The 72,089-nt window shown below is 43.0% G+C and overlaps 1 protein-coding gene across 1 annotated transcript; it reads left to right on the forward strand.

Annotated features, from left to right (window-relative positions):
* The first annotated feature begins 29,431 nt into the window (after positions 1–29,431).
* Positions 29,432–59,665, forward strand: LOC138795063 (opsin-5-like). The gene is made up of 4 exons (XM_069974016.1): positions 29,432–29,591; positions 44,758–45,051; positions 46,072–46,403; positions 58,971–59,665. Exons 1-4 carry the CDS (start codon positions 29,519–29,521, stop codon positions 59,328–59,330), a joined length of 1,059 nt encoding a protein of 352 aa, XP_069830117.1. The 5' UTR covers positions 29,432–29,518; the 3' UTR covers positions 59,331–59,665.
* The last annotated feature ends 12,424 nt before the right edge of the window (positions 59,666–72,089 follow it).

Here is a 72,089-nt window from a genome sequence, read left to right on the forward strand (position 1 = left end):
AAAAGAAAGAAAAATTAAGATTTTTGGTCAAAGCTAAAAAAAAACCCCAGAACAAACCTTATAAAAAATACAATCTGTATGTGTTACTGATAAATACTACAGATCATGGCACAAAAAAAACATAGTAAACAAAAAAATATTTTGTGTGCGTGTATAGGAGAAAAATAGCTGTTTGTGAAAAGCTATTCTATGTGAGTGGGATGTAGTACCACACACAACCTGGGGACAGGGGTGGAGCTGTTTTTGCAAGAAAGTAGCTGTGCTTTTTTCCAATCCTGCATAACTCATTAAAGGGAACAGTAGTCTAAATTACACAGAATAGAAGAGGGGTCCTGGTTTAGCATTGGAGCCAAAGATTCTTACGTTATGTCTCTGGCCCTGCAATGTCCTCCAAGCCACTTTCTCTGCACTAGGACTGGGAAATTCTGAAGTCAACAGCTTCAAGAATAACAATCCCAGTTGACATTGACATCAAAAAGGAGTCCTAAATAGCTACATGAGCAGCATAAATCTTATTGGCAGGGATTTGATTCCATAGTCTGCCATCTAGACAAATGGCTCCCCAGAGAAGACAGTTATAGAGAAGAATAGACTAGACACCGGGCTACATTAGATGAATGATAAGGGGAACTTGATTAAGAAAAACACATAGCAGGGAACATATTTTTCTTGAATATTAAACCAGGACGTAAAGGCCCTATTACACAAAACGATTATCGTCCGTATTTGGCCGATTATCGGCCATTATGGCTTTGTGTAGTAAAAGGCAACGATCAGCCGACATGCAAGATGTTGAAAGAGAAATGACTATATAGCAACCATCTGCTGAAATCGCTGCACATAATTGCAGTGGCTGCAGCAGGCCGCCACTACCCCGTGCCGGGGTGACAGGCTCCCAATCCCCCGTTAGAGCGCCCTATACTTACCTAATCGCGTCGGGTCCCGCTTCCTGATGCGGTCCGGTCACGGAGATATCAGCTCCCGAAGCAAGGAGCGCGCGCTCACAGGAGAGTCCGATGCCTATAGAGAATGACGGAGCATCGGACTCCCCATTCATTCTCTATGAGCGTCAGACTCTGCTGTGTGCGCGCGCGCCGGGCTTCGGGACCTGAAATCTCCGTGACCCGACCGCATCAGGAAGCGGGACCCGGCGCAATTAGGTGAGTATAGGGGGATCTAGCAGGGGGTCAGGAGCCTGTCACCACGGCATGGGGGGTGACAGGTCCTCTTTAAACTTGCAGCCCTGTGTCAAACTGGCGTTGCCTAGAGTGTCTGTGCATTAGGCTGCCACAACCTCTCTGTCCCTCCTCCCTGATCTCTTCATCATTAGGAATGCTCCAGGTAGGTATTCTCCTATTCATCACCTGTGTGAACACTGCACATGGGCTGGATCGTTAAGGCACTTGTGCAGTGTTCACTGCAGAGGAATAGGAAAAATCTTGTCAGTGGCATTCCTAATGATGAAGAGGGCGGGGAGGAGGGACGGAGGGGTGGTGCAAGGTTAGGGCACAGATACTCTAGGCCACGGCAGTTTAACACAGGGCTGCAAGTTTAAAAGTTGTTTTTTAGGACAATAACTGCATCACCTGCCGAATGGACCCCAGGACAGATCTTCTGAGAGCCCCCAGGCCTGCCATGTACATGCTTGTAAACATGTACATGCAATATATACTGCCTCAGTATAATGCAGAAATACACTATACACATGACCCAAAAATTAAACTATTTAGTCTAGGCCTATCGTCGGACCGTTTAGGCTTGTATTCATTTCTAACCCATGCTTTGATACTATAAAAAATATTTTTATATTATCTTTATTCCCACACCATGGGATTGACCTTTCCCTTCCCTGAATCTGCTGTTCAATGCCCATTGTTAGGAGAAGTCTGTCTCTAGTAACAGAGACAGCAAGACAGATCACAAAAAATGGGGGTCAGGCTTAGCGTGTGATACGTGCGGAAGAGCTGGGCGGTATAACTTTAATCTGTGAGCCTGTCTCTCTTTTCCAGAGGGTCTGTGGTGTGAATGGAAGGTAAATCAAGGCTTCCCATTCATCCTACAAAATTCTGGACAGCTTTTCCTTAAAGATTCTCTTACATTGGTGTTTATATCTGTTAACAGTGCTGCACTGTGATTTCCCCCTCCCTTTAGTTTGTCACCATCATGAGTTCCTTTACTCTCTGCTTACATAGTACATAGCAGAGCCAGCGCATCAATACCTCCCACCCCCACTCCACATGCCTTCTAAAGTAATATACTCTTAAAGGGGTTGTCCGGCGAAAAAAAATTATTCACAGAATAACACACATTACAAAGTTATACAACTTTGTAATGTATGTTATGTCTGTGAATGGCCCCCTTCCCCGTGTTTCCCCCCACCCACGCTAGACCCGGAAGTGTGGTGCATTATACTCACCGCATGTCGTGTCGTCCACGGTCTCCGATCGTCAGCAGTGACGTCTTCTTCGGGAGCTTGGCGGATCTTCCCGAGTGCCGGCCACCCTCTGCAGCGTCATCCGAAGCTCAGCCGCGATTGGCTGAGCATAACTGTGCTCAGCCAATCGCGGCTGAGCGGCTGATGACGCGGCCACGTCATCAGCTGCTCAGCCGCGATTGGCTGAGCACAGTTATGCTCAGCCAATCGCGGCTGAGCTTCGGATGACGCTGCAGAGGGCGGCCGGCACTCGGGAAGATCCGCCAAGCTCCCGAAGAAGACGTCACTGCTGACGATCGGAGACCGTGGTCGGCACGCGACAGGTAATGTATAGCGCACCACACTTCCGGGTACACGGGTGGGGGTGGTGGGACACGGGGAAGGGGGCCATTCACAGACATAACATACATTACAAAGTTGTATAACTTTGTAATGTGTGTTATTCTGTGAATAATTTTTTTTCGCCGGACAACCCCTTTAATCTCTTATGTCTGCAGGAAGATTAAGCTACAAGCAGAGTGATCTACAAGCAAGTCATACAGCAAGTCATACAGCTAACGCTCCTGCTTTCTTCCAGAAATAGTGCCACTGTTGACCTGATTGACTGTTGACCTTGCAGATTAGTTCCATTGAAGTGAATTGAGCTATTTGTAATACAACATGTCTGATGAAGAGGGATGTATCACCCTTGAAACATGTTGCATCATTAAAGTCACTCAAAATTATTCCTTGGAGCTAGGGATGGTCCGAACCTGCCAAAGTTCGGGTTCTTATGAACCCGAACGCTCGGCAGCAGATTCCCGCCGTGGAGCGGGCGGATACAGGGGGAGAAACGCCTGGAAAACTGGGATACAGCCTATGGCTATGGCTGTATCCCAGTTTTCCAGGAGGTCCTCCCGCTGGATCCGCCCTCTCCCCGGAGCGGGCAGACAGCGGGAATCATTACCGAGGGTAACTCGGTTCGGACCATCCCTACTTGGAGCCCATGTTATCTTCTTTTCCAATCAAGGGCCGTCCACTAGTTCAACACAAAGGGAACCACCTGCACCATCTGGATCCACCATTTTTTTCTACCTCCAACTTAGTTATCCTGGTACAGAGCTCCACTATGAAGCTTCAGGAGGTGAAGGGCTGCAGTCCCATTACAACCTTTGTTCACACTAGTGTCGAGTCTGTAGTATGACCACACAAGTTGAGTGTGCATTGTATCAACTAATATCTTGTATCACTCACCCGTATTAAAGGGGTACTTTGGGCCGGGGGGTATTTTTGAGAATTGCCGGGGAGGGGGTGAAAATTAAAGCCGGAGGTCACTTACCTCCCCCGTTCCAGCGCCGGTGCCAGAATCGCGCCACCTGGTACTCCCGTCCCGCGGCCGCTTCCTGGTCAGAGCTGCCTCATGAGGCATGAGGTCTCAAGGCAAGTCTGCCACTCAGCGGCTGAGGTAGGACTCCGGAGTCCCGAGGCGGGACTCCGCTACGGCCGCTGATTGGCAGAGCTGCCTTGAGATGTCACGTCTCATGTGGCAGCTCTGACCAGGAAGTGGCCGCAGGACGGGAGTACCAGGCGCCCCGATCCGGGCACCGGCACTAGGAGGTAAGTGACCTCCGGCTTCAATTTCCACCCCCTCCCTGGCGATCCTCCAAAATACCCGTCGGCCCGGAGAACCCCTTTAACCCTGCACATACAGCGCCCATTGTTCTTTTTTTCTGCATGCTTTTATGTCATCCCCATAATTACTATGCACCACAACATCAGCATCTAGGAGGTTATTCGGGCAGGATAAGAGCTGTCCTGCTGACATGAATGGGAACTATTACTGAACATACTCCGTGACTAGAGATGAGCATGACTCTAGCATGCACAACTCAGGTCCAGTCATTTGGCATTTGAATACCGGTGGCTGTAGAAGTTGGATGCAGCCATAGGGAGCCCTGCCACATAAAACAAGGCCTTAAAGGGGAATTTCGGATAAAAAAAAACTTGTTTTCTATTAAAAGTACATTAAAAGTTATATAGATGTGTCTATACAATGTATTACTGTATCTGTACGGTTCTGCCACACTGGTAGCTGATAGAAATCCAGGAAATGAAAAAAATGGCCTCTGTGCCAATTCACATTGTCTCCTGCTCCTGCTGCTATCCCCCCTTAGGAGACAAATCTTCCATGCCTCTGTCTCACATTGTGTGTGTTTGCTGATGATGCAGACAGGGGGCAGGGCGTGATGTCACAGGAGTCTTGTACTGATTGTAATGGGTGGGGACTGTGATGATCACATGAGGGAAAGCATTGCATTCCGGGAAATGCTGAACCAGGAAGAACAGAAACACAAAACAGAGCAACCCCCCCCCCCCTCAAACAAATGGATTTGTGGTAGTTTCAAAACTGGGATAGACAGGTAAGTAATGCTATATGCTTCTGCAGAAGTTTTATTTTTTTAACCTCTACCTGGAGTTCCCCTTTAAACAGCCACATCAATTTAAAAAAATTGCTCCTCATACACAGGGCGGCAAAAAAGTAAAAAAATGAGCTGTTCATTAAGGGGTTAAAAGGCGAAGTCGGGACACTAAAACCCCACCTCTGGGAACACCCCAGAAATAGTTACTTTAGGGCGGGGTTCACAAGAGCCACCCCAATATTCCAGTCTGTGTCTTCTGCTCCTATGTTTCACCATTACGGTTGGCCACCACTATGCCTATGTGGTCTACAGACATCCTCGATATTCCGCAGGTGTTTTTTCTGACACTGCAAATTCCTTTTGCTTTTGTTTTTATGACATCAATGTTACATTACATTGGAGTTATTATATTCTATTGTATTGCTCTATAGTAGCAGAAGAGGGACCATACTCACAGGGTGAACAATAAATGTTACATAAAGTAAAGCGGAACAATAAACCGAGACGGATTACATTCATAGCGGTGAACTGGCGACCATTTATCATACCGCGATCCTTGAGAAATTCTCCGCCACATCTCAGATTGTTCTTGTAGCATGTGTTCTCAGCTTGGAGCAGCTGCTAAGCTGTCGCTTCATAAACCAAGATGACAGAGGTCGGGGTGAGGAAGACTAAGTATAGCACAAATGCATTATTTTCCTTCTATAGACATACATTTAATCATTAAAGCTAATATTAACCCCAAAGATTTCATTATTTGGCTCATGTGTCCTTCTTCTTCACCTTCACAAGTTGTTGTCCTGTTTTTTTTTCTTATATATTTAAAAAAAAATTAAAAATTAAGTATTTTTTCCACCTGTTGATTTTTTTTTTTTCGCAGTGATTTTTAGTTTTTTTTTTCTTCCACATCTGCAAAGATGTCACTGTTTGGTCAGTTATTATTCCATTTTTACTCTTAGCAATTTGGTATTTTTCTTTGCACCGTTGAACTTGCAGGTTCAGAAATACTTCCGAATTTTTGTAGGTGTGCAGTTTTCATTCTCACCACTGGGGGTAAAACTAAGCCAAGATTTCCTGTTCTGTCTGTGGTGATAAGAGGCTGCTGTTAAAGGGGTTATCCAGTGCTAAAAAAGCATGGCCGCTTTCTTTCAGAGGCATCACGACTCTTGTCTCCAGTTCAGGTGCGGTTTACTATTAAGCTCCATTCACTTCAATGGAATTGAGCAGCAAAACCCCGCCCAAGCTGGAGACAAGAGTGGGGCTGTATCTGGAAGAAAGTGGCCATGGATAACCCCTTTAAGCAATCTGTACAGAATTACAGCAACCAATATGTGACAACAGTAAACAGAGGGCACAATAAGAGCTCCCTGGAGAATGACCATCTCAAAGCTCAGTAATATTTTACATTCATCTCAAGGGGACAGACTCTGTCTGTTGTTGTCTATGCCCATGAGTCTTGCTGTAAAGCATGTCACTATATGCTGTTAGGCAAGACGGTAGCCCCCATAACTATGTACAAAAAGTGGAATACAAGAAACTACAGTCAGAAAATAGAAACAGATTAGAATAAAAGAACAATTTTTAGTATATGACTGTACCCGGTAGACCAGGCACAAGGAGCTGCATCCCCTGGAGTCTAAGGATCCCCCGATTTGCACCAGATGCCGACGCAAGCCGGAATGGGCTTCGCTGCAGAAACCCCCAGGTCGCTACACTGAGAGAAGCTCCCCGGTGACAACTGACTGATTTTAGTGAAGAAGTACAGGAGCTTGGAGCTTGGTGCTCTTCTTAAGCGGTCACGCTACAAAATATGAGAAGATGCTGTTCAGACTGGAGCTGAGCTGAGAATTAGAAATGGAACAAGATCCAAATGGCTAGACGGACACTAGGAAGCGGAGAATCGGCAGATAGCCAGGGAGCACAGACGGCATTTGCTGACTGGACACCAAAACACCAACAGATGGAGGCTATATATACCCTCAGGTAAAAAAAAATGATTTCTTACAGGCAGAATTTTCTGCCACAGATCCGCTTTCCACCCAAGATCTGACATGTCAATTATTTGGCCGGATTTTGCTAGAGAAATTCCATAGAAGTCATTGGGGCTTTGAATTTCCACTCGCATTCCACTTGAATTCTGTTGGAATACCTCTTAAATTCGGCGCCTATTCCACCAGAGCTGATTTCAAGCAGAAAATTTTCCTCTTCAATTTATCACCTATTCCTCAGTGTGAACATCCCTTACACAGGCAGATTATCAAGATAATAAGCATTTGTAGAAACACTCATTCCCAATAATCAGCAGTAATCAACCTATTAAGGAGAATATGCTCATTTTCTAGCTGATTACACATTTTGTGTGGCCAATAAAATCATTGTCATCATTGGCTTTACATCGCCCTGTGTAAACAGGGCACGTGCAGGCAATATTGTTGAGTTTTAATAGCCACATTAATGATCAAGTGATTGTTCATGCAGCCTGGCCACTCTATTAATCAAGCTACCTAAAGGCTTGAAAGAGCTCTTAAATGACCGACATCAGAGAGATCTCTGATGTCAGTCATTACAGATGTTGCCATCTTCTTGTGGTGCCCACCCCCGACAGTATGGAGGTAGGACGGCCGGTCACTTGCCAGATGGTAGAGCATGACGCCACCCTGGTGGTGGATGGCTGAGATACAGCCGAGCCCAGAGATGTTATGTCGTGATGCCAGTGCCGGTTAGGCAGTCAGGTATGGTGGCACACCTGCTTTTAGTTTAAAGGCCCGGTTGTACCTTCTTCACCTGTGGTGACCTGCTGAGTTGTTGTGGGGTCCCTTGGGCTGGTGTCACGGTGGTCCGGAGTGGAATAGTTACCCACCCAGACTATTGGCACTGCCACCCACAGAAAGGGGAGATGACCCAAGGAATATAAGTGTACTGTGTAGGTGCTTAACGAGGAATCACAGAGTCTCTTTATCATAAATAAAATCTGCTTTACTTTGGAGATGCTTGTATGCAGCAGGTCATACAGCTTTGCATTGACATAGGACTTTACACTTAATATAAGACTTAATAGTTTCCAGGATCCAGATCTGTAGTGAGAATACATAAGACAGTACAGTCGTGCTGACTGGGTTGCATGCTGAGAGTAGAAGATCAGAAGAGCAGAGAGGAGGATGTTGTGAGAGTCCCAACCTACTGTAAGTAGTACTGTGCTCTGCCGGGAGGTTGGAGGTAGAAATAGAAGAATACTTAAGAGAGAGAGAAAATACTTGTGCCCATGTTTGGACTCTGTTGGTCTTCGCACCATTTATTGCCCTACCAGTGTCGGGGGACCTGTCCTAGTGGGTGACACCAGCCCCAGACCTTTTTACCTGGGATTAGCGCAATGCTAAGGGTTCCCTGTCCACACCCACGCTGCGAGATAGAGTTCATAGGCTTCTAGCAACTTTGCTCTATCCAGATCAGTTCCTTTATTTTTCTTTATGGGTACTGCCCTGCACTGTGACTCTCCTTATCCTCGGTGTGGGTTGAGTTGATCTCTGACTTGTACTCTCTAGTTAAGGGTTTAGCACTGCATAGGGTTAAGTGAAGTTACTGGAGAAGAAAAGGTAAGCTGCATGTGTCTGGGTCTGCTTCTAGACTGCACACTAACACTGGGGACCTGGCAGAGGGCCAGGGCCCAACTGGACCGCTGTAGAGAGCGTCCTGGCTTGCGTCCTTCCTCAAACAACAAAAGACTACTACACTTCCTCTACCCATGTGACTTCCTATCTACAGCCCCTGTAAGGTGTTCTGTGTATGGGTGAAGAGTGTGTATAGAAGAAGTAAGAAGAGAAATTATAGGATAGAGGGAGAAAGTATTCTCATTGGCCTACAGATCCATGTGACAGATAAATGCACAAAAACCCTTTTAATCCTACAGCTGTGCACCAACTAACTTCACATACCTACAATAGCGACATCTTGTGGCGAAACTTTAACATTACTACATCACCACTTTCATACAAAAAGTAAAGGCTTGGCCGAAGGGTGTAACTGGTAGCAACACCCGTGGTGGGAGACCACATTTTGGTAGCAGCAGCCACCCATCAGGTATGACGTGGGCCCGGCTCCTAGGTTCATGCCATACTCACTCAACCGACCCATGCCATAACTATATGTCACTGGTCAGGAAGGTGTTGAACAGGTTATCCTGGACTGTAGCATATTTCTACAAATACCTGACATGTTAATTTTAGGTGAATGGACAATGCTGCATAGACAACAATGGCACTGTTTCAGGAGGAAAAAAGTAGACCCTGTTTCTAATTTCATACATTTTTTGTCTAAATATTACAGATGATTACACCACAATACAAAGATTAAGATGAATGCAAAGACTTGACGCAAAGCCGAATCTGAGATGATGAAGAACTATAATCCTCTATTCATATGACAGGAAGGTATTCTGCAACATATAGGTCACTGATTTATATTTAAGCCTCTGTGATTTTCTTTTAATATCTTATTCCCGTGTTGAGTTATAAGATCTTGAAATTACAGACTTGCTGGGAAATGAACTCAAGTGCTCCTCTGCCTGTGACGACACTATGTGCATATGTGCTCTGGCTGCTAAGAAGACTGAGCGCAATGTGTGAATGAGTGCTAGAAAAAGGAAATCTGGATTCCTAGGCTCCCCTCACACATCAGGAGAATCTCCTGACCCATAAGGTCCTATTGGGCATTGACACCCTATAGGATTTTTCCTGAAGGGTGGCCATGCCGTAAAATAGGTCAAGAAATTAAAGCACCTGTCCTATTTTTGTCATGGAAGTCTATGAGAGCATCTGGAATTACAGATGCTTTCCTGATACGCATCTGGAATGCGGCCAGAATTATGGGCGCTACAACACTTTTTTTATGATCAGGAAATCCTGAAGGCACCCCTATGCCACAACTGGACAAGACAGTGTCTGGCTGATAGATGAGTACACATACATATAGGGAAAGATTTATGAAGGCTACGGCCGGGGTATACACCAGTGCAGATTTGCCCCTTCTCCCTGGCGTACGCCTGCCATATCCCCTGCTTGCCCAATGGGTTGGTGGGGAGGAGGTGTGCTCGCAGGTATAAATTATGGCAGAAATCTACACCTGCTCAGAAGCAGGTGTAGATTTATATGCCCATCGTATAGCAGGTGCGGGTCAGGCCAGATTCACCTCTTAGTGAATCTGGGGGGGGGGGGAGTTGGGGGCGGAGCTAATTTATGCCTGACATAGGAGGACGCAGGTCTTCATAAATGTCCTGCGTTGTGCATAGTCTTCTCTGAAAGGGCACATGCTGCCTTATCGGTTAGGATCCGATGGGATACTCCTGATACTTGTAGATCCTTTTTCTTCACAGTTTGAAACTGCAAGGATCTGAAGGACATTTGGAGCCTCAGTAGCCATTCTATACTTGAACAGGCCTTGCCGGAAACTTTTCAGCTCCTGTTGGAACAAGGTTCTTGTTATGTCAACCTCATCTTGATATATTTTGTCTATACTGCAATGTTGTCTAGATAAAGCGTATTGTCTTATTCTGAAGATAAATTTAAAGACTTAGATGTAGGACTGGCAACCTGGTTATATGGCACTTTTCCATGGAAGGCTCATGCAACCCAAATCTTGGTTTATGCTGTCACTATTTTTTTATATACACTCACGCCTACACTGCAGTGCACCCTGCTAGCTAGGCTAAACTCCTCCCCAGGTGAGGGGTGATTGGTGGCTAAGCAAGGACTGCCCCCTTTCCAGACCTTTCTTATTCAGCCCCACCCCCTTAAATAGAGAAAATTCCAAAATTACAACTGCCATTATTTGAGTTGCATGTCCTACAGCTCAGATAGGACGCTGGGAACTTATGTAGTGGGACACTGCTTATAGATACCTTCATAAAAACACACACACGGTTAAATCCTTTCATGTCCTACAAATTGCACAAAATAGATAGTCAGATTGGATAGATGGATAATCAGATTAAAATGTTATAGCAGCAGGTGCTAAAACTAGATAATTTTGCACAGCTCGAGAGCTGGTGTAGAGCAGCCTCAGAGTCACTTGATTTACTAAGAGGCTTTATAGTGGGTTAGATAAATTTCCCCAATATATATATATATATATATATATATATATATATATATATATATATGTATATATAGGTCCAAAAGTAGGTGGACAGTATGTGTAATAGGGTTATGAAGGGGGAGATTTATCAAACATGGTGTAAAGTGAAACTGGCTCAGTTGCCCCTAGCAATCAATCAGATTCCACCTTTCATTCCCCACAGACTCTTTGGAAAATGAAAGGTGGAATCTGATTAGTTGCTAGGGGAAACTGAGCCAGTTTCACAGGTAACTCTCCCCAAAATCTGTTTTTATTTTCTGTCCATCTACTTTTGGACCACCCCATATATATATATATATATATATATATATATATATATATATATATATATATTTATCCTGTCCGATAAAAGAAACCAGTGAAATAAAAAAATAATGGGATTAAAACAAGGAAATTAACAGAAGGCTGCACCTGGTGACTGTTGATTTCAATATTGTGGGTCAGAAAGTTAATGTTGAGAATCCATTTCATATAAACCGTGACTTGTGAACTTTACATTTCACGTCTCCTGACCTAAAGGAAGACGGGATGCCATAATGAATTCTCCATAGATAAAAACTGTTCAGAATTTTTTTTTGTGTGTGTTACATTGGCAAGTAGGCCTCGTGCTCAGACTTGTGTAATATGGCGGCTGTGTAGACGCTGGGGCCCGGCTGTGGAGAATCTAGTGTGTCCTACAAAGTGGCTGAATAAATGGTCCTTTCTTCTAGCTGTATGTCATGTGTTTTTGTAAGAAGACGCCTCGTTCATACTGTAGATTGCTTGAACAACCACCACTTATTCCATCTTCTTATTATGTTATCTGCATCTCCGCAGCTTTATTTCATATGAATAGATTGGTTTATAATTCTTAAACTAAACATATAGATACACCCAGCGCAGATAATTAGTGGGTCAGTCAGAATAAGGAGGATTATATAGGTGACAAATACCTTTATGGAAATCCAGCTGGAAAGGTGAATATGTCACTTGCCCAGATGCCGATATCAATGGAGTTCAGCCGAAGTCCACATCCAGCTTTTATGCAGTGTAGAGAAGTTAATCAATGGGAAGAAATCTTCTGAACTCAGCAGATGCTCCGGCCGGTAGCACTGTACATAAGTTCACACAGTCCAGTTTTCCGTGGCAAAAAAGTGGGATCCTGAGTGACGTCACTCTCCTTAGGTATGGATCCTAGTGCAAGCCAGAAGTTATCCTATGCATTTCAGTGTACACGGACACCTTCATCAGGGATAGGCCTATTATGAGAACTTCTCCGAGCCACGAATCCACGGAATCTGCCAGACAGACATATTAGTCTCCTCACTCTGGCACCATCCTCATCTCTCTACAAACTGCACTTCTGTATTGGCCCCTTTACACCCTCATTTAGTGGGTAGCCCTGACTCTATGTGACCCCCTAATAATATATGCCCCCCTCTGTGTATTCCCTCTCCCCCTATGTTGCCCACCCAAATAGATGGCCCCTCTCCCCCCATGTTTCCCTCCTTATAGATGGCCCCCTCTCCCCCCACCCTCCCTTATAGATGGCCTCCTCTCCCCCCTCCATATAGATGGCCTCCTCTACCCCCTCCCCTAACATATAGAGATGATTCTAATTCTAGCTTTAGTCAGTGGCAGATTGACAGCAGTGTCAGCGGGATGACTCCTCTGGTGAAGCTCATTGTATTTTGATGGTCTTGTCCTTTATTGTGACTGGTTCTTATTTTATGGATGGCGAGGCAATGTGCAGTCAGGGACAATGGGGAGAGAATTGAATAAATGTCACATTTTTCCCATTTAAAGGGGCAATTTGATAAGTAGTAAAGACAACCTTCATCATGATGTCAGGGATGCTATGGGTTATTGTAGAGGGACATAAATGGTATGTAGCTTGCTGTACAATACACAGGCTGAGGGACGCTTAAATAAAATATTCCCCCTTAAGTAAGATTTTGTTTGCTACATAAATATGTTCAATATTTGCTGCTAATAATGTCTTTAAAGGAATTGTCTGGGAAAACAAAAATGTTCTCCTTGGCTGTGCTTGATTTATATGGTTTATAATAAAGAAGCTATACTCACCTCTCCCAGTTTCCCACACCTGCTGTGCTGATGCTTACAATCCCCTGCTAGCCTCTGCTTCTGGTTCCTGTGACGTGCTGACTGGATATGGCTAGGATCTCTTTAGTTAGAAGAAATAAGAAGCAGTCCCGCACAAGGCTGCTGGCGGTAGGCCAGGGGCCTGGAAGAATCCTTTCAGCAGGCTCTGTGAATATACTCTCTAATACACTGGTACAACTCTGGACTACAACTGACAACTGAACCCATTAGTTCCACCACAATATATATGTATCAGATGAACATTGGGGAATCTGATTGGGCAAAAGACATAGTATAACCCTCTGTGATAGGGCAGATGCTTCTGAGGTAGCTAGTTCAGGGATTGGTTAGTAGAAATTATAAGACAGTGGCAGGAAATACACATCATCAATGGAGACACCAGTTAACCCTTCTACACTTTTGGACAATAAGCCATGCAATAGAACAGCAACATCTGGTGGCGGGAGTCGCTCACTACTGACTTCAGTCTCAGACCTTACACACATGTATGGTACCGACCTTTACTTGTTAGAAAAGAACAGTCAACCCAGCTCTGGGACACTGCATGTCCCCTTAAAGGGGTACTCCAGTGGGGGGGCACTTTTTTGATGGGACCGGGGAGGGGGTGGCTGAGGAAAAAGACGTACACTCACCTCCCCGGTTCCAGCGGCAGGTCCCGCATCGTGGCGCTCCAGTGCCCGGTTTCCAGCCGCCTCCTGGTGTCTGACGCCGCCCGAAATGCTACGTCTCAGGTCCGCTCAGCCACTCAGTGAAGGAGGCGGGATCCGTGTCAAGTCCGCTCAGATCCGGAGTGCCGCGATCCCATAAAAAAGTGCCCCCCCCGCCGGAGTACCCCTTTAAGGTAGACGAAAGCAATCAGAATTTTAAACTGGTTTCTGGGACCCTAATAACCTTTAAAGAGAACCTATCATGTAATATTAAGTGACCCCTATTATAAAAAGTATTTGTCCTTTAGTGCTTTTGCAGTCTGTATCTAATATTTTACCTAATCCCTCTCCTGATGCTGCAATGTTGGGGTGCTGCCATCTTGGTGACTGTGTTCCAGCGCTGGTTCACATTGACGTTTCCAAGATGGCTGACCCCCGACATTACAGCATCAGGACAGAGACTTAGGTGAAGTAATAGAGGAGAGAGGGTCTTTCATTCTCAGATTACAGCAACTGTCGGAGAGGAAAGAAGGGGACCACCACACCGCCGCCATTACCGCTGCACCCGGATAGGTGAATCCTGCACTGATCTGGAAAAAGAGCACACCACCTTACAGCTGCTGGGAGGGCACGCTCAGTAATACATAGCGATCTCGCACTGGATAGTGCAAGATTACTGTGTACTGACACAGCGGAAGGCAAAGGATCATGAGATCCCATCCCGCCACTCTGCACGCTGGGAAGTTTGGGTCTCCTGCCGGCGCGAGCCCGTGAACAAAAATAGTAATATAAATTTAATGCGGGCACAAAAATAATTCATTATATTTAGAAAAAATAAATAACACTTACTAGTAATTAAATGAAAGAATAAAAAAACTAAAAATAAACTGTGATTGGTTCTCTTTAAAAAGAAAGGGCCCCAATAATGACTTGCAGAACCGCTATATAACAATAAATTATAATGGGTGTGATGGGGGAAGCAGCTGTCATACTATATGATCTTTGCTATCTGGTCAGGTCAGGTCATGGAGCATCTTCTTGGTGGTGACGTCAAGATGACAATGAGTCTGGTAAAGTGGAATAACTGGGAATACAAGGCTGTGATTGTGTATACTCTACATGGAATATTCATTTGACACTTGAAAGGATTTCAATCAATTTTCCATTTCTATATCAAAGGGGTTGGAAGCCTTGCTGGTGTGACTGGCATCAACATGGTGATTACATTGGGCTACAAGACGTCACCTGTGGCCCACTTGACAGCTCTATAATCTCCTGTCTATAATCTCCATACATCTGGCTGAATACCATCCCTATATTCCATATTGTGCAGCAAATATTCCACCTCTGTAGCAGTTTCCTATCAGGCTAATACCTGACTATTGACTCTTTATGGCATTGTGTCTTCTATTTATTTCTTATATAAATTATATAGTTTTGTGATGTGTGTAAAGAAGATGATGTGAGATTTATGGAACAGTTATGTGACCTGCTGTGATCTTAAGTGTTAATAATAGTAATAGAAACAACACTGATAGGTATAAGGAAGGCAATACAATCTACATAGATATATAAATGCTGCCAATCATAGGAAGGATTGAGGGAAAGAAGATCTATGGGAAGGCTGGGGAAGGGAGGAAGGTCTATGGGATAGTTGGGGAAGGAAGGAAGATCTATGGGATAGTTGGAAGGAAGGAAGATCTATGGGATAGTTGGGGAAGGAAGGAAGATCTATGGGATAGTTGGAAGGAAGGAAGGTCTATGGGATAGTTGGGGAAGGAAGGAAGATCTATGGGATAGTTGGAAGGAAGGAAGGAAGGAAGGAAGGAAGGAAGGAAGGAAGATCTATGGGATAGTTGGGGAAGGAAGGAAGATCTATGGGATAGTTGGAAGGAAGGAAGGTCTATGGGATAGTTGGGGAAGGAAGGAAGATCTATGGGATAGTTGGAAGGAAGATCTCTGGGATAGTTGGAAGGAAGATCTATGGGATAGTTGGGGAAGGAAAGAAGATCGATGGAATAGTTGGGGAAGGAAGGAAGGAAGATCTATGGGATAGTTGGAAGGAAGGAAGATCTATGGGATAGTTGGAAGGAAGGAAGGAAGATCTATGGGATAGTTGGGGAAGGAAGGAAGATCTATGGGATAGTTGGGGAAGGAAGGAAGATCTATGGAATAGTTGGGGAAGGAAAGAAGATCTATGGAATAGTTGGGGAAGGTAGGAAGGAAGGAAGATCTAGGGGATAGTTGGGGAAGGAAGGAAGATCTATGGGATAGTTGGGGAAGGAAGGAAGATCTATGGGATAGTTGGGGAAGGAAGGAAGATCTATGGGATAGTTGGGGAAGGTAGGAAGGAAGGAAGATCTAGGGGATAGTTGGGGAAGGAAGGAAGATCTATGGGATAGTTGGGGAAGGAAGGAAGATCTATGGGATAGTTGGGGAAGGAAGGAAGATCTATGGGATAGTTGCAGAAGGAATGGGTGCAGAATAGGAAGAAGAGAAGGAGGAAAGATCTATGGGAAGGTTGGAGTAAGAATGGGTGCAGAATAGGAAGAAAAGAAGGAAGGAAGATCTATGGGAAGGTTGGGGTACGAATAGATGCAGGATGGGAAGGAAGGAAGAAAAAGGATGAAGGATAAAGGAAAGGTGGGTAACAAAAATGAAGGAAAAAACAAAAAAGAGAGAAAAGAGGAAGGAAGATCTATGGGATAGTTGGGGAAGGAAGGAACGAAGGAATGAAGGAAGGAAGATCTATGGGATAGTTGGGGAAGGAAGGAACGAAGGAATGAAGGAAGGAAGATCTATGGGATAGTTGGGGAAGGAAGGAACGAAGGAATGAAGATCTATGGGATAGTTGGGGAAGGAAGGAAGGAAGGAAGGAAGATCTATGGGATAGTGGGGGAAGGAAGGAAGGAAGGAAGATATATGGGATAGTTGGGAAAGGAAGGAAGGAAGATATATGGGATAGTTGGGAAAGGAAGGAGGGAAGATAAGGAAGGCAGTACAATCTACACACACACACACATATATATATATATATATATATATATATATATATATATATATATATAAATGCTACCAATCATAGGAAGGAGGGAAAGAAGATCTATGGGAAGGAAGGAAGGAAGATCTATGGGATAGTTGGGGAAGGAAGGAAGAAAGGAAGGAAGATCTATGGGATAGCTGGGGAAAGAAGGAAGATCTATGGGATAGTTGGGGAAGGAAGGAAGATCTATGGGGTAGTTGGGGAAGGAAGGAAGGAAGGAAGATCTATGGGATAGTTGGGGAAGGAAGGGAGGAAGGAAGGAAGGAAGGAGCATCTATGGGATAAAGGAAAGGTGGGTCACAAAAATAAAGGAAAGAACAAAGAACAGAGTATAGGAAGGGAGAATAAAGAATAGGAGGGAGGAAAGTAAGGAGCAAGGGACAGGGGAAGGAAGGGAGATAGAAACAGAGAAAAAGAGAAAGAAAAGCAGAAAAGAGAGGCAAAGCTGGTCAGAGGAAGACATTAGGGAAATATTAGACGGAAAAGGGGATGAGGGAAAGGGAAAGGAAGAAGGAGGGTAAGAGACAGTAGAATGAAATATGGGAGAGAGGAATAAAAGAAGAATTTTTTGTATTTCATTGAAGTGCTGCCATATTGGTTGCCCCTTTCATTGATCTTGGTTCACTGTGTAACTATTAAATATAGAAATCAGAAGAAATCAGGAAGAGGTCAATAACTTTGACATTGTAAATATATTATTTTTATCCTCCCACGTTCTTTGTATAATGTACCACTGTGACCTGTACAAATTAAGAAGCCTAATATAGAGAAGAATAGAGGAACCATGATAAATATCAGCTTGCAGTGCTCACATGGTTTCCATATATTTATTATCACTCTATGTGACAGGTTAGTATTTCCTACTATAATGAAGCTTCCTAGGAGGTAAATAACCAAGAGCATCACACTGTGACCTGTACAGAGGAATTTGACCACCAAGCAGCTGGATGCCTGAATGTATTAAAACAGTGACCACATGTTACTAAAGATGAGAAAACTGAAATTCCCGAACCGAGATTTGTTACGATTTTTGCTAAAAGTTCAATTTGGGATGAACCACATTTTTCTAAATGTTCGTATGAACCCGGTCCAAAACGTGTGCCGTACATTGTACATTACATTATGAAAAGCCAGGGTGCAAGGGGTTATCCATGATCCCGGGTCAGCTCCTGTACAGTGAACTAAACACATACATTCACACTAGCTAGAGAGAGATAGGTAGAGGTAGGGTTGGAGAGGGTTATAGAAGGTTGATTAGGTATCAGAGACAGATAGAGGATAGTGTGATGGTAGTAGCATAAGCTGTGTAACAGTAAAGTGTCTCCTGTCCTGTCACTTTTATTGTCAGTACATGCTGTCCACAGCTCTCCTGGGTGAAGTTAACCCAGTGACTCACCTGTTAGGTTACATCAAGTGGTCTGTTCTAAAACTGTGTCTGGCAGCACAATAACTGTAATCAACACTTATTCTGCTGCCAGACATGGTTTTAGAACAGGCCACCTGACATAACCTTTATTTATTAATTCATTCATTGAGCCATCTACTATCATAAATTTTTTTAGGATGAATTTATTATAATCTGACATGATGTACACATTGAACATAATTTACTGTATGATAGTGAGATAATTATATATACATCTATGTACGGTCACATAATACCCTAATATATATTTATGAATTTGACTGCTGGTATGATACTAATAGAATAGTTTCTTGTATATACACATATATGTTTATGTCTTGAATTTTTGTCATCTAACACACTTAAAAATTCTTTTATTGTGAAACTTATCTATGTCACTAATATATGGAGATGGTTATTGTTTGTCTATGTCTTTTTGTACAGAAAACCATGACTAAGGACCCAGTGGGGTCTGAAACCCGTCGGTGTTATATGTATATCTAATAAAGCATTCAATATTATTTGAGCTGGAGAGGATCCTTTCTTCTTTCTTGTACTTGTAAACAGCAACTGTTTAACTTTTAAGAGTCACTTGACACAGCATCCATATTAAAGTTATCCTATAAACAACTGTAAACAAGAGTCTGGTGACTGCAGTAGTGGTGACGAGATAAAATAAGACTTCTACCACTGTAAGACTATGTTCGCACTTCGGGAACTTATTGGGCAATGGCAGCCCTCTTACTATATAGACAGCCTCTAATAATGATCATGATCTTAATTAGTGGACGTCTATATGACAAAACGTCGGCCTTTGCCCAATAAGTTGGAACATATCCTAAATCTGTATAGTGTCCTTTGAATAAGATATCACTTTTTGTAGATAGAGATCCTCTAGTACATAGCAAGTAGTGTCCATTAGAGTAGTACATGTTTCCAACATGGCACAAGTTTAAAACTTTAACCAATTGGGCCTACATAGCATAAAACAGAAATGGTGTCTGTTGACTTGGGGACTTCCACCAGAAAAGAAGATGAGATGGTTTGTGGTGACTTGGGGGCTCTTTTTTAAGTAGAGGGGACTGGTGAGGTGCGTTTGGTCATGGTAGGGCCCCTAAGCGTGTGCAGCAGGGCCTGCGCAGACTGTTGTGGATTGTCCTCCCACAGATGATGACTGAGGTTTCATAGGCAACATACCGGACTAGGGTATGGGTTACTTACTGGGTTCAAGATTGGGCATATAGTCCTGGTAAGTAGTCCCTCTTGACGGAGTGCCAAATACTTTAGCTTCTGTGCCCAATACAGCTTCTATTGTGTTTGTTTGTCTGTCTTGTTCTGTGTGCACGTATCTAGTACAGGGAACGTCTTTGTGGTTGTCCATGGCCGCCTAGGGCCATTTGAGGCAAGAAGGTAGGACAGTTGGTGGGTTCAGCATCAGGGCTCACTGTTGTGTCTTGTCGCTGCCTCCCCTGTCCTGACAGCTCCCCAGTCACAGCCAGTAACCCTCTGGGGAGCCCTGGCCATGGTTGAACATGGGTAATAACCAGCAATGGGAGAGAGGAGGCGGCGGAGAATCAGAAGACATTAACTCTTCCCAGTGCCTTGTACGGTTGCACCTACACCCAACCAATAGACCCTTCATGAATATGACATAATACAGGATCAGCTAAAAGACAGACCAGGATTTAAAGGGCTACAGCGAAGTGGATGTTTTTTTAAAGTCATGGAGCAAAAGGAAGATTCTGAAGTGTAAGAGTCTCCAGAAGATTAGAGGAAGCGAAAGGGCATTGGGTTCAATGCAGAGAATAGAAATTATTCAATCTCCAATGACACAATGGATGATGAAGAGCTTTTCCTTGGTGATCTACTGAAGACCATTCATGTTGTACAGAAATGTAAGAGGCCACGCCGCTGCACCTGCTGTCTGGTGGGGCCCCTCACTGTGATCTCCATGTCTTCTATCTCTTCATCCAATGTCTAATAACAGAAAGAAGCTTTGTAGACACAGCTTAGATGTACTGTACGGAATTCAACATGTCTATATATTATATATTATACAATCCTGAATTCTTCTTTATTTTATGTGAGCATCAGTAGGTATTAAGAAAAAGCTAGAAATACCCCAAAAAGTTACAATCTATACTAGAAATAAATAGAAACACTGATTAACATAAAGTGATTATATTGATGGGACTGGAATGAGCTCTAATACAGAGCACATGGAAGGCTTTAAATCTGAGTGTAAGCAGTAAAGCGTAGTGCATCTCCAATGACTTCCGAGGCAGTGTATATGAACAGGAACGCCTGTCAAAGAAAGGAGACCCTGCTCCTGTATGTAATGAACACATACACTGTACAAAATGCCTCAATACTCAGGGAACATTTGCTACTGTGTTTCCCCGAAAATAAGATAGTGTCTTATATCAATTTTTGCTCCCAAAGAAGCGCTAGGTGATATTTTCAGGGAATGAAGAATTCACATGTCACATGCACAGCAGAGACAGAGCACACGGTATTGCGGCATGATAGGGAAGATTATCACTCTGTGTAATAGGCCTCTAAACTTCAGAATACATTTGGTTTGCCTTAAATCTATTTGCTTATCTCTAGTCAGGGCCGCAGGGAGGTGCGGGGGGCTGCCCGGATGATCGCTAGATCGTCCGGGCAGCCCATAGAGGATAGTTGCGGTCTGCTGCCGCCGCTCCAGTTCCACAGAGGGACGGCAGCAGATTGCTGCTATCACAGTCGCTTGTTTTTAACATGTTTGAAAAACAAGCGATGCAATGATCAGCCGACATGAACGATTTCGGCTGATCGTTGCCCTCTTTTCCACAGGAAGATTATCGGACGTAACGGCCGATATCGGCCGAATACGGACGATAATCTTTCCGTGGAATAGGGCCTTAACAGTAGCAGTGGGTGGTGCTGCCGTTTCTCTATGTGACTCTGTGTCTCTCCGCCGCTGCTCCCTCCTCCTCCTCTCCCTTCCCTCTCCATAGACACTAATAGGAAGAAGCTGTAACCTGATCCCTCAGTAAACTAAAAATCTTGTCTCTTCGCTGCCTCTCTTTAGATTTTAACAGTGTCTTGAGTGTAACTGATGAGCGTAGGAGAGGTAGAGCAAGACAAGAAGTGGGTTGTGAGTGGATAAGGTTTGTCATTGGATATACCAATTGTTTGTTACACTCAACAAATCAGCATAGGAACCCAATAGATACGGCATTGATAGGTTGGCATAGAGCAGCCAATAGGCCAGAGCTGTGATCTCTAATCCATGTTACTGTCAATGTCGTGTAGATGTCAGTACAAACCTAGCGCCACTCTCTAAGAGAAGATTGATCTGCAGCGTAACACGTACAATTGTGACAATCACAGAAAGGTTCCCATCAGGTGTTTCTTGTTTTCCTTCACAATTGAAGCAAACCATCAGCTGTGAGAAATTTTGGATCTGTGCCAATATACTAATGCAGTGTCCCAGAGCGGGGTCCACTGTTCTTTCTAACAAGCATAAGTTGGTACCATAAGCTCTGAGGCTGTATTCAGTAGTGAGCGACTCCCGCCACCAGATGTCGCTGTTCTATTGCATGGCAAAGTGTAGAAGGGCTGACTGATGTCTTTATTGATGATGTGTATTTCCTGACACTGTCGGATGATTTCTACTAAACAATTCCTGAGCTAGCTACAGCAGGAGCTACTAGCCTTATATATAGTAGAGCGAGACTTATGAGTTCAGTTGTTCTAGTTTGCAGCAGTTAGGGAGAGTGTACATGCAGAGGCTGCTGAGAGTAATCTTCCAGGAGCCTTGTGCTGGACTGCTTCTTATTTCTTCTGTGGATGGACTAGCCTTGGTAACCCTTGTCTTATGTCATTATACTCGCCACAGAGTTAGACTTTGACTTACAGGGGCCAGCCTGGTGTTTCCCTATTTAGGTCCCAAAGCTCGCAACAGAGTGAGGACCTGAGGGACTACGTATCAGGGTGGTTTGGTGCTCTCCCCACTAGGAGGCACCCCTTGGCAACGAGCTTCCTTCTCTGGAGAGAGGGATATCTGGCTATTCCTGTGTTTTGAGACTCGTAACTGAGGCTCCACAGACCCCTCCTTTGCATATTCAAATTTTGTAGGGGGCAATCAGTGGAGACTCGTAAATGAGCACTCCACTGGACTTTTTCGCTGTTTTCCCTGAGTTCAGTGATTGTTGTGTTTTGTTGTTCTTATTTCTTCTGTCTAGACAGATCCTAGCCATGTTCGGCTAAAGCGCTGTGTGGAGGGCCTGCGGTGAAGAACAGGACTAAACTTATTTACACTGGAGACTGTTTCTTCTGCTATTTCTGAAGGATTCTACGAGTGACTGATGTACCAAACATGTCAGTAGCTAAGCTAAGTGCAAAGGCTGAGTCTTGTACTTTAAGTTGCTAGCGTGTCCCTTGAGGGTCTCCTCACTCCCACTAGGTGGGCGTGAAAATCCTGAACATGTGTCATTCTGTGCCCACATGGTAGCGTAGGCGGATGTCTTTTCCTAACGATTCAGGAACTTCCTCCCACAGCCCCAGCTGAACCACTGTGTCTGAATGCACTTCAGTCTGTAGCCTGCAGGATCCCACATCACCCACGTTGTACTACGGAAATTATGTTCTTACTAACAAACGTGTATTTAGCTTCACAACTGTTTTTCAAGTATATCTCAAGCAGCTACTGTATCTAAAGAGTATTTTACTATTTCAAGCAGCTATTGCCTTCAAAGATTGTTCAAGTCCTTATTAGTATTCTGTGGATTATATATATATATGTGTGTGTGTGTGTATATATATATACACACATATGCATATATATATATATATATATATATATATATATATATATATATATATATATATATATATATTGTAGGGATCTTCCCGGGGGATGGTGTGTTTGGACACAGTTCACAGCAGACTTGGACTTGTAAAATATCAGCTTGGCGTTTATTTCCAGCATAAACAGTCCATCAAACAAAACACAGCAGCATCGTGCTTTAAGAATAAAACAAACAAAAAGGTCTTGCCCGTCTGGGCGCTTACTAACAGGTTTCTTCACCTATCTGACACTAGACAAACAGTGCGTCTTTCACCTGGATACCGCAGGGTATATCTATGCTCCAGCAGCGTCTGTATTCCTTGCTCCCAGGAGAATCAGCATGCAGGCTGTTCACCCCTGGCTGAGAGCAAACACTGGATCCTCTGCAGGGCTTTTACCTTGTCAGGCTGATTAGGGTCAGAAACACCTGACCCCTAAACCTGACCTGGATCGGGGGAAGGGAATGGCAAGTCCCACTACCAAAAACCTACCTGCCATTCCATGTAAGTCCAGGCCCGGCAATAATAAATAATAGCTCAGCAGCATAACACTGCTGAGCACAGATGCCTCCTGGACTCACCATCTCACGCTATGTATTAACCTGGGTGAGATGTACATCCCCTCGAGCACTTTACCAGTGACATGTCCACATATCCCCCCCCCTCTTTTTCAGACCGGAGGGCTGAGCGTATTGTTCCCACAGGCAGTGTACCCTAGATAAGGCGTCAGCATTTGCCTGTAATTTCCCTGGCCTGTGTTCCACCATGAAATTAAAGTTTTGGAGGGAAAGAAACCACCTAGTCACCCTCGCATTTTTCTCCTTGTTTAATTTCATCCACGTTAGGGGAGCATGGTCTGTCACTAACCTGAATTTCCTGCCTAGTAAGTAATACCTCAGGCATTCTAGGGCCCACTTCACTGCCAGACATTCTCGCTCCACAATGGCGTAGTTTTTCTCGGCCGGGGATAGCTTCCTACTTAAGTACATCACCGGGTGCTCCTCGCCATTCACGATCTGTGAGAGGACGGCACCTAACCCTGTGTTGGAGGTGTCTGTCTGTACTAGAAACTCTCGCCTAAAGTCAGGGGTAACTAGCACAGGTTTTTGGCACAAGGCAGACTTAAGGCTTTGAAAAGCCTTCTCGGCCTCTGGAGTCCATGTCACCATTGCGGACTTTGCACCCTTTGTCAGGTCAGTTAGCGGGGCTGCAATTGAGGCAAAATTCGGTACAAACCTTCGGTAATAGCCCGTAATACCCAGGAAAGCTCTGACCTGTTTCTTTGTGAGGGGTTGAGGCCAATTCTGTATTGCCTCAATTTTATTTAGTTGTGGTTTCACTAACCCCCTCCCAATAATGTAGCCCAAGTATTTGGCCTCCTCTAAGGCTAGTGCACACTTCTCTGCATTGATGGTTAACCCCGCATCACTTATGGCATCTAACACCGCCTGGAACTTACAGAGTGACTTTCCCAATCCGGGCTAAAAATGACCACATCATCGAGGTAGGCAGCGGAGTAATCACGATGTGGTCGCAGAATCAAGTCCATCAACCTCTGAAAAGTGGCAGGGGCTCCATGTAACCCGAATGGCATCACTACGTATTGGAAGAGCCCATCAGGGGTGGAGAATGCAGTCTTCTCTCTAGCCTCAGGAGTGAGTGGGATCTGCCAGTAGCCCTTAGTGAGATCGAGGGTAGTTATGTACCTGGCATTACCCATCCTTTCTATCAACTCATCTACCCTGGGCATGGGGTAGGCATCGAACTTGGAGATCTCATTTAACTTTCTAAAGTCATTACAGAACCTCCAAGTTCCATTGGGCTTTGGGATTAGCACAATCGGGCTGGACCACTCGCTCTGGGACACCTCAATGACTCCTAGGTCAAGCATACGTTTTACCTCGGATGATACCGCCTCCCTCCGTGCTTCAGGTATCCTATAGGGCTTGAGGTTTACTCTGCTTCTAGGCTCAGTTTCAATATGATGACTAAAGAGATGCGTACGCCCTGGGAGGTCAGAAAACTTGTCTTTATTTTTCTGCAGGAACTCCTTAGCTTCCTGCTTCTGGGACACTGATAGGGTGTCACCAATCCTGACCGGAGGGATTGGTGGTGACAGATGACCAACAGGATTTGTCGCCACCAAGGATTCCCTGTCTTTCCAGGGCTTGATCAAGTTTATGTGATAAACTTGGAAAGGCTTCCTTCTACCGGGTTGGTGCACCTTGTAGTTGACCTCACTGATCTTCTCTACAATTTCATAGGGACCCTGCCACTTGGCTAAGAATTTGCTTTCTACCGTGGGAACAAGTATGAGTACCCGGTCACCTGGGCTGAATGTCCTGATTCTTGCAGAACGATTGTAAATTCTGCTTTGGCCCTCTTGCGCCCTCTGGAGGTGTTCCCTTACTAGGGGCATTACAGTGGCTATACGGTCCTGCATTTGTGCTACATGCTCTATAACACTCTTGTATGGGGTGGACTCACTTTCCCATGTCTCTTTCGCTATATCCAATAAACACCTCAGGTGACGACCATAGACTAATTCGAAGGGAGAGAACCCTGTGGATGATTGGGGCACTTCCCTAATAGAAAACATCAGGTAAGGTAGTAAGTGATCCCAATCACGACCATCCTTTTCCACCACTTTTTTTAACAAATGTTTCAGGGTTTTGTTAAACCTCTCCACTAACCCGTCTGTCTGTGGGTGATATACAGAGGTACGTAGGTGTGAGATTTTAAACAGTTTACATAGCTCTTTCATCACCTTTGACACAAATGGGGTACCTTGGTCAGTCAAGATTTCTTTGGGGATCCCCACCCTGGAAAACATATAAAACAATTCCCGTGCAATTGTTTTAGATGCAGTGTTTCTTAGGGGTACAGCCTCAGGATAGCGGGTCGCGTAGTCTAATACAACTAGAATGTACTGGTGACCCCTAGCTGACTTTACAATGGGACCCACCAAGTCCATTGCGATCCGGTCAAAAGGTACCTCTATGATGGGGAGTGGGACCAAAGGACTGCAAAAATGCGACACTGGGGCGCTAAGCTGACATGTGGGGCACGACTCACAGTATTTTTTTATGTCAGCATAAATCGCAGGCCAATAAAACCTCTGGAGGACTCTCTCCTGCGTTTTATCCGTCCCCAAGTGGCCCCCAAGGACATGATTATGGGCCATGTCCAGTACCTGACGCCGGTACGACTTAGGCACCAGAAGCTGTTCCACAACCTCATCATTTATCTTAGTGACTCTATAGAAGAGATCGTTAGTCACAGAAAAATGTGGAAACTTTTTCTCAGCTTCTGGTTCCTGAGGTACCCCATTCACAACAGTGACCTGCTCTCTCGCATTTTTGAGAGTGGGGTCCTGTAATTGTGCAGTACCAAAATTATCCCTAGACACCTCTAAGTCTGGAACATTCGGGTCAGTGGGAGGAGCCTCTTCCTCACCAGCCAGGACCTGCAAAGGAAAAGCATCATTTTCATCCTGTACATTTTTATCATTTACAGTGGGTAATGCAATAGACTTAGGGTTCTCCTCACTCCTTTCAGGTGATTGTTGTTTTCCCCATAGAGCCCAGAACAAAGGAAAATCACACCCCAATATCACATTATGCATAAGGTTTTTAACCACACCCACTTCATATTGTACAGCGCCTAGTTCAGTCCCGACATTAGCCAGTACTATAGGGTAAACCTTTGTATCGCCATGTATGCATACCACACTCATATATTTGTTTGACACAAAGTCCCCAGTCACCAGGCTAGCATGCACCAAGGTGACAAGGCTTCCCGAGTCCAGCAACGCCTTAACAGGGAAGTCATTGATAGTAATGTGGCAGACTTGCGTTCAGTCTCTAGTCCAGTGACCGCAACAAAAGACGGTTCCGCAAATAGCGACTGACGCCGGCTAGCGTCACACTCCATGGGCTCAGTGGTAAGAGGGCAATGGGCAGACATATGTCCCGTCTCATGGCATCTCCAGCACTGGATAGGGCCTGGTCTCCTTGGCAGGGAGTCCTTTTTAGGGCCACTTAGCCACCGGGGACCATCACCAGTCTTTTGCCCCTGAGACACCGCCTGAACGCTCTTCCCTCTATCAGCACCCCTCCACACTCCCCCAATAGATGGAAGTCTCTTACCAGCTGACGGCACAGGTCTGGCACTCCGGGGAGGTGAAGGTGCTGCAGGAACATCACGGAGGTAGTCCTCAGTCGCCTGGAACCTCTCCACAAGGTTGACAAGTCCGTCGGCACTCCTAGGGTCGCCTTGTCCCACCAAGCGTTGCAGATCGGCAGGAAGTGCACGGAGGTAGCGATCCATCACGACCCTCTCTAGGATCTGTGCAGGAGTAGAGGTATGTGGCTCCAACCACTTTCTTGCCAAATGGATCAGGTCGTACATCTGGGACCTCGCTGATTTGTCCAGACTGTAGCTCCAGTTACGGACCCTCCGGGCACGGACAGCAGCAGTAACTCCTAGTCGGGCAAGTATCTCCGCTCTTAGCCGAGGATAGTCCTTGACCTCTTGCTCACTGAGGTCATAGTAGGCCTTTTGAGGTTCGCCTGTTAAATAGGGAGCAATGACCTCTGCCCACTCAGTGGAGGGTAGCTTTTCTCGCTCAACCACACGCTCAAAGACAGTTAAGTAGGCCTCAACATCGTCATCAGCCGTCATCTTTTGCAGCGCTCGCTGCACAGCTCTTCTCACAGACAAAGTCTCTGGCGCAGCTGCTGCCACCAGCTGGGGATTAGTACCTGCAGACGCCTCTTGCTTTGCTATCAGGTGCTCAATAAGTTTCTGTTGTTGAGCCATTGCTTAACCCTAGCAACCGCTTTGCCCGCTCCGCAGCACCAATTGTAGGGATCTTCCCAGGGGATGGTGTGTTTGGACACAGTTCACAGCAGACTTGGACTTGTAAAATATCAGCTTGGCGTTTATTTGCAGCATAAACAGTCCATCAAACAAAACACAGCAGCACCGTGCTTTAAGAATAAAACAAAACAAAAAGGTCTTGCCCGTCTGGGCGCTTACTAACAGGTTTCTTCACCTATCTGACACTAGACAAACAGTGCGTCTTTCACCTGGATACCACAGGGTATATATATGCTCCAGCAGCGTCTGTATTCCTTGCTCCCAGGAGAATCAGCATGCAGGCTGTTCACCCCTGGCTGAGAGCAAACACTGGATCCTCTGCAGGGCTTTTACCTTGTCAGGCTGATTAGGGTCAGAAACACCTGACCCCTAAACCTGACCTGGATCGGGGGAAGGGAATGGCAAGTCCCACTACCAAAACCTACCTGCCATTCCATGTAAGTCCAGGCCCGGCAATAATAAATAATAGCTCAGCAGCATAACACTGCTGAGCACAGATGCCTCCTGGACTCACCATCTCACGCTACGTATTAACCTGGGTGAGATGTACACCCCCTCGAGCACTTTACCAGTGACATGTCCACAATATATATATATATATACGTGTGAGAACACTACAACAACAAGTATTTGGCTACTACGAGAGTGATTGCAACTTCAGAGTGCCTGATGTGTTTAGAGACTGTGATATTTTGTACTGTTCTTCAGGCAACACAGTGAACTATTTTGTGGTAAAGTGCCTCCTCCACGGCACCTGCACAATGTACAGCACTCATTACTCTACTCATCTGCAGCAACTACAACTCCTAGTAAGCCTGCTAGTGCCGGTTCAGCGTATTCGGGGGGCTGGCGGCTATTGTGACAAGTGCCCTTGTGGTGTTCCCCAACATCCGCCCCCCTGGGTCCCTGTTCCCCTGACAGCAGGCAGAGATATTTAAAATGTTAAGGAATTACAATACAAAGTATATCAGAAAGTTTTATAAGTTTTGTAATTAGAAAATTGGATTAGCCTAAAACTCCAGGAAAGGTACACATCCTTAAAGCTATGTAGTATATAGTATCTACCTACCACAGAGAAGGACTAAGCGTAATTCGGTCTCAGTTAGTACCTTCAGTCGCCACAAGGGGGAATAAGCACAAGTTCTTTTTCCCTGCAGCTCCCCCGCAGGAGAGACTTAGAATAACATTATACCAGAGAGGCAGGGTCATCCATAGCAATTTTTCCGCTTTTGTTGATTGATGGAGGAATCCAGTTAGACACCTTCTAATATTATTTCAGACATCCCTTTAAGTGAGAAATGGTATATCCTACCAAGCAACAATATGCTGCATAACATCTGTATAAAGGGAAGGGAAGGTGTATACCTGCCAATGCTGCTCTGTATGGATAGGAGTTGTGGTAGTACAGGGATTGGGCACATGAGCTGTGGTGGTTGTCACGGTGGGTGGGCAGCCCCTCATTCTCCTGGTCTACACCTCCTCCTATAGTAGATTCACTCTTGCAGGCAGTGAGCAGTAACATCTGCAGCCTCCAGGCTCTGCACATCCCTCCGCTCCTTACTCTCTGAGATCCCACAGAACACACAGGACCATGAAGGCATCCCCATAGGCAATGGCTTAAAGTTTCCTGCTTCAGCCGGTAGGATGGAGGACAAGTATGTGTCTACCTTACACCCTCTGGTGGATTATGGGGCTGGCATCTTCCTACTAATCGTGGGTAAGTGACTTATATATGGAGAGATAGAAAGAGTTCACTGTCATATAATAAGGCACTGTAATTATTACCAGGATTGAATCTTTATTACTTATTATTGCTAATACTGTTATTATTCTTGCTGTTTTATGGTGATTATTTTGTTAATCTGATAATAGCTGCACTTATACTTGTTAGATTCATTTTTTTTTATTGTTGTTCTAATGTTTATTATAATTCCTGTGAATATTATAACGATTAAACCAGGGATATGGAGAGTGATTATAATAATACTAATGATGTCAGTGATGGGAATAGCAAATGTAATAATATCTCACTAACTATAAACATTATAACATATTCATAATAGCTGTAATAGCAGGAGATCAAAATCACATTAACAATATCCATTTGGCTAGATTATTTGAATTTGAATATCTATCCTCTATCTATCTATCTATCTATCTCCTATCTATCTATCTATCTATCTATCTATCTATTATCTATCTATCTATCTATCTATCTATCTATCTATCTATCTATCTATCTATCTCCTATCTATCTATTATCTATCTATCTATCTATCTATCTATCTATCTATTATCTATTTATCTATCTATCTATCTATCTATCTCCTATCTATCTCCTATCTATCTATCTATCTATCTATCTATCTATCTATCTATCTATCTCCTATCTATCTCCTATCTATCTATCTATCTTCTATCTATCTATCTATCTATCTATCTATCTATCTATCTATCTATCTATCTATCTCCTATCTATCTCCTATCTATCTATCTATCTATCTATCTATCTATCTATCTATCTATCTATCTCCTATCTATCTATCTATCTATCTATCTATCTATCTATCTCCTATCTATCTATCTATCTATCTATCTATCTATCTATCTATCTCCTATCTATCTATCTATCTATCTCCTATCTATCTATCTATCTATCTATCTATCTCCTATCTATCTATCTATCTATCTATCTATCTATCTATCTATCTATCTCCTATCTATCTATCTATCTATCTATCTATCTATCTATCTATCTCCTATCTATCTTCTATCTATCTATCTATCTATCTATCTATCTATCTATCTATCTCCTATCTATCTATCTATCTATCTATCTATCTATCTATCTATCTCCTATCTATCTATCTATCTATCTATCTATCTATCTATCTATTTCCTATCTATCTATCATCTATCTATCTATCTATCTATCTATCTATCTATCTATCTATTATCTATCTCCTATCTATCTATCTATCTATCTATCTATCTCCTATCTATCTATCTATCTATCTATCTATCTATCTATCTATCTATCTCCTATCTATCTATCTCCTATCTATCTATCTATCTATCTATCTATCTATCAACTATCTATCTATCTATCTATCTATCTATCTATCTATCTCCTATCTATCATCTATCTATCTCCTTATCTATCTATCTATTATCAATCAATCTATCTATCTATCTATCTATCTATCTATCTATTATCTATCTATCTCCTTATCTATCTATCTATCTATCTATCTATCTATCTATCTCCTTATCTATCTATCTATTATCAATCTATCTATCTATCTATCTATCTATCTCCTATCTATCTATCTATCTATCTATCTATTATCTATCTATCTATCTATCTATCTATCTATCTCCTATCTATTATCTATCTCCTATCTATCTATCTATCTATCTATCTATCTATCTATCTATCTATCTATCTATCTATCTCCTATCTATCTATCTATCTATCTATCTATCTATCTATCTATCTCCTATTATCTATCTATCTATCTATCTATCTATCTATCTATCTATCTATCTATCTCCTATCTATCTATCAATCATCTATCTATCTATCTATCTATCTATCTATCTATCTATCTAATATCCATCTATCTTTATCAGACCAGTATGGCAGGTACAGATCCATAGTGACAGATTTATTACATACCAATGCAGAATTGTACATAATAGTGATTTTGAAGACCTCCTCTATATTGGATGATGTGCTGTCTGTAGGTTCTTCCTTTTCCCACTGCCTTCTCTCAACAGTACTTATCAGCTGCTGTATGTTCTGCAGGAAGTGGTGTATTCTTGCCAGTCTGACACAGTGCTCTCTGCTGCCACTTCTGTCCATGTCAGGAACTGTCCAGAAAATGAGAGGTTTTCTATAGGGATTTTCTACTGCTCTGGACAGTCCCTGACATGGACAGAGGTGGCAGCAGAGAGCACTGTGTCAGACTGTAAAGAATACATCACTTCCTGCAGGACATACAGCAGCTGATAAGTATGGGAAGACTGGATATTTTTAAATAGAAGTAAATTCCAACTCTATATAACTTTCTGATTTGAAAGAATTTTTTTTTTGCCAAAATACCCCTTTATGTACTGAATTAACTCTTTATTTTCCAGCGTTCATAGCTTAGAGGGAATACAAACATGCTGCCATTCCTTTCTGTGCCCACAGCCTGTGGCATTGGGACCCCCATTTCTCCAGTAAGTGGAGGTCCTAGAGCTGGGTACAGGTGTCAGACAACCCCTTTAAGTTATAATTATAAGAAAAGTGCTCCCCCACACCAGTAGACTTGTGAAGCTAAACGTATTAGCGTTAGATTGCATGCTCTTCAGCCACATGCTTCTATTCTAATGCGTCTCATCGTGTACACTCCGTACTGACAAAAAAGTACAGTAATAAGTCGCCCCCCTCACGCTGACAATGTATTACATCTATTACATGCCAGACTGTGATCTCTCATCGCTGCTATAAATTGTAATATGCCACAAGTTAAAGGGGTTCTCTGCTTTGAACATTCCCTATTTGTTAGGCGGGTATCTAGGCAATAAGCCAATCCCAATATCCCCCTGCTGGGACAGTATAACAAGAACCAACTGTAAGCTAGCAATAAGTGTTCTATTTCTCTACAGCGCCACCACAGGAGAAATAAAGTATTACACAATGTACATTCACATCAATGGGTTGTCTGTGTAATGCAGGACGGGTCAGGTCCTCCAGAGCAAGAGACGCTCTTTGTAACCTCTCTGGAATATCTGATCAAGAGATGAGGATCCTGCACAGGGCATCCCCTTCTATGAAGTCAGCATTTCATATACTGCTGTAATATACAGGACCAGGACTCTGCTGTAATATACAGGAGCAGGACCCTGCTGTAATATACAGGACCAGCACCCTGCTGTAATATACAGGACCAGGACCCTGCTGTAATATACAGGACAGGACTTTGCTGTAATATACAGGACCAGGACCCTGCTGTAATATACAGGACCAGGACCCTGCTGTAATATACAGGACCAGCACCCTGCTGTAATATACAGGACCCTGCTGTAATATACAGGACCAGGACCCTGCTGTAATATACAGGACCCTGCTGTAATATACAGGACCAGGACCCTGCTGTAATATACAGGACCCTGCTGTAATATACAGGACCAGGACCCTGCTGTAATATACAGGACCCTGCTGTAATATACAGGACCAGGACCCTGCTGTAATATACAGGATCCTGCTGTAATATACAGGACCAGGACCCTGCTGTAATATACAGGACCAGGACCCTGCTGTAATATACAGGATCCTGCTGTAATACACAGGACCAGCACCCTGCTCTAATATACAGGACCCTGCTGTGATATACAGGACCAGGACCCTGCTGTAATTTACAGGATCCTGCTGTAATATACAGGACCAGGACCCTGCTGTAATACACAGGACCAGGACCCTGCTGTAATATACAGGACCAGGACTCTGCTGTAATATACAGAACCAGGACCCTGCTGTAATATACAGAACCAGGACCCTGCTGTAATATACAGGACCAGGACCCTGCTGTAATATACAGGACCAGGACCCTGCTGTAATATACAGGACCAGGACCCTGCTGTAATATACAGGACCAGGACCCTGCTGTAATATACAGGACCCTGCTGTAATATACAGGGCCAGGACCCTGCTGTAATATACAGGACCAGGACCCTGCTGTAATATACAGGACCAGGACCCTGCTGTAATACACAGGACCAGGACCCTGCTGTAATATACAGGACCAGGACCCTGCTGTAATATACAGGACCAGGACTTTGCTGTAATATACAGAACCAGGACCCTGCTGTAATATACAGGACCAGGACCCTGCTGTAATATACAGGACCAGGACCCTGCTGTAATACACAGGACCAGGACCCTGCTGTAATATACAGGACCAGGACCCTGCTGTAATATACAGGACCAGGACCCTGCTGTAATATACAGGACAAACACCCTGCTGTAATATACAGGACCAGCACCCTGCTGTAATATACAGGACAAGGACCCTGCTGTAATATACAGGACCAGGACCCTGCTGTAATATACAGGACCAGGACCCTGCTGTAATATACAGGACCAGGACCCTGCTGTAATATACAGGACCAGGACCCTGCTGTAATACACAGGACCAGGACTCTGCTGTAATATACAGGACCAGGACCCTGCTGTAATATACAGGACCCTGCTGTAATATACAAGACCAGGATCCTGCTGTAATATACAGGACCAGGACCCTGCTGTAATATACAGGACCAGGACCCTGCTGTAATACACAGGACCAGGACCCGGCTGTAATATACAGGACCCTGCTGTAATATACAAGACCAGGATCCTGCTGTAATATACAGGACCAGAACCCTGCTGTAATATACAGAACTAGGACCCTGCTGTAATATACAGGACTATGACCCTGCTGTAATATACAGGACCAGGACCCTGCTGTAATATACAGGACCAGGACCCTGCTGTAATATACAGGACCAGGACCCTGCTGTAATATACAGGACCAGGACCCTGCTGTAATATACAGGACCAGGACCCTGCTGTAATATACAGGACCAGGACCCTGCTGTAATATACAGGACCAGGACCCTGCTGTAATATACAGGACCAGGACCCTGCTGTAATATACAGGACCAGGACCCTGCTGTAATATACAGGACCAGGACCCTGCTGTAATATACAGGACTATGACCCTGCTGTAATATACAGGACCAGGACCCTGCTGTAATATACAGGACCAGGACCCTGCTGTAATATACAGGACCAGGACCCTGCTGTAATATACAGGACCAGGACCCTGCTGTAATATACAGGACCAGGACCCTGCTGCTTGTCTGGATCGGAGATGAGTAAGATTCAAGCGGTTTAAAGCCTTGGAAGCCACAGTCAGTAGTGTCTGGGGCAGCTAAGTGGTTTGACAGACAATGGGGTTTCCCTCTGTTACTCCTCAGCCCCCGCCATGGCTCTATGGCTATAGACATAACCTAATAGATTACCTTCAATGACAATGCTGAGAATACCAAGGCAACAATCATAAGATTGTAGTCATGTCTCCTAGGGGGGGGGGGGGGGGGGGGGGGGGTAAACTAATAAAGAAAGAAAAATGAAATGTAAATTAAAAGAAATACAAAGTAAAAAAAATTTTCCATGAAAAAAGGGCAAAAAAAGCTGAACAATACATTGTATGTACCCGATAAGACGAGAAATAAAAACTACAACTTATCTCACACACAATTTGTTGAAGTGTTAATTCTAGAAAAACCTTTTAATGGGGTATTCTGGCGGAAATTTTTTTTACTTATCAGCTGCTGTATGTCCTGCAGGAAGTGGTGTATTCTTTCCAGTCTGACACAGTGTTCTCTGCTGCCACCTCTGTCCATGTCCAGGAACTGATTTTTATTTTTTTTTTCTTCTCTCAAGTACCCCTTTAAGGGTTGTAGTTCCATCATACATCCAAAAGGTGTCACTATTGCTGTACCTACTTTTTACACTGACATTCTAGGCAGCCAAATGTCATAGTGCTGGAAACCATCAGCAAGCTGATATTGATGGATCTGTTCTCATGACGCTGTATATAGTACATTGAGGCCATACTGTGACTGCTTGCTGATGGCTTGCAGGGATTTTTCCTATATTACACATACTGTAGTATACAAAATGGGGAAAAAAGAACATGCCATTTGGCAGCACTGACTATGTGTAATATTTAGTAGTAACAGTGTTGCAGATGACGGCGTCCTACACTGGGGTGTTTTTCAGCATTTTCCGTCTGTCATCTTTGGTGATGATTTTCACATCTCTATGGCTGGGCCGCCGCTGGAGTGTGGTGTGTATCTTAGGGATGTGTCATTAGTCATCAGCGCTGACAGGAATAGGGATACATGACAGAATGACACTGATAAATCCACAGAGAAGCGGCAGAAAACAGGGAGGAAATCAATGTGACATACTGTAAGACAATGCATAACTCTTACCCTACATTACTGCAACATATAACTCTCTTATTACACTCTATTACACTACATAACTACTATGTATAACTAATAATACTTCACTATTACACTACATAACTACTATATATAACAATACATGACTATTACACTGCCTTACTGCAACCATATAACTCTGTTATTACACTCCATTACACTCCATTACACTACATAATACATGACTATTACACTACATAACTACTATATACTGTATAACGGTTATAATACATGACTATTACACTACATAACTACTATATACTGTATAACGGGTATAATACATGAATATTACACTACTATTACAGTACATAACTACTATATACTGTACAACTGGTATAATACATGACTATTACACAACATAACTACTATATACTGTATAACTGGTATAATACATGACTATTACACAACATAACTACTATATACTGTACAACTGGTATAATACATGACTATTACACAACACAACTACTATATACTGTATAACTGGTATAATATATGACTATTACACAACATAACTACTATATACTGTATAACTGGTATAATATATGACTATTACACTACATAACTACTATATACTGTATAACTGGTATAATATATGACTATTACAGTACATAACTACTATATACTGTATAACTGGTATAATATATGACTATTACAGTACATAACTACTATATACTGTATAACTGGTATAATACATGAATATTACACTACTATTACAGTACATAACTACTATATACTGTATAACTGGTATAATATATGACTATTACACTACATAACTACTATATACTGTATAACTGGTATAATATATGACTATTACACAACATAACTACTATATACTGTATAACTGGTATAATATATGACTATTACAGTACATAACTACTATATACTGTATAACTGGTATAATACATGACTATTACACTACATAACTACTATATACTGTATAACTGGTATAATACATGACTATTACAGTACATAACTACTATATACTGTATAACGGGTATAATACATGAATATTACACTACTATTACAGTACATAACTACTATATACTGTACAACTGGTATAATACATGACTATTACACAACATAACTACTATATACTGTATAACTGGTATAATACATGACTATTACACTACATAACTACTATATATAACTCTCATAATACATGACTAACACACTACATTACCGCAACATATAACTGGTATAATACATAACTATTACACTACATTACCACAAAATATAACTTAAAACACATCACTATTACACTACATAACTACCATGTATAACTGGTATAATACATGACTATTACACTACATCACTGCAATGTATAACTTATAATACATGACTATTACACTACATAACTACTATATGTAACTGGTATAATACATGACTATTACACTACATAACCACCATGTATAACTGGTATAATACATGACTATTACACTATATAACTACTATATACTGTGTAACTGGTATAATACATGACTATTACACACATCACTGCAACATATAACTTATAATACAAGACTATTAAGGCCCTATTCCACCAACAGACTTGACGACAGATTATCTGCCAAAGATTTGGAGCAAAACCCAGAAACAGACTATATACAGAGAACAGGTCATAAAGGAAAGACTGGATTTCTCCTCTTTTCAAATCCACTCCTGGGTTTGGCTTCAAATCTTTGGCAGATAATCTGTCGGCAGATCTGTTGGTCGAATAGGGCCTGTGGTGACCACTGTCTGGTTGATGTTATCAGTGGTATGATACAGCTCAGCCAGGGATGATACTGTTGTGACGCCAGTGCTAGTCCAGCACACAGGTGAGATGTTGGTACCTGCTTTGTGTTGTGGCTGGTTGTCTTCCCCAAATAGTTGGTGACCTGACTGGCTTTGGTGGGTCCCTTGGGCTCTTGTCACGGTAGTCCTAAGTGGCAATCGACCAACCTGGACTATTGGTACAGCCACCCACAGAAAGGGGAAAATTAACCCAAGGTGTGTGGCTAGTGTGTATAGGTGCTGGGGCGGACTTAAAGCTGACCGAGTCCCAGTGATGGAAAAATAAAACAGTTTTACTGTACAGAATTTCAAAACACTTTGGCGAAATAGATAAATCTTTGTAAAGACTTTAGTACTTAACTTGGTTTGTGCTGCGGAGATGCTTGAAGAAATAGAATACAGTAGAGGTAGTTGGAGCGGTGCTTGAAGAGTTTAGAGTAGAGTAGAGCAGTGTAGAGGAGAGGAGTTTGTGAAAAGGAGTCCTAACCCAATATAGTACTGTGCTTTGCCGGAACTTTAGAAGAATAAGAGTGAGAGTGAGAAGTTTACTTGTTTCTGTGTTTAGACTATGGTCTGACCACCTTCTGCCCACAGTGTGGAGCTACTCGTACTTATAGGGTGATAAAAGCCCCAGCCCCAGGTTTCCCAGTTAACTTGCACTGTGAAATAGAATACTTAGATCTTATGGTAGCTTTGTTCTATCCAGGCTAGTTCCTCTTGTGTTGTAGGATACTGCACAAAAACACAGAATAGTGCAACAGCTCACCGCAATGGCAAGATACAGACCCACTACAGACTTGAAAATAGTTATAACCATGATAAGGTGGCCTCATGCTTGGGGCAGACCCTACACTGTACTATGGTCTCTCAATGGCATGTAATACGCCTATGCTCTGGGCAAAGGTGTTATCCAGCGCTACAAAAACATGGCCACTTTTCCCCCTACTGTTGTCTCCAGTTCAGGTGTGGTTTGCAATTTAGCTCCATTTACTTCAATGGAAATGAGTTTCAAAACCCCACCCAAACTGGAGACAACAGTAGGGGGAAAGTGGCCATGTTTTTGTAGCACTGGATAACCCCTTTAGGTAGCCCTATATGTCAATGTAATGACAAGGGAAAAACCAAGGCCAGGTATCCATCCACAGACAGCTGTTTCAGGGTGTTGCCCCTCATCATAATAAATTAAACAAGTATACTGCAAAACTGCTTGTGATCACAAGCCCTGTTGATTTCTTAAAAAACTATTTCCACTGTTTAACTACTATACATTCCTATCCTACTACATGACTTACTATCCTACTACATACAGTGTTGTACTGGCCCACCAGAGGACTGGAGGATCTTCTGGTGGGCCCCCAGTTTTAGAACCTGCACTAACACTGACTGACATTGTTTCTCACTGGTTCTTCATTGGTGGGCCCCCAGGATCATTTACTTTGGTGGGCCCCAGATACCCCAGTCCAACACTGACTACATACTTACACAGAGCGAGGTCAGCAGATTGTTGCTCTCCACGTCATTTGTCTTTCGACATATTAAAAGACAATGATCAGCCTGATCGTTGCCTTTTATTACACAAAGCGATGCGGTCAATAATTACTTCATGTAATAAGGCCTTTAGTTCTAGGGAAAAATCCAGAGAAAGCTGTCCCATCATCACTTGGTTTATGTCATTGACTGATTGAGTTCTTATTCTGTGCTTTCATACATTTGTTCATTGCAGAAACTGGCCCTGCTATAAGTCCTAGGGGCATGTGAGTATTAGGAGGCATGGTTAGGACTGGATAACTGGATTCTGCCATCTCATATTCAGCTGGGGTTGTTACAGCATAAGGCCATGTTCCCACTATGTAAGTTCCATAGTAATTACGGCCATTGTACTAACAGCCGTGATTACTACGGAACTTACGTAGTGCTGCCTTTGAAGGAATCCCGGCTGGAGTGTATACACATGGTATACACTCTGGCCGGGGTCCCTAGTGGTGCTGCAAGAAACTGACATGTCAGTTTTCTGCGGACGCTATTTATTGAATAGCGGATGCAGAAAACCCTGTCAGTTGACACAATGGAGTGTGCGGCTCTGGCCGCACGCTCCATTGTGTACAGCAGGGGATTTGGATGCGGGTTTTCACGGATGCGCCCGCATCCGAATTCAGCAGCAGTGAAGAACACCCCACCCGCCATCATTGTAGCTTTCACTAATAGGGTGTTTGATAATAGTGCTTCTAGACTTAAGGCCCTAAAGAACAATTACTGCAACCTTATCCTGGATTTATATCTAATCTGTTTTTATGAATTTAAAAGTAATATAAGAAGCAATATATAGGGAATGTAATAAATCTGTGCCAATAGTCAATGATACTGATATATCCTGGGAGGATACAGATCATATTGCAGATATTACCAATTATATAGAACGGACGGAAATGCAAACTAAGTACATTATCAGACTGAGATAGAGAATTAAAGAGAATGTGCCATAAGAATTTTTTTCTTTTTGAATAAACAATGTTTTTATATTAAACATATTTGTTAAGAAGTTTTGGTGACATTTTTTTCTTATTTTCTATTATTTTCCCTTATCGCCTTATTGGCTGTTTTCCTTGACCGCTCACGTAAACTGTAACCCTTTGATTGTTCTCTATTTCAAGTGGTGTCACTGACAGTAGTGATTTTAGTCATTCTTCTTCCAGCTCTTTTTGGGAATGGGACTGGACTTCAGGCCCTAACTATAATGACGGCCAACCTTCTGTATATATATATTGGCTAGCTTACAGTGTTGGTACGTCTCTCTTTAATATCAACACCGTTACAATACAATCCGTCTCATCAGCCTCGACGATATGCCTGAGGCCGGGAACGCTATAAATATATACCTTCTCTGCAACCTCAATTTTATATCTGAGATTGGGAACCACGCATTTCTTCACTTCAACCTTACGTCTGAGATCGGGAACCACGCATTTCTTCACTTCAACCTTACGTCTGAGATCGGGAACCACATATTTCTTCACTTCAACCTTAAGTCTGAGATCGGGAACCACGCATTTCTTCACTTTAACCTTACGTCTGAGATCGGGAACCACGCATTTCTTCACTTCAACCTTAAGTCTGAGATCGGGAACCACATATTTCTTCACTTCAACCTTAAGTCTGAGATCGGGAACCACGCATTTCTTCATTTTAACCTTACGTCTGAGATCGGGAACCACGCATTTCTTCACTTCAACCTTACGTCTGAGATCAGGAACCACGTATTTCTTCACTTCAACCTTACGTCTGAGATCGGGAACCACGCATTTCTTCACTTCAACCTTACGTCTGAGATCGGTAACCACGTATTTCTTCAACCTTATGTCTAAGATCAGGAACCACGCATTTCTTCACATCAACCTTATGTCTGAGATCGGGAACCTCGCATTTCTTCACTTCAACCTTATGTCTGAGATCGGGAACCACGCATTTCTTCACTTCAACCTTACGTCTGAGATCGGGAACCACGCATTTCTTCACTTCAACCTTACGTCTGAGATCGGGAACCACGTATTTCTTCACTTCAACCTTACATCAGAGATCGGGAACCACGCATTTCTTCACTTCAACCTTACGTCTGAGATCGGGAACCACGTATTCCTTCACTTCAACCTTATGTCTGAGATCGGGAACCACGCATTTCTTCACTTCAACCTTCTGAGGTAACCACGTATTTCTTCAACCTTATGTCTAAGATCAGGAATTACGCATTTCTTCACATCAACCTTATGTCTGAGATCGGGAACCTCGCATTTCTTCACTTCAACCTTATGTCTGAGATCGGGAACCACGCATTTCTTCACTTCAACCTTACGTCTGAGATCGGGAACCACGCATTTCTTCACTTCAACCTTACGTCTGAGATCAGGGAACCACGTATTTCTTCACTTCAACCTTACATCAGAGATCGGGAACCACGCATTTCTTCACTTCAACCTTACGTCTGAGATCGGGAACCACGTATTCCTTCACTTCAACCTTATGTCTAAGATCAGGAACCACGCATTTCTTCACTTCAACCTTAAGTCTGAGATCGGGAACCACGCATTTCTTCACTTCAACCTTACGTCTGAGATCGGGAACCATGCATTTCTTCACTTCAACCTTACGTCTGAGATCGGGAACCACATATTTCTTCACTTCAACCTTACGTCTAATATTGGGAACCACGCATTTCTTCACTTCAACCATACATCTGAGATCGGGAACCACGTATTTCTTCACTTCAACCTTACGTCTGAGATCGAGAACCACGCATTTCTTCACTTCAACCTTAAGTCTGAGATCGGGAACCACGCATTTCTTCACTTCAACCTTAAGTCTGAGATCAGGAACCACATATTTTTTCACTTCAACCTTATGTCTAAGATCGGGAACCACGTAATTCTTCACTTCAACCTTATGTCTAAGATCAGAAACCACGCATTTCTTCACTTCAAACTTATATCTGAGATTGGGAACCACGCATTTCTTCACTTCAACCTTATGTCTGAGATCGGGAATCAGTACAAGACAATAGCAGCTCCCTGTAGAATGACCTTTGTAAAAGTTACAGAGCACGCTCACTAATGCTTTACATTCATCTCAAGGGGATAAAGTGTTAATATTGTCCTCTATGTCCATGAGTCTTGCTGTAAAGCAGGTTACTAAATGCTGCTAAGAAGAGCCCAGGCAATATGGCTGCCCCAAAATAATGTATAAAAAGTGAAACAAATCAAAATGAAAGAAAATAGAAACATTAGAATAAAAGAACACATTTTAGTATGTGATTCTAATCAGTAAAAGAAAATTAAGGCGACACATTCCCTTTAAAGGGACCTCCTGGTATTGGAATACAGAGGATGGGTGTGGGAGTGTAACACTATAACTGCAAAGGAAATGGGTTCTTCTTGTAAGATATAAATAGCCTCCCTGACTCCACCCCCTTGTGTCAGCTCTGGGTGACAGTTCTAGCAGTATTGTGATTGGACACTGGAGCAGCCAATCACGGGCTATAGAAGCTCTCACTATAGAGTGCTAAGGACACCTAACAAGAAGAGCCCGCCTCCTGGACACTTGCCTCTGATGTGGATGTGAGCACAACCTTAGGCTAGATGTCAGGCAGGGTGACTATAGGCCAATTACTGTCCCATGTAACAGCTGCCATGATGGAAATGCAGTGAAACGTGGCAACTGGTCACACAATCATTGAACTGTTTTGAAACTTAAGTGCCGATCTGCTAGATCAGAGCTCATATGGGGCAGGTCCTGTCTGTCTATAAGGACTCTAATGCAGACATATTTTTGCCAGTCATTAGGCCTATAGTCAGGCTGGGATTTGAAGAATAAGGGGGGGGGGGGTCTAAAAAACAAAGTGCCACTCCTGTGTGAGGACAACAGTTGTGCAGATAGCAGCCATGTTATTCTTATGTGGGATTACTCCTTATCTGGAGAATATTTCCATCCCAACACCTCAAGAGGCTTTCTGGATTCAGATAAAGGGGTAGTGACATAAATTAAGGAGAGTCATTACCCCTTTGACCCACATCGATAGACCTCTCACTAGCCAGCCAACACCCTGCTCTGCACTGATGAGGAGCAAACACCCAGAAACTGCTGTCTGCAGATGGGAAATCTTTCCTTTTGGAGAGATTGTTTGGCTTGGCACAAAATGAAACAAAATGAAATGAAGTTTTCAGCTACTTAGTAATCTACTTTATATTCAGGTCCTGGCTGGTTTCAGGAACTGTGTCTGTTCAGGGTTTCCTGCCGGGCCTACACCACACGTATACTCTGCCATATTTACCATCGATGGATCAGAAAGTGTTTATAGAGAATACAGTATATGATTTTTTCCCCCCACTATATAAAACATAAATTTGCCTTCAGCTTTACATGATTTCCACCCCGGTGATAACACCTCCAGGATTCAATCCAAAAATGGGAACAAACAGAGAATTATTCTGCATCCTGTATAATATCTGTCTCCACATGGAGCCGAACTTACAGAAATCTTATTTGTCCTTGACTAGCGCTCGCCCCCTCGCTAATTCTTTCCGTACTGAGAGGCGTCCTGCTGAACTGCTGATGTTTCTCCTCTGGGACCTTATCTTATAATATCATGGCTTATAATGTACCATGCGTAATAGTGTTGTGCCTCATAAGCATATATGATGCTTATGATGCGTAACAGGCATACTAGTTAAATGGTTAACCCCTTCATGACCAAGGTCATTGATGCACAGATGGCTGGTTGAGGTGTCATTTACTTTAAAAAAATTATTACACTTTTTTTAACACTTTTTTTTTTACTGTTAAATATGCAATCATTAGATTGCATATACTGATCTATGCTATGCCATAGTATAGCACTGTTTAGTACTATCGGCGATCGGTACATAGAGTCTGCCTGAGAGCAGACCCTATCTGCAGAACACCGATCCGGCAGTACAGAGATAATTACCCCTGCCTGTCAGTACAAGTGCCCCCTGACAATATAATATCCTGTGGTCAAGTTATTTAAATTTTCAGGAGGAATAACAGAAGAACAATGTAGGTATGCATGAAAAGATGCTTCAGAATTGTGATTTTAAAAGGTTACTCCAGAAGAAAAAATGGTGTCAGAAGGTTATACAAATTTGTAAATGACTTTTATTTCAAAATCTCCAGTCTTCCAGTACTTATCAACTGCTGTATGTCCTGCAGGTAGTGATGTAGACAGACATAGTGCTCTCTGCTGCCACCTCTGTCCATGTCAGGAACTGTCTGGTGCAGCAGCAAATCCCCTAGAAAACCTCTCCTGCTCTGAGCAGTTCCTGACATTGACAGAGGTGGCAGCAGAGAGCACTGTGTCTGTCTAAAAAGAATACATCACTTCCTGCAGGACATACAGCAGCTGATAAGTACTGGTAGGCTTGAGATTTTTAAATAGAAGTAACCTACACACCTGTATAACTTTCTGTCGCCAGTGTATTTAAGGAGAAGTCCTTAACAAGTAGTCACCTATCAGATAGGTCCTCTGCCTGCCATAAATGATTTATATGTTCTTCCATTTTCAGCCATATTAACCGTGGTGGGTAACGTGGCCGTGCTCGCTACAGCTGTGAAATGCTCTGCCCACCTGAAATCTCCAGATCTCCTGTCTATAAACTTGGCCATCACAGACTTGGGCATGGCGGTGAGCATGTACCCTCTGGCCATCGCTTCCGCCTGGAATCACGCCTGGATCGGAGGGGATTCTTCCTGCCTGTATTATGCCCTCATGGGATTCTTTTTTGGAGTAGCCAGTATGATGACGTTAACAGCAATGGCGGTGCTCCGATATGTAGTGGCCAGCACCACCACAACTAACCGTAAGTAACTTATCCTTATGTTTTTCTTGGCTACATGTATACGGAAAAATATGATTGTAATTTGTATTTTTAGATCAGAGGCTGAGGACTCTGTGACCATGAGGACATGGTAGTCCAGTTATCTCAGTGAATGAGCCGAACCATGAAGCCCTTGATGAAATGGCCAAGGCCACAAATCAAAGTGACAGTGAAGCTAGAAGTAGATGATAACAGTATACCCATACATATGACTGTACAATATTCATCAAACATGTTAGGCTGGGTTCACACTACGTTTTTATGCAATCCGTTTTTTTTCCCCCATTTATTGCGAAAACATTTGGTCCAATACATTTCTGTGTACGTTAAAAGAAAAGAAAACTGATCCGTTTTGATCTTTTTTCTTTTTTTACAATGGAAGTCAGATCAAAACAAATGCACACAAATGTATCCGGTTTTTTTAACTTTTCTTTTTTTTTTGCAAAAAACTGATTTTAAAAAAAAAAACGGATTGCAAAAATGCAGTGTAAAGCCAGCCTTATTTTCTGAAAAAAAAAATTAATTACCTCCTACACATAGATGTAAAATTAGAATCAGGGCTTCCTGTGATGCCTGACATCTTTGTAAATAAGAAAAAAAAAAACTCTCTTCCTCATAAAAAAACTGCAGAAAAGTCTTGGCCACTAGGTGTCTTCCTTCTCTGCAATGTGCTCTCCACTACCTGTTGGTAGGGGAAATCTGTCTCTAGTAACAGCTAGATCAGGACAGAACACATTAAAAGGGGGAGAGAAATTAAACTCCCTGTGTCTGGAGAAGGTAAACAGGCAAAATCAGGGAGTTAAACGCAGAGTATTGGGGTTCGAAGTTGTCAAACCCAGACACTTTCATGAAGTTCTCTCAACTCTAATATTCATTTTTTAATACCATGTTGTTATTTGGTCCAAAAAAATCTGTTTAGATTGTTTTTTTAATATATATATATATATATATAACTTTTTTTTTTTTTTTTTTTACAAATTAACTCTTCATTTTCCTTTTCAGGTAATCTAATAAAGAAGAAAGCAATATACGTTGTGATCGTCTTAATATGGCTCTATGCCTTGCTCTGGGCAATATTCCCATTGGTTGGATGGGGTCACTATGGTCCAGAACCATTCGGTATTTCTTGCACCATAGCCTGGGCTGAGTTCCAGAATTCTAACAATGGATTCTCGTTCATCGTCAGTATGTTCATCCTGTGCACTATTACTCCAGCTATCACCATCATCACGTGTTATACAACCATAGCCTGGAAACTTCACAAAGCCTACCAAGAAATCCAGAACTATGACAAGATGCCGAATGCGGCCAGAGTGGAGAAAAAACTAACGGTGGTGAGTGACGGGTGACCTTATCTATTCATGTCTTATACAATGTAAACCTCGCGCACATCAATCTAGACCTCAGACTCCCTGCTGAGAACAGAATTGCTTGTGTAACTCTACAATTGTGTGTGGGCGATGGTATCTAACCGCAGAAAATCAATGCACCCGTAAAGACTTTTGTGTCAAAAGTTTTGATTAGTTGGGTCTGGTCGCTCAGACCCCAATCAGCCTCTTCAGTTGCTTACAGGATAAGTTGGGCTCCATTAATGTATAAGTCAGCTTCCCGCAGCGAGCAGCAAGATTGGAAGAGAAGCTCTTAAATGAGCGCCATCAAAACTTTAGACACCGTTAAACACTTCAACATCTCTTAAAGGGAAACTATCAGCAGGTTAGAAAAATCTCTATCCCCATCGAGCCCAGGGCATGAAGGATGAAGCAAATTTTCTTACCTTGATCCTCAGTTGCATTTTGGGAACGTTTTAGTTGATTGGTTATGTAAATGAGGTGGTTTGGTGCACTGGGGGTGGGACTACCACTCTTAGTGCACCGATCCACCCCGACCGGCCTGCCTGCTTAACGAATATTGGGGCAGTGCTCTGCACTGGAGTCACTCCGGCGCTTATCTATGCAGAGCCCAGATGAATATTCATTAGGAGGGCTGGGTTGGATGGGCGTATTGGTGCACTTAAGGTGGTAGTCCCGCCCCTAGTGCACCAATTACATATCTAATAAACTAAAAAGGTTCCTAAAAACAGTGTAGAGGAATGACCCCATGCGCTATAGGGACATATTACTATATAGGGACATATTACTATATAGGGACGTATTACCATGAATATAAAGTTAGCCGAACCTGCCAGTTTTGGGGGGACTGGCCGAGACTGCAACATGTATGGATATTGTTGGAAGAGAGATGGATTTGGTGTGTTGGCTTTCAACTAGCTGATCTTTATGTTCTTGGGGGGACTCCTCTGGGGGTGGGGTATAGCTTACAATTCAACAAACAATTGGCAGACAGTTATGATATGTATATGGGTAGCCCGCCATCAGTCTATATTCCAAGTGTTTGTGGGGGAGATTAGCTTAGGGAAGAGTAAGGATGGGAGTAGAGCAGCTAAGCCCCCCTTCCCTAGAGCAGGCCTTAGGACTTCTGGGTGCGCTAGGAGCTGGAAGTCCCTCGGAAGTACTGAAAATTTCCCTGGATATTGCCAAATTAGTATACTACTAAAGATAATTTAGAAAAAAAAAGATTAAGCCAGCTCACCTCTCCTGTAAAGATCTTTTGGCTTGCACAGATCCACTCCAATGGTAAGTGACGTAATTGCATGAAATGAAAACAGATGATCCAGAAGGCTCTGATGTAGCAAGTAAAATCACATTCCGTTTATTAAACAGAAATCACCTTTGTGTACACTTGAAAACATGCCCCCAGCAAAAAAAAACAAAAAACTGTGAGGCATTTCGAGTGCGGTTTTTGCACCCTTAGGCTATGTTCACACTACGTATGGGCTGGGTCACGGAACGGCCGGTCTCTGCAAAAGGTCATCCCGATGATCTTTCCAGCCACAGTGTTCTGATGTGGGCGCATCAGCGAGCGCCCGCATTGCCGATGGCAACAATGGCCATACTTTTACGTAGTGTGAACATAGCCTTACTCTAAGCATAAACCGCACCCGAAACACGTCGTTTTTTTTTTTTTGCTGTGGGCATGTGTACACTAAGGTGATTTCTGTTTAATAAACGGGATGTGATTTTACGTGCTACATCAGAGCCTGCTGGATCATCTGTTTTTCATTTCATACTAAAGGGATTACTACAGAGGAGAGAGAGTAGAGGAAGATTTGTCTAATCATTAGGGATAAGCTGTACAGGAGACCCACTGCATGTCTAAGACCTGTTAGGCTTCAGGCCGGGCCTAGTTATCTATGTGGCAATAGGAACCTTACCTTTTGTCCTTCACCCTGCAGACTGAGCATTGCAGAGAAGGGAAAGAATGAGTAGAACAAGTATAAGAGCCTTGTCGGGAGCAGCCGGTGTAGCACCCCCATTAGTAAAGTATAGATTGCAGAATGATTCCATCACCAAAGTAAGGGCCCTATTCCACCGGACGATTATCGTTTGCATAATCGTTAATGATTAACGATCTCAAACGACCGCTATTGCGAAAGACCTGAAAACGTTCACTCATTTCCATGGAACGATAATCGTTACTTATGATCGTAATTGCGATCGTCTTTTCTTTGCTATTTCTTCGCTATTGCGTTTGTATCTATTGCGAACGACCGAACGATGTCTTATTCAATGCGAACGATTTGCGAGCGTTTTGCGAACGAGCAACGATAAAAATAGGTCCAGGTCTTATAAAGCGATCAACGATTTCTCGTTCGGTCGTTAATCGTTAACTGCATTTCAACCGAACTATTATCGTTTAGATTTGAACGATTTAACGATAATCGTCCGTTGGAATAGGGCCCTAAGGACGATAAGAATGCCAGCTTTCACTACAGAAGGGTGTGTTCACACGTACAGGATCTGCAGCATATTTGAAATCGCAGATTCAAAGCAAATCAAATCTGCACCATCAAATCTGCTGCGGATCCTGTATGTGTGAACTCTAGTCCTGCCAATCTGGACTTTTTTGTAACTTTATTTGCTTATTTGGAGTCCATTAAGTTCCAACTCCATGTCTGGCTTTCATCTGCACCACAACACCAGGGCACTCCATCTTCCACCATGCCGGACCCTTTCATTGGGGATCGCCCAGAGATAATATATCTCAGAGATAATGCATCAATAGTTCGGTCTTCCAAGTGAGCAGACCCGTCCACAGAACGTAGGATGGCGGTCATGCAAGCCTGACTGTGATCAGCGAGGCCCAGCCCGTCCATAGGTTCATTACCTCTCATGTAACCTCTAGAAATATATAACAGAAATAGCAGAATACCATATATAAAAAAAAGTCTTCCATATAACCGCCCCATCAGAATGCCTCCGACATACAGTAGTGCCAGCAACCATTGGGATATTGAGCGGAGGATGTGAGCGGTTTCTATCATCTCATTTCACACAGTCCCTTATGGAGTATAGGAGGCAGCTCTAGGTATATTGCTGGAGGCTCCGATTTTCCCGTTATTAGTGATCTGTTTTTCTTTCAATCACTTTAAGTTTCATTTGTAGTAATAATTATAAAGTGACCCCTTAATGAGGGAGGGTGAGGGTCTCTGGGATGCACAATGTGTCCGTGTATCTATGACACCAATTACTCCTCCGTGTGATATGAGTAGTTCTCTACAGGAATTCAATAGTCCGAGTGTGATTGCAATTAGGGCTGATTATGAAGAAATGATGGAATATACCCCCCACCCCACCCCCCATGATATGTTCTTATAAGCAGATATCTGAGGTAGATATGAGAGAGAGAGATCCAGTAGATAATCCACAGCACTCAAAATTAGAACGTGAAATGCTTGATAATTCGCCCAATCATACGATTAATGATTTCGAAATAATGATTTGTTTTTGATAACGGTCAGCGTTTAGACGGAACGATATATCGTATGGAAAAATCGTATTGCGATCGCTTAAGCCCATCTCACACATAGGTTAAATCGGTGAAAGACTGTTTATACGAAACGATCTGCGAATTTTTTGCGAACGACAATGAGAACATGTTTAAAGATCAAAATGAACGATTTCTCGCTCGTCGCTTGATCATTCGCTATGTTTACACGGAACGATGATCGCTCAAATGCGATCGTTATCGTGCAAATTTGAACGATAGTCGTTTCGTGTAAACGCAGCAAAAAAACTTGTGAGTTTATTCCATCAAAAATCTACAACAATAATGTGCAGCACACAAAATACTAATACTGGTGCCTTGGTATTTTGTGTTGCACTTTATTTTTGAAGATTTTTTATTATTAATTTATTCCATCACTTCACAAAAACAAATATTGTGCAGCATAGCAAATTGCTAGCGACGTTTCTCCCGTCTCACGCGGGCATTTTCAAGCTTATATTACAAAGTGACACTTAAATACTTATACAAAACGTGTGGTTAAGGCCATGTTCACACGCTGTAAGAGACCGGCCGTTCTGTGACCCGGCCAGGTCACGGAACGGCCGGTCTCTGCAAAGATCATCATGATCTTTCCGGTCGCAGAGCTCTGATGTGGGAGCATCAGCTCGCGCCCGCATTAGAACTCTCTTAGCACACAATGAAGCAAGCGGCCGGAGACGCTCGCTTCATTGTGTGAACTGACAGGACTTTCTGCGGCCGCAATTCACTGAATTGCGGCCGCAGAAAACTGACATGTCAGTTCATTGCGGCGCCGCATGGGATCCCAGCCGGAGCGTTTACTAAGTGTATAAGCTCCGGCAGGGATCCCATAGAAGAATAGGCAGTGTTCCACTCGTTCAAAGTACAGCCGTTGTTGCCGTACTTTTACGTAGTGTAAACATAGTCTAAAAGTGATGTTGGTGAATCTCTGTGAATCCTTCAATAGTGTTAACTAGAGATGAGCAAACCGGGTTCGGGTTCGAGTCAATCCGAACCCGAACGATCGGTATTTGATTAGCGGGGGCTGCTGAACTTGGATAAAGCTCTAAGGTTGTCTGGAAAACATGGACACAACCAATGAGAATATCCATGATTTCCACATAGCCTTAGGGCTTTATCCAAGTTCAGCAGCCACCGCTAATCAAATGCCGAACGTTCGGGTTCGGGTCGACTCGAGCATGCTGGAGGTTTGCACATCTCTAGTGTTAACCCTTCAAGTGCTTAGGTAAATTGAATACTTGAAAACCACCTAATACAACATCCACATTGTAGAAGTAAATAGACATTCAAATGAAAGAAAATCATTATGTCACAACGAAGAAGGATGTGCAATTTGGTAAAGTCCACATCATTTGGATCTCTGTGAGCATGACACATAAACGCATGAGCATAAATAACAAATAAGAAATCACTTTTAAATCACACGTTTTGGATAAGTAGCTGATTGTCAACTTGTAATATGAGCTTGAAAAAGCCCGTGTGAGACGGGAGAAATGTCGCTTGAAATTTGCTATGCTGCACTACGTTTGTTTGTTTGTTTAAAGAGATGAAATAAATTTACACGTTTGAATTTATTGGGAAGTGCTGTTGGATTCCTTTGCATAATTACTTGGATCTGTGATCAGGATCGTCCAGCTGGCACCCGCCAAACCTACGAGCTACAAGCAGTGCTGTTCACATTCCTGTTGGATAGATAGATAGATAGATAGATAGATAGATAGATAGATAGATAGATAGATAGATAGGAGATAGATAGATAGATAGATAGATAGATAGATAGATAGATAATAGATAGATAGATAGATAGATAGATAGATAGATAGATAGATGATAGATAGATAGATAGATAGATAGATAGATAGATAGATGATAGATAGATAGATAGATAGATAGATAGATAGATAGATAGGAGATAGATAGATAGATAGATAAGAGATAGATAGGAGATAGATAGATAGATAGATAGAAGATGGATAGATAGATAGATAGATAGATAGATAGATAGATAGATAGATAGATAGATAGATAATATTTATTTGCATATCATTCTCAGCGGTCCATGAATGACCTAACTTCACCTATCTTAATGGTGTGCTTACACAGAGAGATTTATCTGACAGGTTTTTGACGCCAAAGCCAGTAATTCAGTGTTTCACAACTCCAGTCCTCAAGACCCACCAACAGGTCATGTTTTGCGGACATCCCATACAACGAACAGCTGTGGCAGTTACTGGTGCACTGACTATAATTATATCACCTGTGAAATCCTCAAAACATGACTTGTTGGTGGGTCTTGAAGACTGGAGTTGAGAACCACTGCAGCAATTGACTTTTAATGCTGGGTTTACACGGTGCGATAATTCGCTCGATCGTACGATTAACGACTTCGAAGTTATGATTTTTCTTTTATAACGATCAGCATTTAGACGGAACGATATATCGTACGGAAAATTCGTTTTGCGATCGCTTAAGCCTATCTCGCACAAAGGTAAAATTGGTGAACGACTGTTTACACGGAACGATCTGCGATTTTTTTTACGAACGATGATTTAAGAACATGTTCAAAGACCAAAATGAACAATTTCTCGCTCGTTGTTCGATCGTTCATTGCGTTTACACGTACGATTATCGTTCGAATTCTATCGTTATCGTGTAAATTTGCACGATAATCGTTCCGTGTAAACGCAGCATTAGGAGGAGAAATCTCAGTCTTTCCTGTACGACCTGTTCCCAGTTTATAGTCTGTTTCTGGCTTCGGTTTTAAAGATCTTTCAAATAAATCTATTTATCTATAAGTTTTAAAACACCTTTATAGAGCTCTCCTCACACTCTCTAAAATAAAACCAATATATTTATATGTCTGCTTCGGTGGGACTGGTAAACACCCCCCCCCCCCCCCCCAACTACAGCTGTTGGAAAAAAGAAATTAGTGTGTTGCATTTTAACATGTCCTATGCTGTTCAGCATGCCCTCTTCTCTTCAGCATGCCCTCATCTGTTTCTGTAAGACATTAACTATTGTCCTAGAAATCTTTAGTGACTTATTCCACTTAGAAAAAACACCTTCATGCTCCTAATGAGGTTGGAAAAAAACCCAACACATGACTGCAAGATCAGACTACATGGAATATGTTTGTAGTCTGTAACCATGGTGACACACAGATCAGCATATTAGAAGAATTGAAGAGTATTACACTAGACTGATGGCTAAAGCTGAGTGCAGATTATACCCGAATCCTAACAGACATTTCCATGTGAACGACCTCTAGTTTCTACGCCGCATTTATCAGTTCATGTTAGTTTTATGGTGTTTGTTTTACATTGAACACAAAGCGCCTTATTCAGGGAAAAGCACATAAAATTGACTTAAGTCACTCAGTTTTGTGACTACAATTTGGTTCATTCATAACCACAGTTATTCTTGAGAATCATATGTGTCTGAGAGGGATCACACGCAGGATGGACATCTGACATGACATTCCTATGGTTAATAAGGAGATTCTGGATTTTATTTCTATCGACCATGTATCTACCAAGGATAATTTCAGTAGCGGATTATAATAGGTCCGTTTCTGGTGGCAGCCCGGGGCCCTGAGCTCCTGAAGGGCCCATGGCCACCCAAACAGACTTATACTTTCAGTGGTGTATTGTCTCCGGGCTAAAGTTCTGCCATGATTTGCAAAAAAACACAGCTTTTTTTTCCGAAATTTTGCACAAATCAGGGCATCATGACATTATCTATCCTCTACTATGAGCACCATGCTAGTGCTACCATAGGGGTTGGGGGGCCCAGGCTTGGCGGACAGCCCGGGGCCTATGGTAAAGTTAATCCGCCCCTGGATAATTTAATAACCATTCATCTCATCATCAGCAGTTCTGTCGGGTGAATGGTTAATTGCTGATGTTATCCATAGTGGGTATGGTTTCCAGTAGGTCCGCAATAGCTGCTATTTGGCTGAGCAGGCCGGTTACATCATGTCCCTGTGGCATAATACTGGTGGCAGTGCAGGAGCCAGGAAGGTAAGTATTTGTTATTTTACTTTATTTACCCCCTCCCCAGGCATACAGCTAAAGAGTCCTGCCTGGACAACCCCTTTAGATCATCTCCCTATCCCCATTTTGCAAATAAAGACGTTGTAGATGTAAATAAAGTAAGTAAAGAAGTAGATTTTGGTATTGCTGTGTGGAACAGTATGAACAAAAAGGACAAAAAGTCTTATCTGCCCCAAATAAAAAGTACAGACCATGGAGCAAACAATTATAAAGCACATATAGCTTTGTTAAAAAAAAAAAAAAAAGTTGTAGGGGTCGGAGGAGGGCATTTTTTTTTTTAGCTGAACTTTTCTTTTTAAGTATTGAAGTAAAACAACAGCTATATAAATCAAGTAATCCATCAATCAATAATAAAGACACCAGACCCTTGGTTTGGACAGCATGAAACTGATGACAGGTCGCCTTTAAGATGATCCTGTTGCCCTAGTTTTCCTGTGGGGTGCTATGGCCACCATCAGTTACAGACAGTGTCAATAAGGCGGGGCTTATTGTCCATTAAACCTAATTTCCCTGTCTCATGACAGGGGAGCATGGATAACAGCATTGGACCGAGAAGCATTTAACCTGTTGATACTGTATGTCTTTCTACTGTATGTATGAAGTTTCTTACCTTCATCATCGGCACAATTTCTGTAATATTAGCAGTTTAATCATTATGCTAATTAGGTGTTTTGGTGCACTTGGGATAGGACTACTGGAGGTGATAGCCCCACCCCCAGTGCACCAGAATATTGATTAAACTGTTAATATCACAGAAACGGCATTGAAGATCATGGTAAGAAGATATCAGTAGGTTAGACTCTTCTAACCTGCTGATAGTTTCCCTTTAATAAAGTTATATTACAAAGTAATATAACTTTAATAAAGCAATGGATTAGAAAAAAACAACAACAACATTCTCTTTCAGTCTCTGGAGTCTTGGCGTGGCCTAGAGTGTGTGTGCAATAGGATTGCAACACCCCTCCATCTTCCTCCCCACCCTCCTCGTCATTAGGAATGCCCCTAGAACATTTTCTCCTATTCCTCTTGTTTGAACTCTGCACAGGTGCCTCAACGATCCGGTCCATGTGCCGTGTTCACACAGGTGAGGAATAGGAGAAAATTTTCCTGGAGCATTCCTAATGATGAAGAGGCGGGGAGGAGGGAAGGAAAGGCATCGCAATCCTAGGGCATGGGTACTCTAGGCAGCTCCAATTTGACACAGGGCTGCAAGTTCTAAAGTTGTTTTTTTTAGGACAATAACTGCGTCAACTGCGGAACGGACCCCAGGACAGATCTTGGATTAAAAGCAGCTATCTGACAATACGAGCAGTTTGGGAGGGGATCATATTGTGGGTACAGTGTCACTTTAAGGCTCACACTTGTGCAACCAGCCCCTTTGTGTCACATGTTAACTTGGTGCAGATTCTACCCTACTGTACGCCTTTCAATGGGTTAAATCCAGAATGAAAAACTGAGAAATAATTCAAAGTAGAATTATAAAATCTAAACTTTGTCACATGCGGATAGGACTTTCAAAACCACATGGACGTGTATAGTGCTGTACATTACTGGAGGGTCTGCACCGGATGTTCTATATTGTTGTCTGACTCCATCATGAAGGTGGTGAGAAGACTGCTATTCTTGGGTCTATGATGATAGCAATTATAGATGGGTGTTTATGTAACTGTATATCTATCAGAGCCCTCCAATGTATATATTCCTCGAGGAACGCAGCCGTCTCCTACAGTGCTGCTTATCCAACTCTGCAGGTGACATAGTCAGCGACTACCGGGTCACAGTCTTCTCATTACTGAGACACAGCATGAAGACAGAGTGTAGAATAGCGATCCACAGTATCTAGTTTTTATTGTTTGTTTCTTTCTCTCCTGTGTATCCATCTAGTTAGTTAAAATTGTGAAAAAAAGTAAGTGAACTCTTTTTCTGCATTGATTACTTATAAAATGTGGCCTAAATGTTCTGTAAGTTACAATTATAGACCAAGCATTGTAAGTAAACTAGCTAGGGCGATGATGTCATTTATACATTTACATTGAGTAAATGTCTATAGTGCAGGGGGAAAGTAAGTGACCCCCAGCAATTTAATAATAACAGTAATAAATTCTATCAAACTGTTTGGGCAATATTTCTGAGATCCCTAATGTTTGCTCCCTTATTCAGGTTATACCACAGCATCCCAATAGGATTAAAGTGGTATTCCCTTCTAAACGAATATAGTTTTACTTGTAGAGAGCCTTATGTTAAATATTTTTGCAAATATATTCATTTAGCAAACTTGCCTCCTTCTTCTGATGCTGCTCTTTCCCTCACATTGTTGACAGCTCGTTGTCTAGGTTACAGACCACCACTCTGCTCTAAGAACAGTGGTCTGGCTGGTGGATATTGATGTATAGAGAATATATATATATATATACAGTGGGGAAAAAAAGTATTTAGTTAGTCACCAATAGTGCAAGTTCTCCCACTTGAAAAGATGAGAGGCGTCTGTAATTTAAATCATAGGTAGACCTCAACTATGAGAGACAAAATGAGAAAACAAATCCAAAAAATCACATTGTCTGATTTTGTAAGAATTTATTTGCAAATTATGGTGGAAAATAAGTATTTGGTCACCCACAAACAATCAAGATTTCTGGCTCAAACAGACCTGTAACTTCTTCTTTAAGAGTCTCCTCTTTCCTCCACTCATTACCTGTAGTAATGACACCTGTTTAAACTTGTTATCAGTATAAAAAGACACCTGTGCACACCCTCAAACTGTCAGACTCCAAACTCCACTATGGTGAAGACCAAAGAGCTGTCAAAGGACACCAGAAACAAAATTGTAGCCCTGCACCAGGCTGGGAAGACTGAATCTGCAATAGGCAACCAGCTTGGAGTGAAGAAATCAACTGTGGGAGCAATAATTAGAAAATGGAAGACATACAAGACCACTGATAATCTCCCTCGATCTGGGGTTCCACGCAAAATCTCACCCCGTGGGGTCAAAATGATCACAAGAACGGTGAGCAAAAATCCCAGAACCATGCGAGGGGACCTAGTGAATATACTGCAGAGAGCTGGGACCAATGTAACAAAGCCTACCATCAGTAACACACTACGCCGCCAGGGACTCAGATCCTGCAGTGCCAGACGTGTCCCACTGCTTAAGCCAGTACATGTCCAGGCCCGTCTGAAGTTTGCTAGAGAGCATTTGGATAATCCAGAAGAGTATTGGGAGAATGTACTATGGTCTGATGAAACCAAAGTGGAACTGTTTGGTAGAAACACAACTTGTTGTGTTTGGAGGAAAAAGAATACTGAGTTGCATCCATCAAACACCATACCTACTGTAAAGCATGGGGTGGAAACATCATGCTTTGGGGCTGTTTCTCTGCAAAGGGGCCAGGACGACTGATCCGGGTACATGAAAGAATGAATGGGGCCATGTATCATGAGATTTTGAGTGCAAACCTCCTTCCATTAGCAAGGGCATTGAAGATTAAACGTGGCTAGGTCTTTCAACATGACAATGATCCAAAGCACACCGCCAGGGCAATGAAGGAGTGGCTTCGTAAGAAGCATTTCAAGGTCCTGGAGTGGCCTAGCCAGTCTCCAGATCTCAACCCTATAGAAAACCTTTGGAGGGAGTTGAAAGTCTGTGTTGCCGAGGAGATCTGCATGGAGGAATGGGCCAACATACCAACAACAGTGTGTGCCAACCTTGTGAAAACTTACAGAAAATGTTTGCCCTCTGTCATTGCCAACAAAGGATAGAACAAAGTATTGAGATGAAATTTTGTTACTGACCAAATACTTATTTTTCACCATAATTTGCAAATAAATTCTTACAAAATCAGACAATGTGATTTTCTGGATTTGTTTTCTCATTTTTTCTCCCATAGTTGAGGTCTACAAATGGTGTCAATTACAGACGCCTCTCTCATCTTTTTAAGTGGTGGAACTTGCACTATTGGTGACTGACTAAATACTTTTTTTCCCCACTGTGTGTATATATATATATATATATATATATATATATATATATATATATATATTATATATGTGTATATTTATTATAGCTATATGGTGGTCTGTGACCTAGAAAACCTATTAGCTGAGATGGGAATATCCCTTTAAATTCAAGGCCCGGCTATTCCAAATCACAGATCAATTTTTTTTTACTACATTTTAGTTGATTTACATGTGCACATTAGTTCACTGTCTTGTTGTTCTGCACATCTTAAGGTCACGGATGGCTCCCCTTACATTTTCCTCTAACACTGTTCTCCACCAGTTGATTTGAAAACTTTTTTTCCCCTCCCCAGTACCCCTTTGACTGAATCAGTCCTAAAACATAGAAAAAGAAATCGTCATGTGAACAGAGTCCAGTCATATAACAGTAAACAATAAGGAGTAGTCGGTAGGGCACCATAAAACACGACTTTGATTTCAATCCATTCATTAAAAACCATCATAGTACATTGGACGGCCAGGACGCCAGCACCATAGGTAAATGTGATAGCTGTGACAGACGTCTGGAGAAGCATGCTGAAGCGTGCAAAACAGCTGTCACATTTACCATATGGTGCTGACGTCCTGGCCGTCCGTTGTATTATGATGGTTTTTAATGGATTGAAATAAAAGTCACGTTTTATGATGAGTGTCCTACCGACTACTCCTTATTGTTTACCTTCAATTGAATCACCTTTTACCAATCAGTGCCTACTTTTTCTCCTTGCACTGTGGATGTTTACTCAATGTGATCAGTAAAAGATATGAACAGTACACTTGTTGATTTAGTTATATTGTAATTATAATTAAGAGCAACCAGACTAAATATGTTAGTTATCAGTTTGGAAATCCAGGTCATTCCAAACATTTCACTTTACTTTTTTTTTTTGCAACTATACAATACACAGAATTTCCTAATCATTTCTTCATATCAGTAACCTGCCTGATGTTTGATATTTTTTCCTCCCCTAGATGGCGGTACTGGTGAGCCTTGGATTTCTGCTCTCTTGGATGCCCTATGCTATTGTCAGCTTCTGGTCCATGTTCCACTCGAATGGTAGCATTCCCCCCACTGTCTCTTTACTCCCCTGCCTCTTCGCTAAATCATCCACGGCCTTTAACCCCATCATCTATTATGTGTTCAGCAAAACCTTCCGGCAAAAAGTGAAACAGCTGAAGTGTTGCTGCGGCTGGAGGATCCATTTCTTACAACCAGAAACCTCAGGAGAAAATCCAGCCGTGTCCGTCATCTGGTCGGGTAGGGACAACATTCAGGTCTCTTCAGTGCTTAAATTTAACAAAGGACAATCAAGCTCGACAATCACCCAATGAAGGGAACCTGAAGCTGGATGGATCACCTCCACTCAGCAGTGGCAGCCATTATATGAGTATATACTGTACATGGCAGGCACCATCAAGGACCACGACCCTCATGGACATCCTCTTGATTTAGTAATTGAACAAATGGCTTACACACGGCATTTGTTGGGTGATGGGGTAAAGTTAAAGGGCATTTGTCACTAGGATAGAAAACTTTAACATAGTGCACCAATAAGATGCCCTTGGAGATAGAACCTAGTAAAAGCATCTCCAGTAAATGAACCCCGAAGAGTTATGTAGAGTGCTTAAAAGTACAGCAGTCTAACAGCAGAAGGTATTGTCTGGAGATGAGCTCAACTCAAACATGCTTGTGTCGGATTGTTCAGCATTTTAATACCGGTGGCTGAAGAAGTTACCCTAGAGAGTCCTGGAAAACATGAATATAACCATAGGCCATTGGCTGTATCCAAGTTTTCCCAGACTCCCTAGGGCTGCATCCAAGTTCTTCAGCCACCAGTAATCAAATGCCGAACGATCCGACTCAATCATGCTCAAGTCACGCCCGTCTCTAATAGACTCCTTCCTCTTGGCCAATCACAAAACATAATCTTTTTTCCTAAACTATAGACTTTTCTTGGGTAATTAAGCTGACGCACAGATGATCAATGCCCCCTAGACACCCTGGATAGGGTGGTGATCCAGGAGCCAAGGGATGATGAAGTGTGCTAGGAGTTGTAGTGTTTGTGACCACTTAATATGCTATCCTGATGGCAGGAGTGGGACATTAGCCCCAAATCCTGGCACAATAGTGTTAAGGGAAAAGAATGGGGGGGGGGGGGGGTGCACTGGTAGTGAAAGACTTTCTCCTCCAAGTCGCACCCTAGGCAACGTGTCTGGTAGATGGTAAATGGGCCCCAATGGTGTTTTATATGCAATGACCTAGTCGGTCACAAGTTTAACATAACAAGTAAACAACTCTTTACTTGGATAAACTTGGCCGTAGAAATTTTTTATAGGCTTTGGTAGGAACAGCCTCTTGTTCACAGTAAAGAAGCGTTGCCTGTAAGGAGGTGGACCTTTCTAGCTGCAATAAAGTCAGATGTGTGGAGGATATTTGGAAGACAAGTCTCTCCCTTAAAGTGACTCTGTACCCACAATCTGACCTCCCCCAATCGCTTGTACCTTCGGATAGCTGCTTTTAATCAAAGATCTGTCCTGGGGTCCATTCAGCAGGTGATGCAGTTATTGTTCTAAAAAACAACTTTTAAACTGGCAGCCCTGAGCCAAACGATTTTATACTATTCATCAGCTGTGTCAGCATGACACATGGCCTGGATCGTTAAGGCACCTGTGCAATGTTCAGACAGGAAAAAATGTTCTAGGGGCATTCCTAATGATGAAGTGGGTGGGAAGGAGGGACGGAGGGGTGGTGCAAAGTTAGGGCACAGATACTGCAAGCCACGGCCATCTGACACAGAGCTGCAAATTTAAAAGATGTTTTTTAGGACAATAACTGCATCACCTGCCGAACGGACCCCAGGACAGATCTTGGATTAAAAGCAGCATCTGAAGGTACAAGTGGTTGGGGGGGGGGGGGGTCAGATTGTGGGTACATATTCGCTTTAACATTGAGGGACTCTTCACTGGTTGGCTCCTAGTGGGAGACTTGTGTACCAATAATGTAATACTCACAAAGGTTGAGCTGCAGTTTCCTATCACAGGATGCAAGACTGTATGAAGATGCACCCTAACAGCCACAAAGCATTAATACCAGCTTAAAGCAAAGAGGCTCTTGTGAAGCTTATCCTCTCAAGCTTGGCAGCTGTTCCCTCTCAGAGGAGGTAGAATAAATTGTAATCTGCTCAGGTCTGGAAAGTTCACCAGGAGTAAATATCTCAGAGGGGTCCCTGAGATAACTCCAAGTGCTCCCAAGTTAGGTTACTTTAGGACTACACTGATCCCAACCTGAAAGGTGACAGCAAAGAGGCTCTAGTGAAGCTTTTTCTTCTGATGTCAGGAGTTCCGAGGTCCGATTCTCAGTATACTGTCTGTGCACGGACCGTATATTGCAAACGTGAATGGTCCCCAAAGCTTCATTCACGTGTCCGTAGTGCGGCCTGTAATTGCAGAAGCAGCTATGGATGTGCATCCATACTGCTCCTCAGTTCATAGAAGATTGTGTGAATGGGACCATTAAAATGTAATAGCCTTTTATTCTGTCCCCAACTGGAGTCAGAACTATGGACATTTGAATGAGGCCTAACTGTATGAAGCAGGATCTGTACTGGTGTATTGCCCCAAGATGCCCTCCATTAGGACAATCATAAAATGTCCCAACTTTAAAGGTTCCTACCAAGTGACTTATGCCCTTGAATGTGAAATGGAAGCCCGAGTGACTTTGTACCTGTACTCTATCTCAGAATGCTTTTTTGCTTTTTTTCCCCCTTTTCTGTATTTTTTCTTAGTTTTTTCTTTTTATTTATTTTAATTTTGGTCTTTTTTTTTCAGATTTCTTTGTGTATTTTTTCTTGTATTTTTGTATTTGTTTTCTACTTTTTGTCTATTTTATATTTGGTCTGTTATTCTATTTTTATCTTTCTTTTTTTGACCTTCTATATTTTGCTTTGTGGATTTTTTTTGTCCGTTTTCCTTATTGTGTATTTTGTGTTGCCTTTCCTTTTATATTTATTTAAAAGTTTAAAAAAATCACTTCACTCACTCAATTATAAATATGTCTGAAACAAGGAAAAAAAATAAAAAAATTGGCACCGGTTGGTAATAACATTTGTTTTGTACATTATAGGCAGAAAGAGCCCCAAATCTGTCAATATTTTCCTGTTTTTCACTTATTTCAGAGATCTCTAGGATTATTAATAAAATGCACTAAATAAATGGACTAAACTTTTTTGACGTTTTGTTTTACTTTTTGAATAATAAAGGGGGCGCCGGAGTCCAAAAGTGACATCATATCATTCTATGCTAATCTTAGTGCTTTACCCCATTTACGAAATTTTGACATGAACAACATCCATAATAGGATATAAAAAAAAACACACAAAAAAGAAGGGATAAAAGGCCTAAAATTCAGTGCCATGCTCTAAAATGACGTGCCAAAACTGTGCTGCATTACCTTTGCCTAGAGTAAGCCAACTAAAAGTTGATGTAAACGGAAGCTGGACAGTTCAAACCCAGACTAGACAGTCCGCAGACTGACAGATTTATCAGTCTGAGCCCCTGTGATAAACCTGCCACGTTTCCCACGTTTCATGTCTGTCCGTCTGTCTGAGGGCCCGGCTACAGGGGACGGTAATACGGGATGAACACTCCTGCATCGGCTGTTCTGACACGTAAAAAAATCATCTGCCATTGGCCACTTATCTCCCTGTGTAAGGCCATGTTCACACAACGTATCTTTTACATAAATCACGGCCAATGTTGCAATTTGCAACAACAGCAGTGATTAATGCAAAAGATACGTTGTATTTGAATGAATGGGATCCTGGCCTGAGTGTATACACATAGTATACACTCCGGCCGGGATTCCAACTAGCCGCACAGAAAACTGACATGTCAGTTTTGTGCGGCCGCTATTCACTGAATAGCAGCCACAGAAGACATGTCAGTTCACGCTATGGAGAGTGCGGCTCCAGCTGCACGCTTCATTGTGTGCAGTGGTGAATTGGCATGTGCGCCCGCATCCAAATTCAGCACAAATAAAGATCATCCGGCCGGTACTGATCTTCATTGACACCGGCCACTCTGTGACACGGCCGGGTCACAGAACGGCTGGTGTCATACGTCGTGTGAACATGGCCTAATAATAGATGTGTGGCTGTTTGCGCCTTGTCAAGGCTCTGTAAACGAGATCAGTGCCTATCTATCTATCTATCCAGGGCTCCAGACTAAAAAATTTACCTAGGAGCCATTGGCTCCTAACCTGAAAAATTTAGGCGCCAAATAGAATATTTGGTCGCCAACATTTTAAACCATGTAAAATTAATGTTATGTTAAATGGGACTTACTGTGTGCAGAGGCCACGGCAGCCTCCTCCTCCTTTAGATCCTTTCTTTTCTTAGTTTGAAAACGTTCAACATGGAAACTTGCAACTTGACAACCATATACCCCCCTGCTGCCGGTGTGTTCCCTCAGCCAGCTGCCATCTTACCGGCAATGATCTACTATATATATATATATATATATATATATATATATATATATAGCCCCCGGCAGCCGATCACATATAGCCCCTGTGGCAATGTATATGGGAAGTGGTACTGTGCAGTGTATACATACACACACACTGAGGGAAGTGGTACTGTGCAGTCTATATATACAGACAGAGGGAAGTGGTACTGTGCAGTCTATATATATACAGACACTGAGGGAAGTGGTACTGTGCAGTCTATATATATACAGACACTGAGGGAAGTGGTACTGTGCAGTCTATATATATACAGACACTGAGGGAAGTGGTACTGTGCAGTCTACATATATATACAGACACTGAGGGAAGTGGTACTGTGCAGTCTATATATATACAGACACTGAGGGAAGTGGTACTGTGCAGTCTATACATCCAGACACTGAGGGAAGTGGTACTGTGCAGTGTATATACATACAGACACTGAGGGAAGTGGCACTGTGCAGTGTATACATACAGACACTGAGGGAAGTGGTACTGTGCAGTGTATACACATACAGACACTGAGGGAAGTGGTACTGTGCAGTGTATATACATACAGACACTGAGGGAAGTGGTACTGTGCAGTGTATACACATACAGACACTGAGGGAAGTGGTACTGTGCAGTGTATATACATACAGACACTGAGGGAAGTGGTACTGTGCAGTGTATACACATACAGACACTGAGGGAAGTGGTACTGTGCAGTCTATTACACATACAGACACTGAGGGAAGTGGTACTGTGCGGTCTATATATACAGACACTGAGGGAAGTGGTACTGTGCAGTCTATACATCCAGACACTGAGGGAAGTGGTACTGTGCAGTGTATATACATACAGACACTGAGGGAAGTGGCACTGTGCAGTGTATACATACAGACACTGAGGGAAGTGGTACTGTGCAGTCTATATATACATCCAGACACTGAGGGAAGTGGTACTGTGCAGTCTATACATACACACTGAGGGAAGTGGTACTGTGCAGTGTATACATACAGACACTGAGGGAAGTGGTACTGTGCAGTGTATACATACAGACACTGAGGGAAGTGGTACTGTGCAGTCTATTACACATATAGACACTGAGGGAAGTGGTACTGTGCGGTGTATACATACAGACACTGAGGGAAGTGGTACTGTGCAGTGTATACATACAGACACTGAGGGAAGTGGTACTGTGCAGTGTATACATACAGACACTGAGGGAAGTGGTACTGTGCAGTCTATTACACATACAGACACTGAGGGAAGTGGTACTGTGCGGTGTATACATACAGACACTGAGGGAAGTGGTACTGTGCAGTGTATACATACAGACACTGAGGGAAGTGGTACTGTGCAGTCTATATATATACAGACACTGAGGGAAGTGGTACTGTGCATTCTATACATCCCCCCCCCCACCCCCACGCACTGACTACCGCACCTGTCCGCCATCACAATAGACACACTACCCAGGCCGCGGTCCCCCCCACACACATTACTAGCTGGCCGCCACCCCTGCCGCCCCTCCGGTTATACTCACCCAGTCACCAACAATCTAAGTATGGTGCCGCTGGGGTGAACTTGAGGATCCGCCGGGTGAGGAGAGGCGGGAGAGAGGCGCTGGATGAATGTGGCGCCTCTGCGTCCGTCCGTCCAATGAATGACGGACGTGCTGGATGAAGTCACTGTAGAAGCGTGTCCCCAGTGTGAGGAGACACGCTTCGGTGCAGCGTGCGGAAGGCGGTCACTGTCCTTAAAGAGACAGTGCGCCGCCGCCGGGGCCAGTCGCAAATGGCGCCCAGATTAATAAATCTGAGCGCCATTTACAAGATGTCAGTCGCATTGGCGACCATTTTGGTCGCCATCTGGAGCCCTGCTATCTATCTATAATCTATCTATCTATCTCCTATCTATCTATCTATCTATCTATCTATCTCCTATCTATCTATCTATCTATCTATCTATCTATCTATCTATCTATCTATCTATCTCCTATCTATCTATCTATCTATCTCCTATCTATCTATCTATCTATCTATCTATGTATCTATCTATAATCTATCTATCTCCTATCTATCTTTCTATCTATCTACTATCTATAATCTATCTATCTCTTATCTATCTATCTATCTATCTATCTATCTTCTATCTATCTACTATCTATAATCTATCTATCTATCTATCTATCTATCTATAATCTATCTATCTTTCTATCTATCTACTATCTATAATCTATCTATCTCTTATCTATCTATCTATCTATCTCCTATCTATCTATCTACTATCTATAATCTATCTCCTATCTATTATCTATCTATCATCTATCTATCTATCTCCTATCTATCTATCTATCTATCTATCTATCTATCTATCTATCTATCTATCTATTATCTATCTCCTATCTATTATCTATCTATCTATCTATCTATCTATCTATCTCCTATCTATCTCCTATCTATTATCTATCTATCTATCTATCTATCTATCTATCTATCTATCTATCTATCTATCTATCTATCTCCTATCTATTATCTATCTATCTCCTATCTATCTATCTATCTATCTATCTATCTATCTATCTATCTATCTATCTCCTATCTATCTATCTCCTATCTATTATCTATCTATCTATCTCCTATCTATCTATCTATCTCCTATCTATCTATCTATCTATCTGCGATGCCCTGGCCCCTGGGGGCCACTTCCGCAGTGCTGGTGTTATGAGCGGGCAATGACCGGGGCAGCTGCAGGGTGTATACTTGTCACGGTATAGGCCTGAGGGCGGCACAGCTGTAGGGCCGGTCTGTGGAATCTGCGGGTGATGATGGGCATGCGATTCTTCGCTGCACTTAGTCAGGGCACCAGTTAGTGGACACCAATGCCAGGGTTCAGTAACAGCGGTTTTATTATAGATGAAGTAACTAGTAGCAACAGTTCTGTCCGGATGCAACCGGGTATACAGCAGGCTTTGACAAATAAGGCAGGAGTGGTGCTGCATAGGCTGTGAGAATACGTGCCGGATGATGGGAGTAGGAGTATGAGAGGAATAGCGTTGCTGGGTGGATTAGCTTGAGAATAATACTTGCTGTGAATCCTTGCAGCGATGAGGAGAGATAACAGAATGACACCCAGATGAGAGAGAAGAATCCGGTCACTTGAGCAGGCAGATACAGCCGAAGACTTGAATACAGCAGAGCACTCGATCCACAACTCCTCTGAGGCAGGAGAGGGACGACACACATCCTCCTTGCTTGGAAGCAGGGGGAAGACTCACTTGTTAGGAGGAAGTGGGAGGTCACATGGTTGCTCCTGGCCAGAACTAGTCGGCCATTGGAGGAACCATGGTTACAGGTCACGTGATCAACAGCCTTGCATACCACTGTACACTGTAATACACAGGAACACATGAGAATACACATGAAAATGCACAAAATACTAGGGGAAAACCAGCAGCAGTTGCAGTGCAAACACTTACCAGAACAGGCATGGACACAGCAATAGAAATGGCCATAATAGGAGTAGTAGTCTGCATGTTCTGGGACACTGCATACCTCCCTAGCAAGTTTGAGCCGACCTCGGCGAATCTAGAAGGCAGCAAACATGAATAGACTGGACAATCAAACAACAGGAATGAATGATGAGAGTGAGTGTGATGAGGTGTGTGTTTCCCACGCCCAAGGCACAGGTGAGAAGAGAGAGAATGAGAAACCCTAGTGGCAGGACTTCACCTAGGGGTGCCTAACGTACTCTGGCGACCAGGTAGCTAGTGCGTGAGCCATCTGACGTGTAAGCCAGGACAACTTAACTGCTGGCGGGGGACCCTCAATATTCCAGCCAGTTAGACAGTAGGTTTTCTGTTAAATGTGTTACCCTACTGGAAAAGAGAACTGTGAAGACCTGTGTACTACCTTGGCGTGTCTGAGTAGTGTCTTGGATACCTGGAAGAGAAAGGAACAAAATAATAAAAGCAAACATACATGGGGAGCTCCCTTTCATACCACTCAATCACACACACAAGCACTCCACAGGCCAAACACACGAAAAGGTATCCAAGGTGCGATATGTATGGACAAGTGTGAAGGTTAGGTATGACTATGTGTGATAACTACTGTGTTGGGACAAGACAGAGGCGAACAAATACTGGAAACAAAAAGGAAGGGAAACACAAAAGACAACAAATACTGCAAGGTCTTGAGGAGAACTGGCTCACATGAATCTGAATGAAACCTGAGAGAAATCTGAATGAAAATCTGAGAAAAATCTGCATACGAACTGGCTCAACTAAATCTTTCCAGCTATAGATATGATAATAATACACAATAATGAGACTGGATGAGAAAATACACTCCTACATAAACTGGACTTTCTCTGAGGCATATATAAACTGACTTCTCTTACTCAGAGGAGGAGCTATCTGTCTTAGACACTGGAAAATATACTGTTTTACAAAAGAGGCACTCTACTCTGAGGCTATCTAAATAACCTTTTGCTTACTCAGAGGAGAAAATACAAAGACTTCGATAACACTGGAATGCAATAGTAGAAAAAGTACAATAATGAAATAAGAGCAATAATACCCTGTGTGGAACACACAATCACAGGAAAGTGCATTAGGAAGGAATGGGTTAAGTGTCTCTGTTAGGTAGAGTCTCTTTTAGGCAATTGGAACATCGTCCATGTAAAAGGCTCTGGGACAGGCACTAGAGAACCTTTTGTTACTGTAAGTGTCCATCAGCTCATGGCTGGTTAGTACAGGGAACTTGGTCAGGAGGACCAGGCACGAACCTTGAACGTTGCAGGAACTGGAACAAAACAGTTAGACAACAAAACAGTTTAAGGGCTCTGGTCTCTGTAGCGAATACTTAGCAGAAATGTCCTGGAGGACCCTGAGTAGGCTTCTTCTTTTTCTTCTTCCACGGATAGCGATAGCGTGAAGGGCCTGGAGCAGAAGCATCGCTGGGTGCAGTAGTGACCACAACACTAGGGGTTACCGTGGTGACCGGAGAAATGATGGGGGCCACATGATAGGTAACCGTAGTGGTGGAGCAGGCAGCTTTAGCCACGGCTGTAGAAGCGGCAGTGTTAGCTGCTGTGGACTGCCCCGCTGTAGTGGGAGCTGAGGGAACAATGGTGGGCATGGCAGTCGCAGCTTTAGTGGCAGGCGGCAGGGCAGAGAGGGCCTGCCGAATCTCCTCTATCAGCGGCAGGATCTTTGGCTCACACCCGAACACCCGTTGTGGAAGGGGCGGCGACTCGCGCCCGGGAGGCTGCCACAAGCCCGGAGATATGGAGGCTTTGGCCGAGTTCTTCCCCTTAGGGTCGGGGACAGAAAACAATGGCGTCGGTCCACTTACGATCGCAGCGACCTCCGGTGATGTGGACCCTGCTGCGGAGGAGGCAGAATCAGAGGAGCGGGATCGGCCAGGTCCCGGTGAGATACTGGTGTCAGATGCGGGAGGATCCGGTGGCACTGGTACAGCAGAGGCAGGTACGCACCCCCGGCAGGACGCCATCTTGCTACGCACTGGCCGGAACTTGTAGCCGGAAGGGGAGGAGCGCCAGGCTGGAGGATCAGGTTCCAGAATCTGCCCAGCAACAGTGACGTCAGTGGAAGCGGCCGGCCAATCAGGAGAGACACAGTCATTATCAATGGCGCCAAGCAATTCCCGCTTCTCGGCCGCATGGCAGTTAACCCCCTCGTCACTGGGGGATGGCGCAGGTAGAAATAACAGCAAGATGCGGCCATTTTGTGTACAGTCCCAGCCGTGCAGCGACTCAGTTATCAGAACTCCCATGGCAATTTTAGCAAAGTCTCTGGAGACGATATTAAACTGTAGATCTGGTACACCGCGTGGCGGGTAGATCCTGTTCGTGACGCCAAAAATGCGATGCCCTGGCCCCTGGGGGCCACTTCCGCAGTGCTGGTGTTATGAGCGGGCAATGACCGGGGCAGCTGCAGGGTGTATACTTGTCACGGTATAGGCCTGAGGGTGGCACAGCTGTAGGGCCGGTCTGTGGAATCTGCGGGTGATGATGGGCATGCGATTCTTCGCTGCACTTAGTCAGGGCACCAGTTAGTGGACACCAATGCCAGGGTTCAGTAACAGCGGTTTTATTATAGATGAAGTAACTAGTAGCAACAGTTCTGTCCGGATGCAACCGGGTATACAGCAGGCTTTGACAAATAAGGCAGGAGTGGTGCTGCATAGGCTGTGAGAATACATGCCGGATGATGGGAGTAGGAGTATGAGAGGAATAGCGTTGCTGGGTGGATTAGCTTGAGAATAATACTTGCTGTGAATCCTTGCAGCGATGAGGAGAGATAACAGAATGACACCCAGATGAGAGAGAAGAATCCGGTCACTTGAGCAGGCAGATACAGCCGAAGACTTGAATACAGCAGAGCACTCGATCCACAACTCCTCTGAGGCAGGAGAGGGACGACACACATCCTCCTTGCTTGGAAGCAGGGGGAAGACTCACTTGTTAGGAGGAAGTGGGAGGTCACATGGTTGCTCCTGGCCAGAACTAGTCGGCCATTGGAGGAACCATGGTTACAGGTCACGTGATCAACAGCCTTGCATACCACTGTACACTGTAATACACAGGAACACATGAGAATACACATGAAAATGCACAAAATACTAGGGGAAAACCAGCAGCAGTTGCAGTGCAAACACTTACCAGAACAGGCATGGACACAGCAATAGAAATGGCCATAATAGGAGTAGTAGTCTGCATGTTCTGGGACACTGCATATCTATCTATCTCCTATCTATCTATCTATCTATCTATCTATCTTCTATCTATCTATCTATCTATCTATCTATCTATCTATCTATCTATCTATCTATCTTCTATCTATCTATCTATCTATCTATCTATTATCTATCTATCTATCTATCTATCTATCTTCTATCTATCTATCTATCTATCTATCTATCTATCTCCTATCTATCTATCTATCTATCTATCTATCTATCTATCTATCTATCTATCTATCTCCTATCTATCTATCTATCTATCTATCTATCTATCTATCTATCTGTTTCCAGTGGAAGATTTTTTTCCTTCTTTTTAAAGTAAAAAACCCGACAGGCCATAATACTATTTTATATTCAGCAATTTTCAATGTATTATGAATTCTCGGAGGAGATCTGCTTCCCATTATATGTGATTATATAATAATTGGGCTGATCCGGCCTCTCCCCATATATGGCCCTGTTATTACACATAAATATTGCTATAATAAGTGGATGGGGTCCGTGTTCTTGTTGTATAATCACAGGCCGGGCCTCTATCACAGCAGGCCTCCTCTCATCTGCCACCGACTAACGCCTGGTGCTGCCTAAAATGGATCGAATGTGGAAACTGAGGAAATACATTACTGCATCTTTTCAGCTTGAGAATAATTCCCAATGGAAAGATCTGTGATTCACCATCTATTATATTCGGCCTTTATATGTGTATATCCTGGGAAAGCTGCGTCATGAACGTCAGGGTCGTCCAGTATTCCTACAGTATAGGGAATCTACATAGATATAACAAAAAGGACGTGTTAAAGCAGAGAATTTTTTTTTGCTGAGGTTTTTTTTTTGCTATACTTATTCTTTATAGCCTATGGGTGAGATTTATCAATCCATGTGCAGAGGAGCAGTTGCCTATAGCAACCAATCAGGTCCCAGCTTTAGTTAAAAAAACAAACAAACTGGGATCTGATCGGTTGCTATAGGCAACTGCTCTCCTACCCCTCTGCACAAAGCTTGATAAATGGCCCCCATGGGTACACCATTTATAAGCCTTTTTAGTTGATTTAATTACTTATTTCAGCTTTTCATTTTGCTTTTGGTCTATTTAGTTTTTATGTTATTTGAGGCTCAAAATGAGGATAAAAAACCAGTGTGTGAACATAGCTCTAAAGGGGTTATCTAAGATTAGATAATATAGCACTGTCAGCTGCTGGTTGAAGAGCTCAATGCAGTGAAATTCTAGGTGCATTGCTCCCTGGGAAATACGAATATGCAAAAAAGAGCTCATGGAACCTCATTGAAGAGTCTCAAAACACAGGATTAGCCAGATATCCCTCCAGGAAGGACCGAGCAAAGTGGCGGCTCCTGTAAGGAAACCACCAAAACCCCCATATTAGTGGCTCTATAAGGCAGTGTAATGACAAGGGGAAAACCAAGACCAGATATTCATCCACAGACAGCTGTTTCGGGGTGTTGCCCCTCATCAGCGTAGAGCCAGTACACTAACCAGCAGCCAACAGTGTTATCTTTGGCTTTACTAGGCATTGCTCCCACCTAGCCAGAATCCTGCTCCACACTGATGAGAGGCAATACCCTGAATTAGCTGTCTGTGGATGGATACCTGACCTTGGTTTTCCCCTTGTTATTACAATGACTCATAGGGCCACTTAATATGGTGGGGGTTTTTTGGTTTCCCTACAGGAGGCTGGGTCCGTCATGGAGGGATATCTGGCTGGTCCTGTGTTTTGAGACACTTGAATGAGGCTCCACGGGCTCTTTTCTGCATACCAGCATTAGATAAAGCACAGCTACTTTCTTGCAGAAAATAGCGCCGCCCCTGTCCTCAGGTTG

Source organism: Dendropsophus ebraccatus, chromosome 6 (genome assembly GCF_027789765.1).
Source record: "Dendropsophus ebraccatus isolate aDenEbr1 chromosome 6, aDenEbr1.pat, whole genome shotgun sequence".
In the NCBI taxonomy this organism is placed as follows: domain Eukaryota; kingdom Metazoa; phylum Chordata; class Amphibia; order Anura; family Hylidae; genus Dendropsophus; species Dendropsophus ebraccatus.

Excerpts from the sequence above, each read along its gene's own strand:
- LOC138795063 (XM_069974016.1), top strand. The coding sequence starts at position 29,519 with ATGGAGGACAAGTATGTGTCTACCTTACACCCTCTGGTGGATTATGGG. Across the intron at positions 45,052-46,071 it reads CAGCACCACCACAACTAACC|GTAATCTAATAAAGAAGAAA; the intron begins GTAAGTAACTTA and ends TTTCCTTTTCAG. Across the intron at positions 46,404-58,970 it reads TGGAGAAAAAACTAACGGTG|ATGGCGGTACTGGTGAGCCT; the intron begins GTGAGTGACGGG and ends TTCCTCCCCTAG.